At 29.6% G+C, this 72,089-nt stretch overlaps 4 protein-coding genes and 1 pseudogene across 4 annotated transcripts; 1 reads left to right on the forward strand and 4 right to left on the reverse strand.

Annotated features, from left to right (window-relative positions):
* Nucleotides 1-23,065: 23,065 nt before the first annotated feature.
* Nucleotides 23,066-24,293, reverse strand: LOC129295313 (carboxylesterase 1-like). Its single transcript, XM_054933835.1, has one exon. It carries the CDS (start codon nt 24,149-24,151, stop codon nt 23,153-23,155), a length of 999 nt encoding a protein of 332 aa, XP_054789810.1. The 5' UTR covers nt 24,152-24,293; the 3' UTR covers nt 23,066-23,152.
* On the reverse strand, nt 24,148-25,496 carry LOC129295308 (carboxylesterase 1-like). Its single transcript, XM_054933823.1, has one exon. It carries the CDS (start codon nt 25,386-25,388, stop codon nt 24,297-24,299), a length of 1,092 nt encoding a protein of 363 aa, XP_054789798.1. The 5' UTR covers nt 25,389-25,496; the 3' UTR covers nt 24,148-24,296.
* Nucleotides 25,497-33,992: 8,496 nt separating this feature from the next.
* Nucleotides 33,993-35,123, reverse strand: LOC129294316 (carboxylesterase 1-like). Its single transcript, XM_054932573.1, has one exon. The coding sequence runs from the start codon at nt 35,062-35,064 to the stop codon at nt 34,090-34,092; it is 975 nt and encodes a 324-aa protein (XP_054788548.1). The 5' UTR covers nt 35,065-35,123; the 3' UTR covers nt 33,993-34,089.
* A 4,669-nt stretch (nt 35,124-39,792) lies between these two features.
* On the reverse strand, nt 39,793-53,163 carry LOC129288698 (uncharacterized; annotated as a pseudogene).
* Nucleotides 53,164-71,187: 18,024 nt separating this feature from the next.
* Nucleotides 71,188-72,068, forward strand: LOC129288784 (uncharacterized). The gene is made up of 3 exons (XM_054925563.1): nt 71,188-71,322; nt 71,398-71,685; nt 71,754-72,068. Exons 1-3 carry the CDS (start codon nt 71,188-71,190, stop codon nt 72,066-72,068), a joined length of 738 nt encoding a protein of 245 aa, XP_054781538.1.
* Nucleotides 72,069-72,089: the final 21 nt, after the last annotated feature.

Here is a 72,089-nt window from a genome sequence, read left to right on the forward strand (position 1 = left end):
ATGAGTATTGAGGCTTACTTAGGTAGCTCATGGTCGTGACCCAAATGTGTTGATTTTGATAATAAATAAATGAGAATGTGAAAAATAAGTGAGCATTATATTGTACATCGCATGATTAGTGGGCAAGAGTTCACCTAAGAATGGGAGTAATTAAAATCCATATGGTATTATGGTTGCCCTTAGTGCACGAGAATATAGCCTTGTCTCATAGTTTGTTAGGGGACTGTCCTATAGTTTGTTGATGGACTAGAATAGCTATCTCTACTAGTTTATCTAGGAGAGTACCTCAAGGCATACAAAACCCCAAAGATTCAAAAGTGTGATAGTTGTGAATTCAAGATTAGTGGGTTTTAGACACCCTTTTATGTGTGAAAGTTATGAAAAATAGTAAAAATGTGTTTTGGTGTCTAACTTCTTGAAGTGATACACTTTAGAAGTGAAACCCATGCCATTAGCTAGTTTATGAAAAAAAAAACTTTTCATAGATACCAAGATCATATCATCATCAGACAAAGAAATTGAGCACGCCGAAAGTTGCCCCAATTCTACTATCAAATGATAGCAAAATCTACTATCAAGAGAGTATGCAACATGTTGTGGCACATGGCCCTTGTGCTGCGACGTGTGGCACAAAGAGAAACAAGGATTGTTTTGTTTTTAATACATTAAGATTTTTCAACTATTTTTAACTCCTCTCACTACTTTGAGGTATCCCATATTTCTGTAACTTATTTTTACTCTGATTAAAGAGTTAATGAAGGGTTTTATCTCAATTTGGAATTTGAAAACTTAGGATCCCTTAATTTAAAACTTGGGATCCTTATTACCTCAATTTACAGTCTTAATGGGGTCTAGATAAGGTGGATATTTCAACTTGCATATTTCACATTGTCAGACACTAAATGTGGGTACTTCTCCCAGTGAGAATTCAAATATTAATTTATCACATTATAAGATATTAACCTCTTCCACTAGATTTAATCCATATTGGTTATCTTAATAAGGATTCCTAGCAAAATTAAAAGTTAATTAATCTTGAAAAGTAAAACGTATTCTAACAATAAGAGTTTTATTGTAATTTAAACAAAATTTAATTTTTAAAAAATTGTCTTAAAGTTTCAATCTTAAAGTATGGACTAGGATTCTTGAAGCATGAGACACGTTTGTATTGATTTTTTGTTAAATAAAGTTTTTTCTTTAAAAAAGTATTTTGATCCATAAAGTATTAACGTGTTATCAGTATTGAAAATACAATATATTGTTACAAATTGATTAAGCAATTTTAGATAGGATAAATTGGCCTACTAATAAAAAAATCTTGTGCTCAAAAAATATGGACCTAATTTTTGAACATTTAAGAGTGTGGCTAATTCACAATAATATACAAGGGGTTAACTATTGATATGTAAAGAGTTTATTACTAATATACAAGGGGTTTATTATTGATATACAATGATATATCATTGATAAATATAATAAATCTACCATAATACAAGTTACTAAAATATAATAAACATTGAGCTGTTTATTTGATTTGATCTTATAATATAAGCTATATAATTAGTGTTGAATTAGTTTGGATGAGAGGTGGTAACATCACAAGATTTTCAAGATACCCTATTACAAAAAGAGGTTTATATAAAGCCATTTATATAGTCATAAATTTGAAAAACTATTCTTAAACAGTAAAATTCACAACCATTTAATAGTTTAGGCAATTCTCATCTGTGATTAGAAATAACTATTGAGCTATTTTTTAAATTTTTAGAATCCAAAAATTATTAAACGGTTGTCCCTATAAAATCATTTAATAGTTTCTAAACTATTAAACAGTTAAATAGAAATCTGCCGAGTAGAAAACTATTAACCATTGATTTATTTTTTTAGTGAAAATAATGCAAATGCAAGGATTGCTACCATCATTCTTTTAGAGAACTTGATTATTAAATCCAATGGCCAATGTTTCTCAGCTACAAACACAACTTTGTTATTGGCAAATTGAGCAAAATGCTATAAATAAAAAAAGAATTTTCCCTAATGCAACACTTTTGAAATTATTTACTACGATACTATAATATAAAAAACTGTCAAGTACACTGACATGAAAAATGGCCTATGTAAAATCAAGTTTTAATTTATTTTTAATATTTGTCGAAGTTTGTTTTGTGACATACCTATACCTATCCTACAAATCTTCTCCAAATCTTTCATAATTGCTCTTTGCCCCTTTTCAGAACCAATTTCGGTCACCCCCACTTCCAAATTTTTTTTTTATTTTTCATATCATATTTATCAAGATAAAAATTGATAAAAAATTTTAAAAATTAAAGTTAAATTTACACTGTCCAAAGTATATATAGATAATTAATTTATGAAAATTCTAAGAACTTTACATATTTAATTGAACTATGTGGATTAAATTTGTATTGTCTAAATTAATAATAAAATAAATTTGTTAAAATTTTTATAATTTTTATTTTAATAAAAAAATAAGACTATTAATTTGGACGGTCTAGATCTCACCTAGCACTAAAATTAGTTTTTGTTTTCTCTTATTCTAGCTCTAAACATGTATATATATAAATTATTTATATGATTATAATTATAATATATAAATACTTATGTAATTAATAATTAAATTATATATAAAATATAGTTTTGATAGTAAAATAAAAATCATTAATGATAAAGTAAAAAAATTAGTACATAGATTAATTTTTTTAATATAAAAGATTAAGGTGAGTTGGGTTCTGAGGACTCACCAAGATCAGGACATGCCTTTAAATTAAAAAAGTGCTTACAAAAATCATCCATAACTAACAAAGTTTGGCCCAATTGGTAAGGATTTGGTAGATAACTCCCAAGATCGTGGACTTAAATTTCACTACGAACATAAGGACGTTGATGATGGGTGATTTTTGTAAGTGCTTTTTGAATTTGAAGCATGTCCTAATCTTAGTGAGTTCCCAGAACCTAATTCACCTAAATTTTTTACTAAAAAAATTAATTTTGCTAATAATTTTTTACTTATATCATTTAATTATTTTAATTTTATTATTAAAACTATAATTTTTAATTTATGTTTTGAAAATTTATGTAATTGATGAATGTAGGCCTTTGGAATATTTGCATTAAGTCTCAAGAATGATTAACATTGACTAAAGGGATTGGATTTTGTAGGAGTGATTAATCCCTCATAACATAATGAACTAAGATTCAAAATATTTGTTAGAAGAATTACTCACATTTAGTGCTTAACCGAGCCTCAAACAAGATTGCCTCCAATATGAGATACTTGTGAGCAATTAAAAAAAATGACTAACATTAATTTTATTATTGGTGCTAAAATATGAATTTGACCCTAAGCTCAATTATTTGGGTTAAAAGCCTTAATTTTAATCTAAGCCCACCAATGTCTTCTAGTAGAAAGGAAGTTATGAGAAGACTTGATCAAGCACGCATCATTTTGGCAAAAAGACAAAAGTGGAGAAATATAGGAAAAGTTGCAGCTAGGGGCTCTAAAAAAAGTAGAGCATGAAGCCATGAAAAAACTATCACTTTGTACTTATGGAAAAGCCACCACACACATAAGGTTTACACACAAACTCTACATACTAAGATAATCTTCCAATCTTTTCTACAATCCCAATTCCTATCAATTTAAAAGCATTCTAATTGCTTCAATACTTGGTCTAACCAAGACAAATGCATTCTCCGTCAATAAATTTGACATGATTCCCTTAATGTGTTATGCATTTAGCAAGAGCAACGAGTTCTCTGGAAATCAATAGAGGCCTAGCTCCTAGCAAAATAGTAGTAACAATGCCCCAACGCTTTTCGTTTATTTGTCATCCTTTATTTACTATAATTTTCTTTTTATCATTATCACTATTATGGTTGTTCTCACCATGCAAATTAAATCTCACATGTTTCTTCATTTTTATTTCTTTCTTCCTTTTACTTTTAAGCACTTGCTTTGGGAGAAGTTGTGCTAAAGGACCCTAAAAACTTAATTTTTGATTTAGAAGTTACATCCATCACACCTTTTCAAGACAAGCTCTTCTGACATGCCTGTGCACAAAAAAAAAACCACATGAAACAGCTATATATTATGATTCATTGATTAAAAAAATCAAGTTGGTAGCTAGAGACAAACGAGAAACAAAAATTGGACTTCAGTAGACTATTGTGACATTTCATTTCAACAACCCATATTACATAGACAACACTTTGTACTATTAATTATTTAAATCACTAGCTTTGATCAACCACAAACACTAGCTTAAACCTCTGATGAAGAAATAAAAAGTTTGATTAGCCCAATCATTTGTGAAGCTTTGAAGGGATCACTGTTCATTGTCATGCATTGCCTCAGGTGCACGGGTTGTCATAAGTATAGAATATTCTAGAGATATCATTCCTACAAGGATTTAGGCAAAAGAGAAACAAACATTCACTATTAAGTTTTGAGTTAGGTTAAGCAAAATCAAGAGTGTTGTGTAGAAATTTGAAAATTGGATTAACAAGTACTTTTAAAGCAAGTAAATTGGTTGAAACTTTGACTTCAAGATATATGGACCTAGGATTATCTCTCCCCTTTGTATTTCATAAGACTTAAATTAATTCTTCTCAAAATGATTTTTAATAAAAATAAGTACTAGTCTAAGATTCTAATTTACTTAAAAAAAACTTTCTGAAGTCAAAATCAAGTATTTTTGCAAACACTAAAAATTCCCAATCTCTTAAAAATAATTAATGAAAAAAAGTGTGAAGCTCCAATCTTAATTTAACTATGAAGGGTTAGTAAAACATCTCTATTTTATTAACAAAAATATCCATTTATTTTTGTAAATTTCAAGTTTTACACCATTTTATCCAAGTTCTATATCCAAGTTAGCTTTCTCAAACACAACTTACATAAACAAAATAGTCCAAATGGTGGCTAAACACTTAGAAACATTAAGCATAGGATAAAATAAAAAAAAACACACACACACACACACATATCATTAACTATCAAAAGAGAAGAGTAATTAAGTCATAATACATACAAAGGTTTAAAATTATCCTTGGACAAGTAAACTAGCTACTCATGTTCAAAAAAGAGTAACAAACATTAAATTGTCTATTACCTATGTCAAAAACATAAGGAGATAAGGGTAGATGAGAAAAAAACCAAAGGAAATCTATTTGAATCTCTTTAAATCTTCATTCCTTGACTAAATGTCCTTTAAAAACCCAAAATCCTAGCAGAGCTAGCCTTCAAGAAACTCTGGGAACCTCTAGAAATCGTGTGTGTTTGGTTAGAGGTGTGGAAATGAGTTTATGTAGCCTTAATTTTTGTTATGCAACTCAAAATGCTTAGTAGCATTTAAGTCGTGTGCCAAAACACATTGTCATTGTGCTGTGCTGCCTATGCAAAAGTTGTGAAGTGTGCTGTGGAATTTTGTACATATGCCGCAACACATGTGCAATTCCTATAAACTATTTCTTTGTGTCACATGCCATAGCATACTATTCATGCACTGTTGCACATGGCACAAAAAGCTTAATCTTCACTTGTGGCCTACTTTTGGCTGCCTTTATGCTTCTAAATACATCTTCAAGCATCATTTAGTCTCCATTATTATGATTACACAATAGAAGTCACCCGACAAAATAGACATAGCTATGACATCTTTCAAAGTTTAAATCAAGGAAATTTTTTTAATAAAAAAATTGCTAGTAAATTCTATCATCAATGCTAAATTCAACTAAATCCCATTTTCCTATACTTGAACTCAAAAAATTCACAATTAAACGAAATAGTATATAAAAGTGTAGGAAAATGTGTTGAATTGGCATTAATTTCAATAGGTTATCAATCAGCCATCAACTCAACCTATGACCATCACCTTCTAAATTAACATAGGGCAATATTAGATTTTGAGTATATATATTATTTCGTATAGTTAGGGTGGTTATAACTAATTTGGTGTTAAAGATGCATTGAGAGAAGGAGTGGAAGGTATAAGGTATAAGTCTTCCTTACGAATCCATGTTTAAGTTCAAAATTCCAAGTAATCAAAGGCTAAGCCATATAGATTATCAAGTTTGTAAACTTTACAATAATGGGATTTTAAGTTTTCAAATTTTCAAATTACTTCAATATACTTTTATAAATGAAAAATCAGAGTAGAAAATACTTGTGAAAGCATAGGATACTAATTTATGTCAAAGCATTTGCATTTTAGTTAGAAAACAACAAAATACTATAGAAAAGGTGCATTATGGCATGTATGACATGTGCCATGGCACATTCTTATCTGTACCATGTGCTACGGTGCATTGCACAATTTTGATAGCAACAAGGGCGAACTTTCAACGCACCATATTTCTCTATCTAAAGTTTGATCGAGGTGATCAAAGTATCCATAGAGAACTTTCTTCTAACTCCAACTAATGGCACTAGTTTTACAATCAAATTATTTCTTAGTCAAAATTGAGTACCCATTTCTAATGTCACTCCTTTCACAAAACAAAATTAACTTGGGTGCCTTAATTTTATTCCAAGTATCAAATGCCTAAATTTAACCCTAGATCACACTCAATAGACTCATGGACACCTATACAATACACCATATCATACATATAACACATCTATCACATTTTCAATGCTCGAACCCATAATTATAAAAACAAAAAGTGTACTCATAAATTCATAAGTTACTGTACCATTCAACATCAATCACATATATGTTGACTTCTCACTTGCACTAGCATTTTGATCATTTTTATATTTTTCACAATTAATACATACACAAACTAAGGCCCAAAATACACAACTTAGTTTAACAATCACATAATGTAATTAAGTAAACATAAATTGTCCCAGTTGGCGTTATCAAGATGAATTATACACATAATACGCAAAATAAAAGAGGCATACAATTTTAGGATAGAAATCTTAAGCCTCAGACTATTTTTCTCACTTTTGTCCTAATGAGCTAGCTCCTATAATATTGAAGAAAGAGGGGTGCATACAACCACTTAGTAATTAAGGTACATCTGTCCTATTCTAATACATGTCAATTAATCAAAAAGCAAGTGACAAGATAATTTCATTCTTATGTGAAAATGACAATTCAATTCAACAATCACATATATTGATGTTTCAAGTCTTTAATCATGCAATTTATATAATAATGTCTCAAAAGCACTCTTTTCACACTTATATAGGGCTAATCACATGCTTGCACATAATTATATCATAAGGGACACAATACAAACAACCAAATGCCCTTGTTAATAATATGCATGATCACACCTCCTTGATATTCTCCTTATGCCTTGACATAAAACTGTAGGCTATTTTATCATGGGTTCATCCATGTGCTGAAACTACCCTAGCTAATCACGTATGGGAAGTTACCTGACTAAGGTCATTTAACTCACTTGTAGGTCACAGTTTCCCCTAAATCTCACATTATGGGGTGCGTTCTTGTAAAACTAGCTTCCTCATGAACAAGTGAAAAACTAGAGTAGGTTTAAGTCCCTTATTATACAATAAGACAGTCTCTTATAGAACAAGTAAGATAATAAAGATAATGATATCTAGGAAAACCATCGAGCTTTAATGGCAGGCTTATCACATAGATTTTAAACTCACTAATCCTCTTCTTAGGGGAACTCTTGCCTCTCATGATTATGCGATACATAAATGCAATATCACATAACATGCAAAATACTCACTATATAGGCATACTTAATATCATCATTATACTCACATCATACATGATCATCATATAAACACGTAACAATAAGTCTTTGAACTCCACACCACAATTATTCATTGAACTCCATGAAGCATCATATCATTAAACCCTTTAATCTCAACATTTCACTCATTACACAAAAATACTCAATTACATAATTTCAAGATTTCCCAACATCATCAAACGAAGATTTACATTTCATATGCCATGCTTGCATTATAACAATGTCATAATTGATATTAATAATTCATAATTCAAATAACTAATTAACACATAAGAGTATAAGAAGATTTCTCCTAATTACTTTAAACCTTTAAGAGGTTAAAAGTTTACCTCTTAAATACATACTACTAAAGCTACTTAAAGCTTGAATGGTGCCAAGTAGTAATTACTCTACATTTATACATATCAATAATTGGTCAATATACTCTTTAGGATAACTTTCCACATCTACTCAATGCTTCCAAATTTCAAAATCACAACCCCCCTTATTTTTAATCATACCTATTAGGTTTACTAACTCCCATTAAGTTGCATTAACTTCTTCATACTCTTAACAACCAATAAAGGAACACATTACTCCATCTACCTAATTTATGAAGGATTTTTGTGTATTTATAGTTCCCAACCACCCAAAATGAATAAGGCCATAAATGCTAGGTTTAAATAACTTAAATAATTCCCATTAACGCTATGTAAGTTAATAGGTTTGAACCCATAACCATTATGGACTGAAAATCATAGGGCTAAAATGCCAACCCAAAATATTCATTAGCTCTCTATAATCACACACTACATTAATCTATTAATTAACCTCACTTAGTTAAGCTAATTAAGGTTTAATTTTCTAGGATGTTACAAAAAGAAAGGTGGTCATAAGGTTAACTTGTGCTGAAGGAGTTGATGAAGTAGCAAGTGCAGGGGTGTACACAAGAGCGAGAAGCCTATTGTATTAATCTCTAGTGAATGATAGAGAGATAAAAGAAGATGAGGACTAAGTAGTTCCATCAACAAGTACAAAAGTATCTAGAGTAATAGTAATGGTGAAAGGTAGAATGATGGCTTCGAGTGCCATGAGGTTCTAGAAGCAATGAATAAAGTAGGGAGGCAAAACAATGAACATGCTATGATATCATAATACAATTTGTAGAAAAAGTGAAGTATCTTATTAACAACAATATGAGATATATTTATATAAAAGAAAAAGATCTATCAGAGGAGAAAATAAATATATATATCAAAGAATAAAAGTAATAATAGAAAATAAACTTGTTATGACCAAATCAGTTATAACCACCCTAATTATACAAAATAATATATATAATCAAAAGTATTCTAATATTTCCATATGTTGTAATACAATTTGTGAAAATAGTAACTTATCTTATTAATTTTAATATGAGATATATTTATATGAAGGAAAAAGATCTATCAGGGAATAAAAAAAGAACTATCAAAGAATAAAAATAAGGGACTTTAGCAAATTTAGCCCATATCATAGGACCAAATAAAAATAATCACTCAACCTTTCTTAAATTTGAATAATGGCTAGTTTAATATTTAGCTAAGATTTATATGACAAAACTATCCTCTTAAAAGTATAATGCCTTAGCTTTTGCAAGTACTTGAAGACTCAAAGATGGAAGATAGTAGAGTAGTATGAGCGATGATGAGAGACAAATGTGAGGTGAGAGAGATTAGTGGTACTTAATGGAATAAAGCATGCCAATGATTGAACAGAGTTGCAGATTCAACCAAGAACAAAGATGAACATTGATACGGCTTATGCATCAGTGATATACAATAGTGTGTCACTGATATATTATCGCAAATGAACATAACTAGATAATTAGATATAAACTTGTTTATCATTAATATACAGCTGTATATCAATAATGATATATCACAGATCAATAAAAAAATATAATCATTTGTCCAAAACAGATCAAACACAATTTGTAAAAAAATTCTAAACTCTTATCTTGTCACAAAGAATTAAATACCTAAACCAATAAAATAAAAATCATGAACAATGAGATAATAACCTATGTTTTATGGTAATAATTCAAACAAAGTTTTATAATCAATGATAACAAATCACATGTTATAAATAAATGAAAAACTATTCAGTGAAGCTATTATTAAGAAATATAAAGATGGTGAATAATCGATAATAAATCCCTACCTATTATTCAACTTCTAAAAACTAGAATTCAATGATCAATCCTATGAGTATTAGATAACATTGTTGAGAAATATTTGATAGTAATCCTTGTGGGGCAAGAAAGGAAAGGAATGATTGTGAAAGAGGGAGAAATAATATGGTAGTGTGTACAGGGAATTAATTCAGCTAGCTTAAGGTTAAAATCATCCAATTACATGAGATATTTTCTTGGCCTAGTTCATATGGAAGTTATTGTTATGTGTTTTGTATATTTGTTCTATGAATAAAAAGGGAAAATCACCTCTAACTAATTTTGTGAATAGGCTATATTCCAAAATATTTGAAAATCTCATTCATAATTTTTGGAAACTCTAGTTTTCATGGCTACTGGGCCAATATTGTCCAAAAATAATAACAAAAAATAAAATAGTTATAATCAAATTTGCTATAACCACCCTAAATTTACAGAATAATATATATAATAAAAAATATTCTAATATTTCCCTTTATTATAATACAACTTGTGAAAATAGTAACTTATCTTTTTAATTCCAATATAAGATACATTTATACAAAGGAAAAGGTCTATCAAAGAATAAAATAAATATCTATCAAAGAATAAAAATAACAACAAAAAATATAATAGCTATAACTAAATTAGTTATAGCCACACAAACTATACAAAAATATAATGTGTATATATATATATATATATATAATTAAACATCTAATATTGCCTTATATTACCCCCACAAGTTAGAGAATGTATGTCACAGATGCCCAGCTTGAATAAGAGATCATTGAAGAGACTAGCTCTAAAAGGCTTAGTGTAGATATTAGCAATTTAATCCTTTGAGTGAATAGGAAGCAAATGAATATGCTAGCTTAAAGCTTATCATGACAATCCAGCTCAATATGCTTAGTGCACTCATGAAAAGTAGGATTAGAGGTAATATGAAGAGCAAACTAATTATCATAAAAGTCTAATACAAGAGAAAGATGAGAGATATTAAGGTCTTGTGTAACAAAAATGGAAACCATTGTAACTCACAAGTCACAGAACTAAGAGCTCAATAGATAGCCTTAGAAGAGGAACAATATATTGTTTCTTTAAGCACTAGGAAACCAAAGCTTTATTAAGAAAAACACAAAATCCACTAATAGAAAGGTGAGAATTAACAACATTGGCCCAATTAAAGTCAAGGAAAGCCTTCAATTTGAGGTTAGAATCAACATGGAAAAATAATCCCTTGCTCGAAGACGCCTTAAGATAATGTACGATTCTTTAAAGAACCGATATAAAAATTCTAATAGACAAGTAGATAATTATAAAATTGCCACCACCTTGGCTTTCTACATTGTTTACCTATCAATCGATGTAAAAAGTCTCCTATCAAAAGCCAAATCTGTACCAGTGTCATCTAAATCAACATGAAGGAAGGTATTATTGACATCTAACTGCTCTAAGAGCCAAGAGTTGGCAACTGGCAATGCCAAAATTAAATGTACTATGGTTAGTTTAGCTATAGATGAAAAAGTATCAAAGTAGTCAATCTCTTTAATTTGTGTATAATCTTTAGTAACCAAATAGGTTTTATGCCTATCAAGAGAACCGTCGATCCATCAATGAGATTTTCAAACTATAAATCTGTGTAAGAATAAGAAGTAAATGTTATGTGATATATTGATAGTATGATGCAATAGCATGGGAATGTTACATATGTGGCTAATGAGAATTAGAAATGTGTTATGAAATTGAGAATTGAAGTAAAGAGGGTTTGTGAAAATAATAATGATGCTCACTTGGGTAACATAATACTGTAAAACCCAATGGGTTGATATTGAGTAAATGAAATTATGAAATAAGTGAGAATCGTACATTATATTATCTTTGGTAAGAGTTCATCTAAGGATAGAAGTAGATAAAATACATATGGTTCTTTATTGATGTCTTCCAGTGCATGAAGGCATAATCTTGTCCCACTATTTATTGAGAAATTATCCCAAAGTTTGTTAAGGAATTAGAACCTAACTATCTCTACCTATTGGAGATTAGCTTAGGGTATATGATCGGGAGAAGCCGTGGTTTAAGAGTAAGTATTGTAATTTTAAGTTGAGTCACACCTTATAATTAGTGAGCTTAGGTAATCAGCTCATACGGATGGAGCTCTGATTAATATTATAGCCCACAATTTCAGTCAAAGGAAATAAGGAAGTTATAAGGGAGAATCAATCATGCATATGTGTATATTCGATATATCACATGATTGTTAAGTTTGGGACAAGTTATTATAGTGAATATGTCATTGTTGTAATATCCTAGACTTCTATCTTAGGAATTATCAGTATTTATAAGGGTATTTTGATCAAATTAGATAAATCATTATTTGATAGTGTTTTTGGAAAGCTAATGTAGCTAATAGATCATTGGGAAGCCTTAGAAGAGGGCTAGATCAAAGATTAAGTAGGTCATGGTATAGAGAGAGACCCAAAACAAACTTGGAATTCTCTATGCTATGCCTCACAGCATATGCACGAAAATTTGCACTTATTAGTCACGAAGCAGATTGAAAATTAGAAGAGAGGAAGGAAACAAAATGAGAGCAGAGACGATAGAAGGCTTGGGGCTACTAAGGCTTGCTCCTAACGTCACATTGGAGGCACTTTGAGCTTGCTACACTTTAGGTAAGCTTCCCTTACATCTCCCTCTCCTTTTTATGTGAATTTTGATGCTTTTGGGTATAGTTGATGCTTAAATTCAATTTTTCTTGAGTAATGGACGAACTCATTGACTTAGATAATGTCTTGAAGAGTTAAATCAAACTTCTAACCCTAGATTTATAGGTTTTATGGTGATTTAGAATGTTTGACTAGGGTTTAAATAAACCTTATGTGAGAAATTGAAGGTTTTGGCACAATGTGGATAGTTAGTTGATGATGTTGGTATGTTTAGATGTTAAATAGGATTGTCAGAGTGTTTTGAAAGGGTTAATATTATTACATAAGGATTTGAGAGTTATGGGTACCTGAAATCTAGTAAATTCGGTGTTTCTTTAGAGTGATAATTGATAATTATTGCTAAATTATGTAGATTAAGTGTTACTTGAGTCTTATCGTGCTTATAGAATGTGTGAAGCTAACATTGAACCATGGTAACTCTTGCAACAAAGGGTTGAGGTAATAGAATAATTTACACTATTCGATTATATTGCTCAATTATTTGTGAGTAGATATATAAATTTTCTACTTGTTTATTTGAAAGCATTGAATATTATGAACTATGATTTTGTGCATGTGAAATGATTTCCAATCGATGATGATTGTGGAAGTTTTATATGAATTTAATGAGAATTGAATATAAATATGTTATGTATGAAAATGTATGAGCATGATCATAATAGAGGGTGGGAGTTCACTTACAGGAAGGAGTAGTGGAAGTCCATATGGCATGAATCTTTCTAGTGCCTAGTGAGGCACAGTGTTGGAGATTATCTCCTTAGTATCCAAATGAGATACAATATTGGAGATTGACACTCCTTAGCATTAATGATGCAATTTTATAGGAATGACACCATGATTCAAGTACGATAGGGGGAGTCTATAGTCCAAAAGTGGAATAGGACAACTTTGGTTGGGTGATCCTACCATTGAATGTGAGCTCGGGTCATTATGAATGTGTATTAGTTTAAAATCCTATGGTTTTAATTAGGGTGATATGGAGACTCAGATAATAGAATAATCATGCTAGTGGTAAATAACTTATGTTCATGGAAAGGATATAGTGAATATGCTAAAACAGTATTTTTGAAGTATATAAGGTTTACTCGCTTTTGGTTGTGTATGTTAATTGATAGTAGTGAATTATTTTATTACTAAGATGCTTATCTCACTCTGTGGTTATATTTTATAAGTAAGGGCTCTAGTAAGGGCAAAGGAAAGGAAGGGGCAACTAAAAAGTAAAGAGCTCATTTGTATAGCTTTTCTCCTTTGTCATTTTGGTTTTTGTAATGAATATTTTAAATATTGTGCCAACTTAGGAACACTTCATTGTTTTGGTGATCACTTATATGAATATGAGAAATGTGTGTGTATCTTAGCCTAAGCTTGTAACGATTGTGATTAAATGTGTGTGAAAGGCTAAGATACTAATATAAGTGATATGATTGAGATGTTTATGTGGTGAAAAGGTTAAAATGATTAGTATGTTGAATTTGATCCACCCTTTTGCATTATTGAGAATTGGGAGTTTGGTGGTTATTTTGTATGTGAAAGGTTATTTGTGTGATATAATTGGCTTGATATGTCATATACGATCCTTTTAAGTTGATCAAAGTGGTTTCGAAGTTAATGGCACTAGTTGTGGGTTTTGGACACCATTGGGTGTCTTTTGAAATAAATGGATCATTTTAAGTTTGAGTGTCCATCTTTTTAATAGTTAAGAGTTTGGGTGTAAGACCAATGCCATTAGTTAAAGGGCTCAAAGAGCTTTATGTGAACACTTGAACCATTCAAATTAGATGTCAAATGGCAAAATGGCATGTTCTAGAATTTTAGAGTGCTGTCATGATAGTAGTCACATGCTGTGGTGCAATGCACATTGAGGAACTCATCTCTTTATGCCATCCGCTATGGCAGGTGTAGCCTGCACCATAGCGGAACAATCAGTTTCTGGAAAAAATTCCAAACTACTTTAATTTGTTTTAAAATGTTGTTTGGTTTCCATGCTTTTGTTACTTTATTTAGCTTATTTTAAACTATGATTTAAGGTCAAACAACTTTTAAAAAGGTTTTTCTTATGGTCTCAATGTTTTAAATTAATCACTTTTAAACTCTTAAGTTATAATAACTTTTACTTAGAATTTTAATTAATCCTGGTTATCACAATAATGTGTTAGAATGTTGTCCTGATAATGTCAAAGAAAACATTACAATTGCCACATGGCTATCTATAATGTGATAATGTGCATCGAGTTGTAAATTGGGTCATTGTCACAGGTTTGTGAGTACTGTGACAATGTACTTGATCATTTGAACTGTAAAATATGAAAAATGAACTTAATAAGTGAAAGTTTAACTTCCAATATGTTTTAACACATAATTTTGGTATTTAATTTCTTGTTTTATATCTTAAATCAATTGACATGCAACTGCATAAGGGTAGATGTACTTTGTTTACTAAGTGACTACATTCACCCATTTCTTTCAACATTTTTTAGATTCTAGCTCTGGTGCAGAAAAGGAAAAGACTCCGAAGGCTTAAGAATACATGGAATTTCTAATGTAAAACCTCCTCGACATATTTGTTTTGTGTAATAGATTAAATATTGCAAGTAGGATACATTTTATTTACACTTGCACTATATTGTTGTTAATGAATTTGATATGTATTTTAGGCTCTAGAATGTTGTATATAAGATGTTAAAGTATTGACAGGGTCAAAATACTGCTGCAAGTGTATGAATGTTGATTTAATATTGATTATGAGAAATGATTGACAAATGCAATACTAAAACTTTCTCCTTCTATTTTTGCTATCGAAGGGATTGAGGAGTGAAAATTTGATATTCTTGAATATATGTGCATATGACATTTTGGACACCCTTGGGTTGTGAAAAGTTGTGAAAATGTATTTATGTATCCATCTTTCTTGTGTGACATAATATGAAAGTAAAACTTATGCCATTAATTAGTTAATTTTTAAAAATATCTTTCTATAGACATTGAGACCACCTCATTTAGATGTCGGATGAAAAAATGAGGCATGCCAAAAATTGCATTGGGAAATTTGATTGATTTGTATATTGTGGTGTCCACAAACTTGACAATGACATTCATACACTTCCACCGTCTTTGATGTGGAAATCTCGATTTTTTTTTTTTTTCAATTCAACATGAGATATGAAGGGAGGAAAGTTGGTTGGATACACAAGAGATTTAGAAGAGCGTCAAATGTTGAAGTGGAAAGAGGTGTTCATTCTTTGAAAGTGCATCTAATCCTAATCCTTAAAAAAAAAAAAAAAAAGCAGCCATCTCCATTGACTTCTCCTATTTATATTCATATCTTTGGGGGGAAAAATGTTTGTATTTAAACTTGTCAATTCGTCTAAATGAAGACTTAGTTTATAGCATCCCAACACAATGTGTGTTTTGAAAATAAACATCTTGTCTGTCACAATAATTTGAAAATATATTTCTATAAATACTTCTAAGATTATTTGTCCTAAAATTAACTTGGGCCTAAAATTTCATTCACCTAATTTTTTTCATGAAAAAAGCCATAAAAATATCACTTCAAGTCCTTATATTTTAAAATTACAATCATGTTTTGTTTTTTTGTCTTTGTAGTTTATTTCCATAGTTCTTCGTTCCTTCTAAAATTTTAGTCCTTATATTTTAATAACACTTAAAAGATTAAGACAACCAAAACAATGTTAATTTTGTTGACATGGACTTAGTATGGTTAAACACACCAGATGATTGGAAAAATGCTGACATAAAAAAATTATGAATTTGTCTAATTACAAATTTGGTTGTAATAACCTAAAAAATTCACGTTAAATTTAAATTTTGTAATGATATAATTTAAGTATATTTTTATTATTTTTATGATTAAATATAATAAAAAGGAATATTAGTTTAGTGAAAATTGAGCTAACCATTTATCTACTAAGTTTTAGTTCGAACCTCGCTGATAGAAGGGGGAGAATTTTGTTTTATTTTAATCTTTGTAAAATTACACAACTGCTTTCTATTTTAAAATTATATTAGCATCAAATTTTTTTTTTCATTCCACTTGATCTTATCATAGAACCAGCCAGAAGCTTCAACCGAAAATCCCTATACCATTCTCATCTTCTTCCTTCTCCATGTTCCGCCCAGCCGGCTTTTCTAGGGGCGCCAAATTCTCCCACTTTCGTCTGTGTTGATAGGTGCATTGATTTCTTCTCCTTTTTTTTCCTACTTTACATCACTAATCCCTCACCATCACAGGTTGTCACTCAGCTCGTCAATCTGTTGCTTATACGCATCATGAGTTTTACTTTCTTTGTCTCTGTTAGAGTTATGAAGCGGCTCCTTCTACCTTGGTGTTGAGGAAGTTGATTCAATTCTTGGTTGCAGAAAACACTTAGACCCACTGCTATCTTCTCAGTCTCTGTTTTGTTTTCTTATTTTGCGGTGATGCCATTGGCTGGATGAGGAGGTAGGTCGTCGAAGGAAATTGTGGTGCTGCTGTTAGAGGTTGCTGCCAGTGCCTTCTTCTTCTTCTTCTTCCTTTCTTCCCTGTCGCAGCCTGCCATACTGGAGTTTCTTCCTCCCCTGTTCAGCTGTAGTTTCGTTTACTTTCCCCTGCTTGTGCGTTATTGGTCCATCTAAAGTGAGCATCCTTAATCTCTTCTCCTTTTCCTTGATAAATATGTGCATGTGGGTATGTGATGTAATATGATTGAAGTTGCAAATTTTCACTTGAGTTTTTGCTGTGTTGTCCGTCGCTGGAAAAAAAAAAGAAAGAAAGAAGAAAAATTGAATTAAGCTGAAATTTATGTATTGAAAGCATGATGATGATAAATATGGATCAGAATTTAACTTAAATTAATTTTGTTTGGGTTAATTAATGTTGAAGAATTGGTTAAGATGAGCTTTGGTGAGAAAGAACCTAAAATTTTACTTTAAAAATTTATGCATATAAGGTGTTCAGTAAAATATTTGTTAGGAAAAATCTTGATTTTGGTGGTAATAATCATGTGATATTTGTATTGTGGTTAATTAAATAGTTATGGAAGGCATTATTTGATATAAAGGAACCAGAGTTGATATTTTTCCTTTCCCACGTGCTTACTTTGGATTGAATATTTTTAGTGATAAATTATATATATATATAAGAAAATGACAATGGTTTTGCATGGGTACTAAGGATTTATGAACCCAATATGGTTGCAAGAGTCAATTAGGAGTAAGTTATATTTATTTGGGAGCATATCAGGTAAGTGGATAATGTCCCAATCAATTTATATATTAAAAAAAAATTTTTATAACAATATTGTTTTAATAATTTATAGATATTATATATTTCTCTTGCATTAACTCCTTTTGTTAATTAAATTGTTTTACTTCTTAGAGTCATGACTTATACTTTTTGAATTAACGGAAATACTTTTACAAATTTTAGTAGTCTATTATTTGATATAGCCAACTATGAAATTAGTGAACAATTTATAAAATATTAATTATGAATTTTCATATTCAAAAAGATTGATATTTTACATGGTTCATGCGAGTTTGATACTGAGAAGAGAAATTATATTTTGCAAGTGATAATTTTCTCACATGTTTGAAAATGAATTTGAAAGAGACTTTATATAGAACACTAATTGCTAATTGCAGTTTTGTTAGCCCTTGGCATGTCATAGTACACCTAGCTAGCAGGGTGCTTATAAAAGGTGCTAGCCTCGTGCAATGGCCAATGTATGTGAAATAAAGGGATGGTTATTCGTGAGCATCATACTTACATTTGTTTCATGGCTTCGGTTGCGTTTAGTTACTTACCTTTGTGGACTATGTGCCCACATTTGTCTTCATGGCAAGAGCCGCCTTTAGTTATTTACTCTCATAAACTATGTGTCCACATTTGTTAATAGTTTTGATAAGTCCCTATAATCATAAATTACATTATTTGATGATTTTACATCTCATTGGTTTTTTTATTTAATAATTTATCTATAATTATTTATTTTTTTATTTGTTTTTTTGAAATCACGTGACAACAATATTTAATCTGATACTTTAATGGTTCAAAATTCTATTTAATGTTATATAGAGCCATTTTATTTTGAAGTTTATTAAATTTTTATGAAAATTGTTATCTTTAATTTATATAATTGTTTCAAACTTTCCTTTTATTCATATTCAATTGTTTATTGTTGGGACGTTATTCACTGAAAAATATTTTTGGTCTCAAATGGAAAGGCTCAATTTGTATTTCAACATGTTCACTGTGAAGTTTTATCATTCAAATGGAGTGAAAGAATTACTTTGACAAGACCCATTTAATGTAATTTGAGCCTTATATTAAATCAATGATCTGACTCTAAAAGCTTCACATTGATTATAGGCAAGATCTTTATTTTTATTAAAAAAATTAAATAATTGTTGGTAAGGAGTGCAATGTCTTTGCTTGTATTATTGTTGTTCTTTGCTGGTGACAAATTTTGAGAAGTCTCAATTTTAGGATACATTTTGCTAAATTTTTTTATAGGAAATTTTGAATTTTGGTTGCATGAAAAATATAAAAATTAATTAATTTATAATAATAATAATAATAATAAAATATTTAAAATTCTATTTATATATTATATGTGTTTATGGTTTACAAATTTAAAATTTCTTTAGTTAAGATTTATAGAATATGAGTTTTGCATACATATTCCATGTCAGTCACATCTTATATTTTGGGGCTTGACATTGGTTTTGTTAAAAAAAAAAAAAAGGAGGAGCATCATATAAGCATAAGAGCATTGAACCGTAGCAAAATTAATTTTGTTTGAACTAACTCATGGTCCTTCTGAATATTTTTCAAGATAAAGAAACTAATTTTCTAAACAGATCAAACGAACATGATAAAAATCATGAAAATAAATTATAAAGATATTAAAAAAACATTATTAAAATATGAGGAAGTGGAGTGATATTTTTCTTAAAAAAACACGCACACGCTCATCAATGGTATTCATTTACGCGCTTTGGAATCTCTGTTTACGTAGCTTCACTTTGGTCGCCTCCTAACCTTCATTTCGAAAACCACACCGCTCTTTCTTTTCTTTATGTTTTAAACGCCAAAAACTACTATATATGTGCGTGTAATTGGTCTCTTAATTCTTTAATTTTTAACTAATTTTTAACTAAATTACTCAATTATAACTCATTATGATTCAATCATTCAACTATTAACTCATTTATTATTTAGTTCCTTCACTTTTAACTTATCTATAAATTGGTCCTTCAACTTTTGTTTATTCTTTTTTTTTATGGTAATCTAGATCTCATGTCAAAGGAAAAAAAAAGGAGGATATTTTAGAATAAAATGCATTCCTTTTATCTCTTTTATTTAATAAGGATAATTTTTTAAAAAAAATTAAAAAATATGAACTGAATTATAAATGAGTTAAAAATTAAAAAATTTAATTTTAACAAGTCATGATTGAAAGATTAAGGGACAAGTGAGCTAAAAGGTAAATGAGAAAAAGATTAATTTTTTTAAAAAATTATGATTATTATTTGACTCTACTCATCCTTACCTGTTACGGTGTCGCACTAGTGTATAGGGTAAAGTGCATCACGTATTCAAATATAAAAGAGGTTGTTCAAACTTCAGTCAACAAACCATGCTCTGATGTTGGCCCAAAAAAGAAAACAAAAAAGTAAACCATGCTCTGATTTCAGGTCAAAAAAAAAAAACAAAAGAAAAACCATGCTCTGATATTAAGTAAATTAATCGGTCCATCCCCTCCCCCCCCCCCCCCCCAAAGGCTGAGTGGCAAGTGGTGACTATTGTATAGGTTAAACACCATGGTTTTTGTATATGGCAAGTAAAACACGTTTTCAGAAAATAATAAAAAACAAAAAAAAGTGCAAGTAAAACACGTTTTCATAAAATAATAAAAAACAAAAAAAAGTACGTTGGGTTAGGTTTGGAAATCTATCCATCAGCAGCACATGGCCAGGACATTTTATAGCACTAAACTTATACACATTATCATTGTATAAGTATCGATCTTGGTGTATGTATTTCAATTACTAGAAGTTAAGATATAATGTCTTTTTATCAATTTATCTTTAATTTTTGACCTGTAAATTGATCTTTAATTTCGGGAATTAGAAACTTGAACACAACAAACTCATACGGAAGAGTATAATATTTAAATTATTGAAAAACAAAAAATAGGCCTAAAAAGAGTCTTAAAAAAGATTAAGTTATAACAAATTAAATGGCAAGCTTTCAAAAAAAAAAAACCAACATTATAGGTTGAAGAGTATTTCCTGGATGCCTAAATAGTGTTGTTATTCCCAAAGTGCTTTTAACATATTTTGTCAAAAAATTTAATGCAAAAAGACATTATTTTTTTTATTTGTTGTGTGAGAGAAAGCTTCATGGTAAAGCACTATTATATTGCCTTGTTTTGAAAATTTGCTTAGACAACTCAAAAGAAAAAAAGATGAAGATCCAACGGCAATATTCATAAATGTAATTGATCATTTATGGAGCCAAACTATAAATAAGAATATTTATGAAGACGGTGAAAAAATGAACGTACAAAAACAAACTTAAACTATTCATATTTATTATGCACCAACTTTCTATATTGATTATGTAAGAGCTTCATTGATCATATATTAACTCTTAAAGAGAGAGAGAGAGAGAGTTTCGTAATAGTAGTTCATTTTTGAACTTATTTTGTTTATCTCTATTTTTCTTACTTGAAACAAAGGATCTTAAAATTGAGGAGTTTAAGAGGGATATATCATTACTTTTGTAAGGAAAAGTGATTCAAATTCTAATATGAGTTTGGGAATGTACTGAGGCTGCCAAAAGCTTGGATTAATTAAGGTGAAATTAGTGGATAAAATCCTAAACGATGCTTGAGAACTGAATGTAGGCTCAAATAATTGGAGCTGAATCAAAATACATATCTATGTAAGCTTCTCTTCCTTTCTTTCCATCATGTTTGATGATATTGTTCTAAACTCATCTCCTTAATTTTATTATTATTAGCTAAATTTTTATAAATCTCAATTCACCCCTATTGGCAGACTTTCAATTAATAATTGAAAAGTAAATTTTAACGTACATCAATCATTGCTCAATTAATATAAAAAAATTATATTTAGGTCTTACAAAAAAGAATTTATTATCAAAAAGTTTCATAAAATTAATAAAATACTTTTAAGTCAGTCTCAAATTTTATATATTTATTAGTTGACAAAGGATATTTACTATTAAACAATTGGTATTTACAACTTTACACAAAATATAAATATTTTTTGTTAAGTTATAAATGTATACGATTTAGGATTTTAAAATATTTTATAAATTTTATGAAATTTATTAGTAATAAATTTTTTTTATAAGATATTGATGTGATTTTTTTCATATATCGTAAGCGCACTCAACATAGTTGTCATGTGATTTGTCCGTTGGTCCGCAAACTTTTCTTTCGGCCAGACGACGTCCACAAACTTGACAATGACATTCATCCACTTCCCCCGTCTTTGATATGGAAATCTCGATTTTTTTTCTTTTTTTCAATCCAACGGCTTGCATACAAGCCTTGTTTTTATTATATTTTAATTAAATACATTTAACCAAAAAACAAAAGTCATTTCTATGATTAAAGGTAGTCAAAAATAGTCTATTATTTCATTTATAAAACAATTCAAGGATGAAAATATCCTAACAAGAAACCTGACATGAATCGCAGAAATTGTAGATAAAGAAATAAAAGGAATACAGCTTTTCCAATGGTGAGCTGTCTGGATTCCTTAAACATGTAACTAGGATAAATTCCTGATTCCTGTGTGTGTACATGGAAAAATATTTTTATAAAAGTCAACCCTGTAAATGAAATCTCAATACTCCAAGATTAGTCTCTGGTGTATTGGAAGATCCACCGGTTAAATAAATAAAAACAATTAAAGCTTTGATTAGATTTTGGGATCCACGTAATGAGGATAAAAAAATGTTTATATCCCTCGATGTTGTCAATTTCAAGATGCCGGAATACTTGAGCGATCGAATCTTGACAATTTTATTAGATCATCTTATTTTTATTTTTATTTTTATTTATTTTAATTTATTCTATTCCATTTTTCTAATCAAATGGGACAAATTTTAGCTCAATTAATTAAAAAAAGTAGGTCGTTTTTATATATTGTCAAATAAATCTTCAGTATTTATTATATACTATAAATAATATATAAAAATATTTAAAAAAATTAACATAATGAAAACATAATTTATATGTTCTCTTGAAGCAAAATTAAAAAAAAATGTAACTAATCCAACTTAATGTTCTTATGTTAGTAAGTATAAAATATACAAGTATATATAGTGGTAAAATAGAAACCCAAATATTTAAAAAAAAAAAAACAGAAGTGACAATAAGTATAAAGGCAATTGATTGATGTAATAGAAAAGAATACACAAGATCATTGAATTGGAAACGATTCATATTATCTAAATTCAATTTGTCTTAGCAGAAGATAGTAAAGAACAAACAAAAGTCTTGATCTTTGAAAAGAGCTCTTTTTGTTTAAGAGGACTGCGCAGTTCAACCCCGTGATTAAACCCTGGTTCAAAACTACCGTCCACTCTCACTCCATTTTCCTCCATCCACGTCACCATCTCTCTCTGACGATCCACCAGTGGGTCCCCCTCACACCCAATCACCATCACTCTCCACCCAAGCAACCTCATCTTCCCCACCTTCATCTTCTGATCATCATCTTCTCTCCCAACCGTTGGACTGCAATACTCATGATCACGGTCCGATCCAACGGGCAACGACAACTCCCACATCAAGTCACTCACGCACAGCGGCAACACCGGATCATTCACCAGCCTCAATTCCGAACCACACCTCTGCATCCCACCCACAAATGGCTGCACCAATATCATCCCTCTGATCTTCAACGGTTGCAAACGGTCCGGTTCCGCCGCTGCACGTAGACCCGCGTGGTACGCTATATTTGCCCCCGCGCTATTGCCCATGAGGAAACAACATGAGTAGTCGGCGTATTGCGAGAGCCAGTCATCTTGGTTGGTTTGGATCCAGTGCAACGCTTGCATGGCATCCTCGTACGCCGCCGGCAACCGGTGCTCCGGAGCAAGACGATACTCCAAGGATGCAACAATGACGTGGACATCGTCGGCCATGTTTATGCAGAAGTCATGAAACATCGATGAGGCTGCACTGAATAAGATGAATCCACCACCATGGAAGTATAAGATCAGAGGTAGCTTCGGAGAGGGATTATCCAGTGCTTTCCGAGGCAAGAAGATTCTAACATAGACGTTAAGTTCTTGGCTGATCGTGATATCTTTGGTCAGGACAGAAATCGGAAGGTTAGGATCTGACGCCGGTGATATGGGTGGGTCCACGCGCAGGCGCGTGAAGGTGCCATCGTGATTGAGAACTACCTTGAGGTGCTTGTAGGGATCAAGACTTTGGCCTTCTTCCATTAAACAACCTCTGTGCTTCGACTCAAACAAGCATCATTGGCATCTTAAGATACGAAGGAGACCTAAAGGTATTATTCGAATATAAAAATAAAAGCAAACTACTTAATCCAAAATGAATTAAAATAAAAATTAAAAAAAAAAAGACCTAAGCCACTAATGGGGTGTTGAATAATTTCTTTAAAGTGTCATACAGCTCCAAGGCTTTGCCTTGTGTAGGCTGGCCGACGAAAGCTCCATGTTTGTCCTCACCCTGAAAGTGACCCTCCACTTGCGCACCATTTTCTTGTAGTGTATTCACCAGCTTGATCTGTCGGTCGACAAGTGGGTCCCCATAACATCCAAACACTATAACTTTCCATCCAAGCCGAGTGATATTATCAAAACCCTTAGAACCTCTCTCAGCCGTCGGATTGGAGTACTCGTGATCACGATCAGCCCCTACGGGAAGCGAAAGCTCCCACATGAGATCAGTCACGGGCAGTGGCAAAACCGTGTCATTTGCGAGCCTCCGTTCTGAAGAAGTTCGCTTCACTCCGCCGAAGAATGGTTGAATCAATATCAGCCCTTGGATCTTCACTGGTTCAAGTTGATCGACTTCCGCGGCTGCACGTAGACCCGCATTGTAGGCGATATTACCCCCTGCACTCTCCCCCATGAGATAGCATCTGGAATAATCAGCAAAACGTGTCAACCACTGATCCTCAGAGGTTTGGATCCAGTGCAATGCTTCCAACGCATCATCGTACGCCGCCGGTAGCCTGTGCTCGGGAGCGAGGCGGTAGTTGACTGAAACGACGACGGATTGGGTTCTTTGTACCAAGCTTACGCAGAAGTCATGGAAATAAGTTGAGTTTGCGGCGTAGAAGATGAAGCCGCCGCCGTGATAGAAGACAATGAGCGGCAGCTTGGTGAGGGAAGATCGGGGATGGTTGAGTGCTTGAAGAGGAAGGAAGATGCGAGCCCAGGTGTTGCGTGAAGGATTGATGGTGAGATCTTTGGAAAGAACAGGAAGATGAGAGTTCGGATCTGGTGCGGCAGGAGACTCGGGGTGTTTCTCCAAGCGAGTAAGGGTACCGTTTGGATTCAGGATTATGTGGAGGAGTTGGTAGGGATCCATGGTGGTTGATGGAGTGCCGGCAACAATGGTGGTTGAAAATGCGACGGAGAGATAGTAGAGAGAGAAGGCGATGGTGGCTCCGCAGAAGAACCTGGCTGGTGAAAAAGACAAGAGAGACATGAGTGAAAACACAGTGGTGGGACTGGGACTGAACCGATAAATTGTTTTCTACGTTGTCGAAGGACACATATATGCTATTATAGAGAGAGAGCAAATATATATTGATTTTGTACATGATTAGATGTAATGAACATGGAAGGAGTTCGTTTAATAATAAACTTTTCCTTGTTAGTCAAAATAATAAAAAACTCTTCCTAGTTCGTTTAAATGATCTGGATCATCTAAATTAATTTAAAATTTTATTTTTATATTTTTATTATAAAAAATTATACAGTTTTAATAAATCTATTTTTTCATTAATCTAAAATTTAATTTAGATGACCTAACTTAATATTAAAATTTTTTTATAATTTTTATATATTAATTATCTCGATATACTCTAGATAATTTAAATTTAAAATTTTTAAGTTGCAATTCTTTCTTAATTTTTTAAAGTGAAAATCTAAGATTATCTTTATTTTCATTTTTTTATATTATCTTTACTAAAATAAAAATTTATAAAAAATTTTATTATTAAATTCAGACAATTTAAAATACATTTGGATAGTTAACTTATAAAAATTAATATTAAATTAAATTATTATTGTCTAAATTTATAAAAGGATAGATTTATTAAAATTTTATAATTATAAGTTTTTATAATAAATATAAAATATAAATATAAAAATGAAATTTTAAATTCTGAACTATGTAGATTGCTCATCAAGTGAAGACGACACTGAAACCCAACGCTCCTCGTACATACTACTCTGGCACATGGCTTGACGCAAGGTATTTTTAATGAAGGGCTACAATTGGCAACCTGACTTCTGATTGCATTGCATGCGTGCATGACAAAAGGAGAATAGGAATTTTTAAGGGGAGAATGGCAGTTAGGTTGCAGAAGTAAATTTGGTCCCAAAAAAAAAAAAAAAGGTTGCAGAACTAAATTAATTACAGTTTAATTTTTGACAATTTTTTTTTAAAACTAGTTAAAAATTGATTAAAATAATTATAAATTCAGAAGTTTTAAATGCAAACAAGTATTTCACTATAAAATGTAATTCTTTGATTATAACATAAATTTTTATTTGTAATTATTTAAATTAATATTTATAATTTATTTTATAAAAATTTTTATCGATAATCTAACAGTTAGTAATTTTATATTCTGAACTTACCTGTCATTCTCTCATTTTTAAGTCACCCTTTTTCAACCAATTAATCACAACACCTTGTGCAGATCCTGGGCCTCGTTGTCTTTAACCCCGGTACGGCTACAATACAACTAAGCACAAGTAGCTTGTCCCCTTGCGTAAAGTAAATAAATAATTAACTTATCCCCGTGGGCCGTGGTTGAAAAGCTAAAAGATTGCTGATTTTGGGAGAACGACGACTAATCAATAAATAAAAAAAAATCAGTGCTAAAATATAGGAGTACGGACATTAAAAAAAAAAACCTAGGTGTACGTATTATCAATATGCTTCTTTGTTCTTTATACGAACACAACCAAAATAAGGCATTATCTTAGTTTTAATGGAAAAACTAATTATGGTGATCTCGAGTTTAAATCTACGCATGTGAATTGAAAAAAAAAAAATTGTTTCATAGCTATGAAAAGCATACAAATTAAATTAAATGACAAAAAATAATTGTTTCATATAGCCAATGTATTTTACTTTCTCAAGTTTGTCATTGCAACTCTAACCGTTGCACTGTAATCATCCAAGCCTTGTCCTCTCCTTTAGTCAGTGTTCCTCATACAGGTTAGATAATTTGGATATGGAAAATTAAATAAAGCATAGGAAGAAGATTCATTGTCTAGTTTTCTTATAATTAGTTGCACACATCTTTTAAATGGTACTTTCATCATGAAGCACGCACAAGATATTTCAATTTTTTTTTTATCTCATCTGCTATTCACCTTCATGGGGAATTTTCAATTTTCACAAAACTATAATCTCCTTCGACCCCTTTGAGATTCAATTGCATTCACAAGATGTTTATAATTATGAAGGATTAATTTTTGTGTGAACTCGAGTATCCCAAATCTTTGATCTAAATTAATCCCGTTGACAATTGAGGGCACCACTTTGAAACATATCTTCCACCAAAAATTTAATCATTACTATATACCTAAAACTCGAGTTCAAGACCACTAGTTAAGTTAGACCAACACCCTAGCAATTGATCCAAGTACTTGGTGGTTAAGAAGGATTAACTTCATAAGAACAAAAATCATGCTGTGACATTGGACATTTTTCCCTTCTTTTTTCACTTTTACGTCAGGGTTCTAGTTGAGGATTATTTCTTTTTTTTTTTTCGCATTTCAATTTTTCACTGTAGTTGTTTCACAATATTACTGTACTTTAATCACTTTAAAAATATATTTATTTTTTCTCAAAATTAAAAAATTAAATCGTAAAAGTATTTTAAAAAATAAAATAGATAAATCACAAAAGACTTGTTGACATAAAATGTAAAGGACGTACTAAATTAGGACTTAATCATCATACTAATCATGGTTAATCAAGGACTAACCCAAGTGGATTATCCAATATGAGATTAACCTAAATGAATTCTTAATATATATTTTTTTAAACTATTTAATATAAAGGGATCCCAAGTCTTTAAAATATTTTAAAAACTCATATCATTTAATTAAACATATACGGAAGCATAATAATAACTATTTTTACTTGCACAAATATTTTGGCCCGTAATTATAGCACAAGCATCAAACCACATTCCCCAGGGCCCAAAATACATTTTCCCCAACACAAAACCCATAATGCAAGTGAATCAAGAATATATTATCCTAGTTGGCAATATCATAAACTAAATACACATATCAAATAAAAGGAGAGAGGCCTATAGAAATGATTATTATCACTTGGTCTAATGCTCCTTTCCTCTGTTCTTCTGAGATGAGCTAACTCCTGTAATATGTTAAAAGAGAGGGGTGAGTACAATCAATCAGTAACCAAGGTATATCTAAGTTATACAAATGCATAATAATTAATCATGAATGCAAGTAGCCAATAAATTTATCAAGGCGACCATTCAAACAATCACATTAATAACATGTTAATCACATTAACATTTAACTCATGTGAATAATTTCAAGAATAAAGTCAAGTATAAAATTTGCACAAATAGCCACATATACATTATTCGCATAATTACTACATGTTCTCATTTCTAAAATTATAATCATATTCTCAACATAGCCATCAATCACTCAAATGACATGATAATAATAATATGCATGATCAATCTCTTCCTTATATGCCCTGTTATTTCCTCTGACATGAAATCCGTGGGCCAACAACTGGAAGGGATCGTCCATGTGATAAGACTACCCAAGGCCTTAATCATATCATGAGGGGCTACCGGGCCAGGGTTACCTTACTCACTTATGAATACGGTTTCCCCCAAATCACATACTATGAGGTGTCATACCTAAAACTCCAAGTAGGCCAGTAGGGTCAAGTCCCTTAATAGGAACAATGCTACAGTACCTTACAAGGCAAGTAGTGGCTATAACCGCTAGGATTATTGGTTAATAGCCAAGTACCATATGAATTTTGCATAACCGCTAACTCCTTCACTAAAGCGAACTCCCGCCATATGATCATGCTTATGAGAAAATGCATTTCAAAAAAAAACTCACATATATAATTCAAAATTATCCCACATGCTCATCAACTTTTTTACTCAACAAACATCAAGAATCATCATATTTCAATCATGCCTCTTGCATCAATTTTTAAATTATCATACAAAACCACATTAGCATCATATAAAACTCAACATACTCATACAATTCATCACTGTGCATAATCCACAACTTATAACCAAAAGTGTACACATAATCATCAACCATCAATCTCATTACTCACACTAAGTCATAATTAACTTGGTCACAAGTCATAGAGTCTCAACAAAGTCACATGAATTACAAACAACTATTTCAAATTTAGATATATATATTCTTTTATTTCACCAACATAATTAATTAAGTAACATACAAATGTATAAAATAGATTTCCCCCGGTTACCTCAACCTTTGAGAGGTCAAAAATTATCCCTCAAGTTATAACACTTTCAAAGCTTTCCAACGCTTGAATGGTGTCAAAAGGAAATTAATCTACAATTGATCATATTCCAATGTGTCAATAATATTATAACACAATTTTCACTCATACTCTAATACCTAAGTATTTATGTTATTTTATTTTATATTTATTTTATTTTTATATATATATTTTTAAGAATTTAGTCTTAGTCTCTTGAATTCTAAAATTTAATTTTATATATTTGAACCTATCTACTTGGTTCAATAGTCTCCTTCACAATAATTTCATCCAAATAATTTTCTAATATCAAAATTTCTCTTTTTATTTGAAAAATTCACACATAAAAATACCCAAAAATTGCAAACTTGATTTCAAGCCTAGAATCATTATTCTATAGCCATAATAATTTATTTCTCATCTCAAATAATCATCTAAATATCAACAAATCAATTTACATTTTCAGATTTAACCAAAAATCTACCCATAGGGATCTAGAGATAAACTCAAATGCAAGGTACGTAAAACCGGACCGGTCATTGAACCGATCATGACACTAGGTCATGGGTTAGTGGTTTAATTAGGGTTGAACCGGGGGTTGAACCGGTGGCAAATCGGTCATGATTTAAATAATACAATTTAAATAAAAAGACATTAATTTTAAAAACATTCAACTAAATTCAACCACTCAAAAGTCTAATAGTAATAAAACACAACACTTTAAATATCTATTATTATAATTACAACTCTTCAATCTCAAAAGTCTAGAGAAGAGATGGAGATAGAGTTGGAGAAGAGATGGAGATTGAGCTGGAAAAGAGACAGAGAGTCAGAGACTAAGCTGAAGAAGAGATAAAGATAGCAAAGATAGAAATAGAGCTGAAAAAGAGACAGAGATAGAGTTGGAGCCTAGAAAAGAGATGAAGACTAAGCTAGAGAAGAGATGCTGATTAAGTTAGGGCGAGAGAGAAGAGACACAGATGAAAGGCCGAACTAAATGCTGTCTAAAAATTTGGATTGGACTTAGCGTGCTCTACGTTTAATTTTTCATTTTTTGACTTTAGTTTCACTTTTTTTTGTTATCTTTTTTCTAAACTCAGCACTATGAAAAATAAAAAATAAAAAAATCCTAAAAAAAATAACCCAGTCAACCCACCGGGTTAACCGGGTTATACCAGGTTGAACCTGGGCTGACCGGTTTACACCGGTTCATCCCCTCACTGGTTTAGGAGTAAACCTAGACCGGACAAGGGACCGGGTCACCGGTTTTTGGGTTGACCCAGCCAGTCCGGTCCGGGTTTCAATACCATGCTCAAATGCATCAAATTCCAATTCTATCAACAAAATAATACTCTAGAATATTTATTACACTACCAACAACCTTAACAACCAGATTTTCTCACCAAAAATTCATCCCTCTTTCAAATCCTAGATTTTTCAAAATCTTAAAATCTGCAGCTTAAAGGGAAAAATGATTAAGAAAAAATGTTTAGAACACTTACCTAGTCTGAGAATACTTAAAATCTCATCTGAAGTATCTTACTATGGAGTTTCACCTTCCAAATCAACTCCCCTAGCCGCAGCGTCGCTCGCTTTCTTGCTCACTCTCTGCCTCAGCTCGCGCACAGGGAAGAATTGAAGGAAAGAGAAAAGAAATGAAAAACACAAGAGAAGTCTGGTGGTTTTAAAACAAAGAGTAGGTCCTACTTCCCACTACCTTTTTCTTCTTTCTTATTATTATTATTATTATTATTATATATAATCATTGCAGCACGCGGGACGCCAAAAGCTCTCTTCTTCTTCTCTCTCTCTCTTTTTTTTCATTATTTACACCTCAACACCTAAAGCAAAAATTACTTCTCTCCCCCCTCTAATTTTCAATTTATTTTATGTTTCTTTTCCTTCTTCTTCTTCTTTTTTTAATAATATTATCATTACTATTTCTATTTACTATAAGATCATAACTTAGAATTTTAATCTAAATTAAATCCAATAATAATTTTCTAACTAAAATTATTTATATCTAAATATTCCTTCAAAATTACTCATTTGTTCTAAATTAACTTAATTAATCTTAGGTTAATTTTTTGGGCTGTTACATAAAACGTAGGGGCCATTACCATTTCGAGCTATAAAGATAAATTTAATTAGCCTAGATATATTGAGTAATATTATACATTACTAAAATGATTTTCTATCTTTAAATGATTGATTAAAATTTGGGCAAACTATATTGGGTGACATTTTATTAAAAATGATTTTTCTATTTGCTTAAACTTTTTGAAAATTTATGATCGTGGCTTTTGTTTTGTTAATAATGGTACAGTAGTGGAGGACAAGCTAACAAGTTCTTTGCAAATTTTATTGCACCATTTTAAGAGATATGGTAATATTGTTAGTAAAAAGGTTAAGAGTTTAAAATGCACCTCAACTAAGAAAAGAAGGTCAAGGTCGCTCCTAAAATCAAAAAAGGATCATTTATTTTCCTTAAATGCTAATATTTTTTATTCTATTACCTTGCCATCTGTTCCATCAAATTTCTTCATTAGTAGGGTCAACATTTGAAATTTTTTAATATTTTTATTATATCCCACCATTTTTTATAGGATTAAGGGTTTAAAATACCTTTCAACTAAGTGAAAGGATCTGAGTTACTCCTAAAATCAAGAAAAGGTAATTGATATCTTTCAACTGTTAAGATTTTTGATCCTATCACCCTGCTATCTATTACATCAAATTTCACTGTTAGTGGAGCTCACATTTAAATTTGTTAATATTTTTAGTGAGTCAAATCAATTTTTAAATATTTTTAGTAGGTCTTCTTAGGTTAGACCTTTGAGCGAGTCTTTAAGTTTGTAAAAATTTAAACTTCACACTACAACTCTCCTATGGTTTCAAGCCCAATTTTTCTACTATAATTTCCAATTGTACCCTCAAATTTGCCATTGCTAAATGGTGCTAGAACTCCATCAACCACTGTAGGAACATGCTTTTGGTGTACTCTTCAGCCTGACCATTCACAATGATAACAAGACTGCAATTGGCTTAGGTGCTCTGCCACTATTGCTTTACTTGCTTCAATCTAAAAATGAGCAAACAAGAGAGGGAATAAGAGAGAAAGGGAGAGAGAGGAGAGAGGGGGTAATTTTTAAAAAATTATAAAAAAAATTAAAAAACAATGTGACGCACTAAAACTATCAAAAATTTTAAATGTAGGCCCCACTAATGGTAAAAATTGACAGAATATATGGCAAGGTGATGAAATTGAAATTCTTAATAGTTAAGGGATATAAGTGACCCTTTCTTGACTTTAAGGGTAATCCTAACCCTTTTCCCTTAGTTAAGAGGCATTTTAAAACCTTAACTCTATAAACAAAATGGTGCGACCCATAAAAATATTTAAAAAAATTAAATATGAGCCCTAATAATGGTGAAATTTGATAGAATCACTGGCAAGGATAATGGAATCAAAAATCTTAGCGATTAAAGAATATAAATGACCCTTTCTTGACTTTAGGATTGACCCTAATCTTTTTCATTTAGTTAAAGACATTTTAAACCTTTAACCCTTAATAAAAACATGTTTTCACCTGCATTTGAAAACTTTTCTACTTTAAAAACATTGTGAAGAGTTTAACTGGATGTTTAAAAAAAAATCTTATTATTTTTATTGTTTTGAACACTTTCTAAGCATGTTTGTGGAATTGGTGATTTCCCAGTATTGAAATTAAGGTCCTGTTTGCTTGTTGAAAAGGAATGAGTTAAAAAAATAATGATAAAAATACAATGATCAAAATGTTGGAGGAGATAAATCAACCATATTTACGTGGAGAATAAATAATTGAGCTTAGGAGATTGAGAGTCATGATTCCTAAAGTTCATAATGAGTGTGGGTTTTCACATTTAAGATATATAGTATTGAATTTTTTCATGTTTACCATAAGAAATTGGATAATTTAATTTATTTTTATTCTTATTTTTTAATTTAATTCTTTACAGCTAAACGGGCCTCAAGAGTTACATAAATCTCTAATAGGTGCGTCAAAATATAATATATTCTTTGCTTAGAATTATTTTGTTATACTTAACCTAGCTATACTCTCATCTACAATATATGACATTTTTTAAAAGTTTTGATTGGTTCAATATAGAGTATTGATTAATTCTTATAGTTATTTTTTCAACTATACTCTTCAATTATTATTCCTAAAAGATGGTCATTTAAAATTTTAATTGTCATTATTAAGTCAAGTCATTTGGACAAAGTATTTAACAAAAGGAGTATATTTTTGAGAAGATTAAAGTTTTAACTAATTTTTTTAGAGTCATGAAATAATTACCCTATATTATGGATCAAAGTGAATAATTTCTTCTGGGGAACTACTTAATTTCTTTGATTGATCTATGTTCATTTAGCTCAACGTGGGTATTTTATTCCTCATCTAAAGGATTCCGTTGTGCTCAATTTTCGCCTACTTATATCCTATCAAGACAAGAGTGATGACACACACACACACACACACACACACACACACACACACACACATCAAACAGAGATGATGGATCCATCTAAACATAAAAAGAAAGGCAAACTACCTACTCCACGTGGACTTTAATTTAAACAAGGAACAACATGATACGAATCCTAAGCCACTCTAGGAGTAATGAATTTCTTAACAGTCTGATATAGTTGTTTGGCTATGGCTTTTGTAGGCTCCTTAGAGAAATCGGCATGCTTATATTCACCTTCAAAATGACCCTTCGCTTGCACACCCCTTTCTTCCAACAATCTCACAAGCTCCACCTCACGGTCCACCAGTGGGTCCCCATAACTTCCAAAGACAATTACCTTCCATCCTAGCCGTTGGATATCATCAAAACCTTTATACCCACTCTCAGCCGTCGGATTGCAATACTCATGATCCCGGTCAGCGCCCACGGGCAACGACAGCTCCCAGAAGAGATCAGTAACGGGCAGTGGCAACATGGTATCATCGGCTAGCCTCAGTTCTGAAGGAGTTCTCTTCATTCCACCGAAGAATGGTTGAACTAATATCAGCCCTCGGATCTTCAACGGTTCAAGTTGATCCACCTCAGCAGCTGCACGAAGACCCGCATTGTAGGCGATGTTACCCCCTGCGCTCTCTCCCATCAGATAGCAGTTTGAACAATCAGCGAAATGCGTCAGCCAGGGATCGTCGGAGGTTCGGATCCAGTGCAACGCTTCAATCGCATCATCGTAAGCCGCCGGCAACCTGTTCTCCGGAGCAAGGCGGTAGTTGACGGAAACGACGACAGATTGGGTGTGTTCTGCAATGTTAACACAGAAGTCGTGGAAGTAAGTGGAGGCGGCGGTGTAGAAGATGAAGCCGCCGCCGTGAAAGAAAACGATGAGAGGTAGGTTGGTAGGGGAAGATGGAGGAAGGTTCAGGGGTTGACGGCGACGAGGAAGGTAGATTCGAAGCCAGGTATTGAGAGAAGGATTAATGGGGAGATCTTTGGAGAGAACAGGAAGGAGAAGGTTGGGATCAGGTGAGGGAGGAGATTCAGGGTATTGGATCAAGCGAGTTATGGTGCCGTTTGGATTCAGACTGATCCGAAGGAATTGGTAAGGATCCATGGTGGTGGTGGATGAATGCGCAACGGAGAGAAAGCAGAGTGAGAAGGAATTCTAGAATTGGTAGATATAAAATGTAACCGGGATCGATCAGTGGGCTGGACACTACAGTTGGCATATGTATATAATAATAATAAAAAGAACTTTAAATTAAATCATTGAAACGTGCGATCTGATCAAAAGATGTTAATTAAAAAAAAAACAAAGATATATAGGTTTTTTTTTTTAGTAATCAAAATATATAGATATATAGATATTTATTATGCCCATGTTATATGAAAAAACATCTAAATCGATCTCTTCTTCTTCCTCTCTCCCTCGAGTATAGTGTTATTGGTTGTGAACATAAATCTCAGGCTTATTATTATGGCAATATAGGGTTTGCCCCGTCGGACCATAATAATATAATGCATTTTTTAAAAATTTTTGCTTGATCTATAATATAAAGTATTTGGTAATTTTTATAATTGTTTTTTCAAATATACCCATATTTCATTTATTACTCTTTTTTTAAAAAAAATGATGCATTACAATTTTAATTACATTATCAAGGCTATTGTATAAGATATTTAATGAAGGTAAAATTGAAAAGATGCATATTTTTTGAAAAAAAATTGAGATTTTAACTAATATTTTTTGAGAACTAGTAATGTCCTATCTGGATGGAGTATATTATATGTTTTGTTAGACTTTTTGTGTATGCTCTTTCCAATCTTATTTGTAAGATATCTTAAAATATAAGATATTTTGTAATAATTAAATTACTTTTTTCAATATTATTCTTTCTTGATTAGTGTGAAGGTAAAAATGAAAACACATATCATTTTTTATCAAAAAAATTAATTATTTTAAGATGTATAAAATGATTAAAAGTGTCTTATAATAAAGATCGAAAGGAATATGTCATAAGAAGTCTTAGAAGTTTAGCATATACTCCATTTGTTAAAAATATAAAATATTTTTTGAAGGGTTGGATATTCAAAGTAGAAGGTATGTTTATTGTTTTAAGGTATAATTAATGTATTTTTTTTCCAAAAGTATCCCTATAATAGATCACTTTATATTTATTTTAAAGTAAAATATTCTATTAAATAGGGATAAATATGAAAAGATGGTATTAATTTGAAGAGAACTAACTATATTATTGGGAGGTGATATTCAATTAAAAATATTTTATATTTTTTAACAAATCAAATATATATTAAGATAAGAATCTGAGTTGCTAAATAAATTTTAAGATTTTTCTTAATTCTCACAAAAATGTATCAAAAGTAATTTATAAAAATAAATTCTAAGAATTATTCCTTGATTTCCCTGTGTTGACTTTTGCATGTGTTGATGGGGATATAATATAATATATATATATATATATATATATAGTGCTTGTGTTAGTAAGGGCTAGTGGCCGGCCAACAAAAAAATAAAAGAAAAGAAAGTAAGGGTTAGTGGTTTTAAATGTGTCCTTTTTTAATGTTCATTATAATGTCCTAATTTTTTTAATTTTATTTTTTTCAGATCATTAACTTCTACATAAAATAAGAGACATTTTGATAAATTAAAAAATAAAAAAAAATCTTCACCGTTTTGAAATTTCAAGATATTAAATGTCTCTTATTTTATGTAAAAGTCAATAATCTAAAAAAGAAAAAAATAAAATTAAGAAGTTAGGACATTATAATGAGCATTAGATAATCGCATATTGAAGGCCACTAGCTAAGCTTAAATATTCTTATTTGGGTTTCTTTAAACATTTTCCTGAAAAAAAAAAAGAGCAAAGAAATTTGATCATTTCTCTCAAAAACTACCTGATAGAAAACGCTCTCACAAAACAATAACTGAAAAAATAAGTGTGGTTTTCCCCACAAATTACATCTTATTGTTTTAGTATGCTTATCATTAAAACGAACTAATCACTTTAAAGTGTGCACCAATGTGAACATTTTTTCTAGGACCGATATTACACAAGCAAGCCATGCTTAGTTCATGTGTTTAAATAGTTGGCAAGAATCTAATGAAGTACTTACATAAACTTAATCATATTTATATGCATATAAGAAAAGGTTATTATAAAATATATTATAAAATAAATAATCGTATGATACTAAGGGCATGTTATTTCTAATTTTAACAACATTTTTTTAAAAAATAAATTTTAATTTTATTCCTTCCCTTATTCTTTTAATCCTTCCCCCAAATCAGGGAATTATTAAAATCCCTCCCCGTTTCTCACTCCCCTCAGCTTCTTTTAACTCTTTTCATTAAAAACACTCTCTTTTTAGAATTGGCTTCCATCCTCTCTTCCATCTTTCCTATTTTTGGATTTCAATTTTAATAGTTGATATTTAATATATTTATTATAAAATTATTATTGTTATATTATATAATAAAAAATTAAATTGTTAAAATTTAACCTAAACATTGAGAACTTTGGTAAAAAACAAGAAAGGTTATTATAAAATATTTTTTAGTACGGTTCTAGTTTTCAACTATTCAAGTTAAATTTTAATACATTACTGTAGAAAGGATATTTAATAATGGTTGTTTTGGATTTTTTGTATTGAAAGTAGAAAGTTGCTTTTTCTCATTAGTTATTAAATCAACATGAAAAAAGACTTTCAACATTAGTTATTTATATAACCAATATGGAAAATTACTCAAAAAAAAAACATTTTTTTAAAATAAACTTTTAACAATGGTTATTTAAAAAACTGTTATGAAAAACCTTTTACAATGATTATCTAATTCCACAATGATTATTTATAAATAACCGTTGTAAAAAAAACAACTGTTCTTTAAATAATCATTGTTAAAAGTGTATTTTTAAAAGAAATTATATATCTAATAGAACTTAAAACCTATAAATTATATAACAAATACAAGAATTGAGCTTAATTTTGAATAATATAACAATCTGTTTTCAACAAGGCCAACGTTTCAAAGACAAAGTGAAAGATAAATTGATCCCAAATATAAAAGGAATGTAAGAAAGAAGAAAGAAACAAAAAACTAACTTGGTAAATGTCAAGGCTTGAAATTGCAAAACAATAATATTATTCTCAGCCTTAGAAATCACTTCAACATTCTCTTCATGGTCCAACTTCTTCGTAAGATAATAATATTGAAGCTAATCATTTTAAGCACAAACAGTAATTTATAATTATATCTAAAAATATGTATTAATTTTACTTAGAAGGAATATGTTTGAAAGCAAGTAGTAATTATGAAATCTTGTTTTGTTATTTAAATTTTGTTTGAAACTTTAAACCTTATTCTAAAGGAAATTGTGTTAATTAGTTTAGATTTTGAAGTACACACATACGAACACAGACATATACACGTAAGAATAATTAAAGCAACCATCTTTTTTAGGTACATAAACTAAGCCACTTTTTTTACACTCCTCAACAAATACACAATAGGCTAAAACATTTTCAAAGTGTGGTTTTGCAGTTGATTGAACATGTAGTTGGGCCAGCTACAAGGCCTTACGTTGTTTCCAAGTGATCTTCTTTGATTTTAGCCCATTATTTGTTAATATCATAATCCAAAATGAACACCCAATTTTGAGAGAACAAGATCATTTGTAAAAAGGAAAAGAGAGAAAGAAAGAAAGGTGCTAATTGGAAGACATAAGGATAAATTTTCTACAATTATAAAAATCACACAATTAAAATGGAGTCATGTAATATAAGATACAATAAGAGTTGGTTGCATAAAGATATAATCTATTTATTTCAATCATGATTTTATTCAACATATCTCAACCCTGACCTTGTTGCCATTCATGTTCTACTTGACAATTGAGAGAGGAAGAGATGTAATAGTACCATATAAAATTGAAACAATCAACATAGCTAAGGGAAACTCATCAAACACCTTACTATAAAACCAAAACTACTCTTCCAGTGCAGCTACTTTCCTGGATGTGAAGAAGGCAAACTGCACAATTTAAAAAAGAAAAAAATAAAAGCATCACCAGGCAAAATGAATCATGATTAAAATATCTATAGCAGAAACTTGATTCCAATTCAAAAGCAATTTTCTGAAGCAAATATGAAAATATCATAGGTATAGTACCTGAATCCAATTCAAAAGCAATTGCAATGAACTTGAATTTGCATTGTTAATGGCATTCTTTAATGTGCAAAGAGGTTAAGGCTTGAGTATCATAGAAGTTTTTCTTAAGAAATAATAAGAATTTTGCATTTATTGACTTATAAATTAAAACAGGAAACTAATCTTAAATTGACATATGACACCAAGCAATGAAAGAGCAAGTTCTTTGTCTCCATTGGCAACATCCTCTGCTACAATCATCGCTAAAAGCAACGGATCAAAGTTTGTCTCTTTCGTTCTCTCTCTCTCTTTTCTAGTTTCTATCACTCATTGTCTCCACTGCACATAGGATAGGTGAAGGGCTTGGTGAGAAGTAAGGCTGCACATGGGAAGAAGGAAGCCATCGGTTTCTTTGGTTGCGGCTATGTTTGGGCTAAAATGATATTTGCAACAAGGAGCTTAATAAGCGATCTAAATTGGAGTAAAATCCATAGGTTTCATATATGTTTTCTAAGTGATTATATGACTACATTAGAAACTGTTGCAGGGACTCGATGTATCATATCATTCATAATCATTCTAAAAAAATGACGTGAAATGGTTGCATCATTAATTATGATAGATAGGAAAAAAAAAAGAAAAAAAAATTAATGAGGCGCTCTATATTAAAAAAAAAGTTAAAATCAATATAAATAATGATTTTAACTTTTGATCATATATTAATTCGATTCATATTTTAGGGCGTGCCATTATTGACTATCTTCTGTTGATCTATTTTGGCAGCCACAGCCCAGAATTGAAGGAAGAAAAAACAAATTAACATTCTTCAGGAGGGGTACACGATACTTTTTTAAATGAGGTTGAAGAGTGGACCAGCTTTGCTTATTTTTATGAGATCCATTCCATGATTTCCTTCCCCAACGTGGTCCACCACCTTCACTCCTCTGCTTCGCAACATCTTCACCAATTCCACCTGTCGATCAATCATTGGGTCTTCGTCACACGCTGCTAATATTACCTCCCATCCCAGCCGTGCAATCTCATCACACAGGGCACTCAAACCACGCACTGACGTGGGATTGCAATATTCGTGATCTCTGTCCGCACCCACAGGCAGTGCGAGCTCCCACATCAGATCACTCCCGCTGAGCGGCAGAGTTGGGTTGTTGGCAAGCCTCACCTCTGACTCAGTCCTCTGGGACCCACCAAAATATGGGTGGTGAAATATTAGCCCTTTAATCTTCAACGGCCCTTTAATCTTCAACGGTACAAACTCATTAGCGGCTGATGCTACACGTAGTCCCACATGGCAAGCCATGTTGCCACCTGCACTCGTTCCCATGAGGTAGCAGCTTGAGACGTCGGAAAATTCACGTATCCATTTCTCGTCGGTGGCTTTCAACCACTGCAAAGCTTCCATGGCGTCGTCATAGGCCGCCGAAGCCGAGATTCGGGAGCAAGACCGTACTCGACAGAGATGACGATGGCAGAGAGTCGGTTAGCCATTTCGAAGCAGAAGTCATGGTTTATAGAGGAAGAAGCACTAAGCAATATAAAGCCACCTCCATGGAAATACACAATTAGAGGTAATTTGGAAGAAGAAGAAGAGATTACTTTTCGAGGGAGGTACAGTCGGAGGAAGGTGGCGTTGTTAGGGTTGAGAGGAAGGTCTTCGGAGAGAACCGGTGACGGAGAGTGGGGACCGGCGAGGCTGGGGTGGTCGGAATGGAGACGAGACGGGTGATGGAGCCATCTGGGTTTCTGGTAATCTGGAGATACTGGTAGGGATCATCGTGCACAAGGCTTGCTCTTGAGGTTGCTGTGACATGTTTGGTGTTTGGTGGTGGGTTTGAGTTTGGTGATGAAGACGAAAAGGGAAGTGAGAATTGAAGGGTTTTGAAACTTTATCTACAACTAGTGAAGAACATCGCACGGATTTTATAATACAATTTTTATGAATAGGTTTAAAAGAATAATTTATAGTATATATTTTATTCATATATATCATCTAATATATAATGGGATTGTGTAATTATAATAATTAATATTAAATAAACAAATATATGTATATGTGTGTACACAATGGAAAACTTCTTCCTTTCCATAGTAAATAAAAAGTTGACAACATTAAATCAGATGGATACATAACAATATATGGTATACATATTTTATATCCTTGTAATTGATCCATATATTTCTCAAGCTTCAATAACATATTTTCTAACTCATATAACTATAAAACATGTACCACTACAAAACTCAATAAACTTATCAATGTTTCAATTTGCATTAAAATAATTAGACCATCCACTTTAAGCTTTATTTCATAATTCAGGATGCCTGACATTGTAATTTAATTAAAAAATATGTATAGTGCAAGTCATTAATTATCCCCATCATCTTTAATAACATTATTAAAACTTAAGTATACAACTCTCTTTTTGAGGAGTAAAACCAACATGTAGTTTTACTTTTTCAACAATAGCTAACATAGGAGCTAATATAACTCTATCTTTAAAATATGAAGAATTATAGATATTGGTAAGAAATCCAAAAAAGTCAAATCAACAATAAACTTTATTGGATTATCTGAACCATTTAATAACAAATCAGTTAGGATCTTAATATCCATAAATCTTTCATTAGCTCCAACAACAGTTCCATTATCAAATGAGATAACCCAATCAGTAAAATCCATACAAGCACTAATAGATGCTCCATTATTTGTTGCTAGTAATCTCATCTTTATTATTAGTGTAAGAAGTTGACAAGTTGTCCCAAAACAAATAGTTAATGGTTGCAAAAATAATGTCTTCTCTTAATCCACTTAGGATAACAAGAAGGCTAGATTTGATTGAAGTCTTCATTAATCATAGCAATTTTTCCTTCAAAAGGAGGATCACCAGCTAATGGTTACTTAACTTTAGAATATCCTTTAATCATTTGTCAAGAATTTGAAGACAAAACTTGTGTGTCATTAGAGCCTCATCTCATCTAATCAATAACTTATGAACTAATAATTTAGTCAAGTTACTCCCCTGTTTCATGTTACACATAGTGTCTTCAATCACATAAAGATAAATAAAACATTTGAGTGAGTTGTTTATCTTCCTAGGTGTATTAGAGAAGCTATCTTGCTTGATGTTTATATTGAAAACTATTTTATTTCTAGATCTAATGAAGCATAAAGTGTTTACTAACAACATTTTCCTAGTACCGAACCACCATATCCATATAAGGAACAAAAACATTTCTTTTTTCAAATTCAGTGGCATTAATAATTTTATCATAAATCTTCTTCTTTTTAAGAAGTTAGGCTTTGATACAACCTTATCACTTCATCATATATAATGCAACCCTATCATACTTTAGTTCACTTCTTATTAAAATTAAAAAATTAAAGTATTTTAAAATCTTGAATATTCCTATCAGGATTAAAATTGGATTAAAGTGTGAATTTTAAAAATAAAAGGGAGGTCTATGTAATTTTAGCAAAATGGAAGGGAGATGATCGGATGATTGTATTTTACTCTAATTAAAATAAATATTATTAGCTACTATATATATTTTACTCTAGCTATATATTATACTAATAAACAAGGAAGATTACTCTAATTAGATATGTTGGAATAAAGTGAAGAAGATTAGAAGAGAAAGGAATGAATAATTAAACAATTAAAACTTTAAAATGAAAATTAAAGTAAGTTAGCTTATGGGTTTGACGGGTCGAGTTAAATAGTGTTAGCCAAAACTGACCAACATCTAATTGAGCTTTAAATTGTACAACCCAACGCATCACTCTTTTGTAGCGTTAGACCCACTAGCTCGACTTATTTACTAGCTCTAATTAAAATTGAGAAAACACTATAATCAAATAGGAAAATCTTAAAAGATTATGAGCTTTTATATTTTTACCTAAAATTTTTAGTCCTATATTAAACCTAACTATTAATTTTCCCTTATAATGTATTTGTCTATGCTCTCCCTCCTTCAATTTAAGGAACTTTAAATAATTAAATATGAAAATTATAAAATAATTAATTTAGAATTTTGTAATCAGATTAATAAATTTTAAATAAAAATAAGCATAAATTATACTAACTAATTTATTCTCATTATTTAAATAAAAATAATCATTAAGCTTCTTGTATATAAGTGTTTAAAATATATATTTTAGATAACTTGTGCATTTACATTTAAAAAAATTATTAAATGAATAAGTTTGGAAAACTAAAAATTTTAAAATATGAATAAAAATTTTAAGAAATATATGTGCATTAAAATTTTTTAAATATATTGAATGATTATTAGATAACATATATATATATATATATATAAAGGGTATTTTTATTTAATATATGACTTAACAATCAACTAATAGTTAGATGAATGAAAATAAAATTTTAAATAGAAATAAGGTTTGTGTTTTAAAAATTTAATTTTAGTCAAGGTTTGTGTATGTTTAAAAAATAGAAAAGCTGTATATTTAATTAAAATAAATTATAACGGAAGTAAATTTATTTTACTATTTGAATTATTATAATATATATGTGGATGAAACTTTAAATTAAAATTGACAATCCTTTTGAAATTTTAATTTATCTAGTTTAATTTCAAAATTGAACTTAAGTCTTTCTATATTAAGACCTTAGAGTCTTTTTATTATTAACTACATTATATTAGTTGTACAAAATAGCCTTAATATATTGACCAATATTATTAATTTATCCTACTCCAATTATGGCATTACCAATATTTTAAGTACTTCTCCCAGTTAGATTAATTGGTAGAATCATTTTACCCAAGGTATGTTTTAGAGATAATTTTTTTTTGTAATTTTTGTTGGTCAATATTTTTTACACTTTTAACTTATTTAGATTACAGTTAAATTTTAATTTTCAATATTTATTAATTAATAAAATGATTGGTTAAGTAAAAATCTCATTAAATTAATTAATACTATTTTTAATAAAACATATAAAATAACATTATTTAATTGGAAAATATGAGTATTTTTAAATTTGAAAACTTCACACAATAAATAATCAATATCTTACCAAATTTTGGAATATCTGATTTTATGAAAATTCATCAAATTTTAATATTTCATGGTAATTTGAGTTTTAAAAAGATTAAATATAGATGAAGCTGTGGATAAAAAATATTTATACTTTTAGCGTATATACTGTAACTATTCCTTTTATTTTGTATACATAAATATTTAAAAAATTGAGTTCGAACATATCCACAAACCAAGAATCAAATTTAACTTCTAAAGCCTATAACTACTGGAAGACTACTAAAATAAAATTTTTACTTTTATATAAATGAGTCATGCAAAATTAGACTTCAAGATGTTACAAAATTAATTAAAGTGTTAAATAATAAATTTTCTCATAAAACTATGTTTTTTTGTAATATTTTCCTCTCTTTTTGAAGAAGTGTGTAATATCACTCCTACATTAACAAACGATAACTTAAATCATTAGTTGGTCCAAAAATTATTAAAAGGACCATAAAATTACACAAAAAGAGATCAAAAATTCTCATGATCCTTATGTGTATTTTTTTGCTCTTTGTCTATATTTTGGACCTGTTTTTCATAATTTTTCCTTCAATTAACATTCAAAATCACTTTATTAACATTTGGAGCGCACATTATCCTTTAACCTTTAATCAAATATGTAACTGTGAAAAAAAATAGTAACCAACATCATTTATTTATGATTGGTATAATATCTAAATATGAGAAAAATTTGATTTGAAATTTACATCTTAATTTAAACTATAGATATTTAGAACACTGTATTGGTTAATTTTGAAAATTTAAATAACTATTTTAGATCCACAAAATGTATTAAATATTTTCAACATATAATTTTTTAACTTGAATAAATATTAAAAGAATATTCATTTTTAACTCAAAACTCTTTTTTCTAACTGACCCATTTATAATTTATCTATATTATATTTTTTTTAGATAGAGTATTTATTATTTGATTTGAAAAAAAGGGATAGACACATTTAAGAAACATGCACCAAATGACATGTGACATTTACTTGTATACATATTAAAAATATTCATCGTCGGTCAATTTAATAACTTCTCATAACTTCTCCCTAAAATATTTTATACATGATATTAGTTTAAATAAATAAATAACTTTAAAAATTTGAATTATATTTAGTATAAATAATTATTATGAGTAATTTTAAATTTTAAAATTTGAAATAGAATTCATCTTTAAATTCAAGTCAATAATCTTTGATTACTTAAAATAAAGATGCTAGTTCATTAATATAAATATTTAAAATTAAATTGTAAATAAAATTTAACTATATAAATATATATTTACCCACACCCACACACACACACACACACAACCACCACATGACCACTATTTTAGTTTATTAATAAATATTTAAAAATTTTGTCCAAACTTATTTACAAACTAACAATAAAATCTAACTCTCCAAGTATCAAATCCCATATAAGATATACATAAAGTTATTAATAAGAGTTGGCCTGATTCTTATAAGCCTGGCCTTTAAGGGCTCAAGTCCATAAATTTATTTTTTTATAAGAAGCATTTTTCTTAAATCTAACCTTTATTGATAAGATTTAGGGTTAAGCTTAAAAGTCCAGATAGTTTTTTTAAAAAAATTAAAATTTTAATTATACTAATACATATATAGATTATAAAGTACCTTAATTAAATATCTAAAAGACAATAATAACCTTTAATATATAATCAAAATAATACAAACCCTAGAATATAATATAAACTATCCAAGTCCAAATTTTCTATCATTGAAAATGTAAATATGATATTAAAATATTTTGATATAAATTTATTTTTGACTAAAAGTTTTAATATGATTTAAAATTGATTATTTGTAATTTAATTTCAAAATTTTACTGAAATTCTTTTTTATTTTGATATGAATGATAAAATTGCATCCAAAAACTGTTCTTGGTCTCTTTTCTTGGTTAAAAAATAATACATACAATATTGCATCCTTAAAATAAAAATATTAAATAAAAAAATGATCGATATATATAATAAACATAAATAAATTTCATTATTAAAATATATCATAATAAAATAATTTTAAAAATAAAATTTAATTTTAAAATAAAAATAAATTTAAAATAAATAAAAAAATAAATTGAAAATACATTGAAAAAGCACAATTAAAAAAAATTAAATTATATTCATAAAATTTATCATGAAAAATAAAATTTAAAAGACTATTTTATAATATCTAAAAGAACATAATTAAAAGTTGCTAAAAAAATCTTAATTGATTAGAATTAAAACTTATATTGAAAAAATAATTTTAATATTTATATTTATACTTATTACAATTATATAACATCATTTTTTATTTATTAAAAATGCTAATTTATTGATTGTATATGGTAAATAACTAATTAAATGAGAGAAAATGTTATAAACCTTAAGATATTATATAATTGTCTCATAATGAAATAATAATTTGAATTTCAAATAGATAAATCAATATATTTTATTTGTTTATTTTTCAAGTTGGACCAGTCAAAATATAATCAAAATTTAATTTTATGATTGTATGAAAATATAAAATAATCTGCTTACTCGATTTTAAATTGTTCAATTTGAATTTTAAATAGATAAATCTAGTTAAAATAAAATAAAAATATAAAAATGGTAAATTATCCCGAACTTAATTTCATATTCTAAATCTATCAAATAAATAAGTCCAAAAAAATAAATAATTCTTTCAAACCTATTTATTTATTTGATAGATGAGTTGTACATATCAAATAAACACTTTATTATTTTCAAAAAATAAATTTAGAAAATTTAAATACATACCAATTAAGTAATTATCATTTGTTACCTCCCTATTTGCAGATTTTAGAATATTAATAAAATTAAACCCAAAATAATAGGCGTAACTCATTTGAGGATGCAACTTAACGTTGTAGAGAATATAAAAGCTAATATTGTGAGGATGATATGTTGTCCTATATGATTAGAAACACTAAGAGGCCTTAAATTTTGAAATTTTATATATTTTAAAGGGATGTAACATATCTTCAAAATGTCTCACAAAAGGTTTTCAAATGATTGCAGAGATCTGATCACCCTATAGCAATATTGTCTCATAGATAGAATAAGTATTATATATTGAATGTAATAAAGGTGATTTAAATTATAAAAAAGAAATACAAAAGACATAAATACTTACTCCAGCATCCTTAAAAACTAATTCATCAATAAGGCTCATTTAGGAGGGGGAATTAAGATGTGATTTAATTAAAAAATCAAAATGATATATATTAAATATTTATTTTTTTGAGTGTAGATATTAAAGGAATTTTAATTTTACCAAACTTAATATATGAATTTAACATAAGGAGACTCTAATTATTGATATATGAAATTAACAGTTCAAACAATTAGTTGCAAAATTCAAATTATATAAATATGAAAAAAATTAATATATGAATTTAACATAATGAGACTCAAATAATTAAATATATTAATATCTATACTTTATCATATTTATATTTTTTGAAATTCATGAGGATAGATTTAAATAGTAAAAAACATATTCTTTTTCTAAATATTTAAATAGATGTATATTAATTTAAATTTGGATCCTAATATATAGCCATATATATATACTCAAAATTACAAATCCATATTTTTACCATATATTTAGGTTAGATAGAGTTATTAAATAGATAAATACTAATTAGCAGTTTAAAGGAAATTTAAAGAATACTAAGCAAAACAAAGAAAATTGTATTGATTTTTAATTCTAATGTCAAATTCGAAGGATTCCCTTCTAAATCATGCATCAAAAAAAATATTGATATTTAATATTAATAGATAGATATTAATTTACTAAGTTATATATCAAAAAAAAAATTGAACCTAAATTTTTGCCATATATCTAGATTGGATAGAGTTATTAAATAAATAAATATTAATTTGAACTTAAACATGACCATATTTGAATTTTAAATAGATAAAAATAGATTTATATATATATATATTTAAAAATTAATAATTTATCTCACACCTAACTCCAAACCTAAATAACATATTTTATTTTTTTAAAAAAACAATAAAACATCACGAATATAACTCTAAACCTTATTCCTGAGCACATAATCGCACGAAAGATATCTTGAAGTACAGAGTTATAACAAATCTAAAAATAAATATGTGTCGTTCTCTCATAACTTTAAACCCTATTTTTATATATATATAATGATTTTAATTTATAGCCACAGGAACACATTTATGTTATGGTACGAAGGAAAGGTACTTGGAATTTGGAAAGGACGCCACAATGATTTTTCTCGGGTCAGAGATACATGGGTGTGTGTATATAGAATATATTAAACTCAATATATTACGTATAATAATTGATGACAGTATATGCGGCAACAAAAGTTTCATGTCATGTCATCAAATTATCCCGAATCAAGTCGTTCAAGTAAAGAAAAAATCCAAGTAAAGATATTTAATTATTTATATTTAAGAGGTTATAGTATATGGTGATAGTCCAAATCAACACATTAAAGACCTAATATAAAAGGAGGTAAATTAGAGCATAATCTTGTAGATCTTTCTTTATTTGATACATGTAATTCAAGAATAAATCTTCTTTTAAAGGGAGGGAATGATGAGAATTAAAGGATGAGTCAGAATTCGACATTCAGTACTTTTAATCCATTGCAAGACATTGGAGGATCAATGATTAGATCTAGAACCAAGAAAAAGAAAGAAGTCTTAAATTCATTAACTATGGATGCCCTACATGATCAATAAGTTTTAAAGGCTAATGGAATTCTAGAAGACCAAAAAAAGACTCTTAATACATTCAGCGTAATTAACCTAAGATACTCAAGTCTACGAGTCCAATTAGTTTAGTTAATGTTATTTTTTAAAAAATTTAGGAAACTAGTTTATCTTATTTTATTTTCATATTTAGGTTTAGGAAATTAGGTTATCTTGTTTAAAATTCAAATAAGCATATAATATATTTATTAGGATATGATATATCCATGTCCCAGATTAACTAGAATTACCTCATATAAGTTTTTTATAAGTTTATTTAAACAGTTTTGCCTTTTGTATTCTAAAAGACTTGATTGATTTTATGATTCAAATTTTATTTTAATTGTGAGGTTATTTTGATTAGTGTTATTTTTAGTGAATATCATGTCATAGAATTTCATATTATTGTGAACTATCATTTGGTTACCTTGTATCAAATTCTTATACATTAATAAATTATGCACTTTAGAGAAAATGTATATGTGAGAGGATTTCAATGATATTCATGCCTTGTTTCACGAACTTCTTAACTGTGATTGAAATACTCTCCTTGAAATTCAAATTCTTCATCATGAGTTTCATTTCTTAACTATATATGATTATATGATTATGAACACGTGCAGCAGCTTTTCAAAATTAAAAAACAAAGGTCATTACTGATATCGAGGGCAATATGACATTGCTTAAGTAATACAACATGGGGATTGAGGGTTTGAAGCAAGTTCAAAATAATATTGATCATTACGAGCACAGTTGAGGACCACGAGATAAGGTTTTGGAATTTTTTTTTTTTGGGGGAAGATAGCACTTAGATTCCACATAAGAGATTTAATTATTAAAATATCCCATAAAATGTATAAAATACTTTTAAATCTCAAATTTTATGCATTTATAACTTGACAAATAACATTTATAACTAAATAATGAGTATTTACAACTTGCTATTATAAATTGTTATTTTTCTTTACTCAATTGTAAATGTCATTTGTCAAATTATAAATATGTAAGATTTATGATTTAAAAGTATTTTGCACATTTCATAGAATTTCTGAATAATAAAATTACTTCTATGAGATATAGGTGTAAATTGTAATTGCCCCATTTTTATTTGAAGGTGACTATATGCATGCAGGCTATTCATGGGAGAAGGTTTGTAGGTTTCTTTAGATGGAGATTCATTGATTGAACCCTACATGTACACATATTAGTTACCATAAGGATTGGCAAATTAATTTTTCCTAATAATTATTATACCCCTTCCATTCTAAATTATAAGATAATTTTAGGCAAAATACTTTCTCTGATCCTATTTATAAGTTACTTTTAGATTTTTATTAGAATCAAGAAAAACTTTAAATCTCATTTATTCTGTATAAAAATTCAACAAGTTTATAATTTTACCCTTATTAAATATCCCTACTTTAAAATAAAATATGCTAGCATTTAATAAACTTCCCAACATTTAATAGAGGCAAAATGATAAAGATAAACATAATAATCATTAAAGTGCCTATAAATAAGACAAAAAAATTACTATTTCTCAACCCTATAAACAGGACCAGAAGAGTATTACATATAAACCAATAAACTTTATTAAATACACTTAACAACTTTAAATTTTTCAAAATGAAACTATAAAATTTTAAAAATATCCTTCATTTAATATATAGAAGGAGAGAAGGAGATAAATCAAAGAGAAAAAGAAAGGGTAATGTTATAATAAATATATGTTAAAAATATTAATCTTTTTAAAGTGTTTTATACTTTGAGAAGTGAAATTTCTTCAAAAAAGTCTTATAATTTAAAATAAGGAGTATAATATATTGAATATCAACAATTGAAGTTGAAATTCAAGGATGAGAAAGACAGGAGAGGGGATTGGTTAGAAGTAGGGCTCACATGGGAAGAAGGAAGCGATCGGTTCATTCGGTTGCGGCTATTTTGGGGTAAAATTATATTTACAACGAAAAGCTTAATAAGCGATTTAAATTTTTGTAAAATTCATAGGTTTCATGCATGTTTTCTAGGTAATTAAGTCACTACATTATGTTACTCTTTCAGAGAAATTATTATACGGATCTGATGTATCATATTATTCATTGTCTATCTAATAAAAACATGATATTTTAGATGCATCTAAACAGTAACATACCAAAATTTTTTTATTAAAAAGCAGGCAAAATTTATACTAAATATAAATATTTTTGAAGAAAATATAATTATAAATATCAATTAAAATAATACTTCTTCCAGTCTTATTTTTGTATAACACTTTCTAGAAGTAATTTTGGTCTAAAATATATGATATCTTGTAATATTTAAATTATTTTTTTTCAATTTTACTCTTTCTTAATTAATGTAAATGCATAAAATGATTGAAAGTATCTTACAATAAGAACAGAAAGAAATATATAATAAATTATATGAGAAGTTTAAAAATATATAATAATGTCATTTGTATTGTAAATTTATTTTTATAATAAATATATGAGTAAAGAATATTAAGTATGCTTGGTAACTTTGAAGAGAGTGGGGCAAATAATTTTTTATGGAGGCAATTGTAATTTTAAATAAATTTTTTGCTTTCCCAATGGAGGCAACTGCTCCCATTATATCTAATGTGGGCACATCTCCAATTGTTAATGTATAGGAATTTTGTTATTGATGATAATATATACTTTATGTAAAAAAAAAATAAAGTTATTAGAAATAATGATATAAAAAATTTATTTGATGAAACTAATATAATTTTATTAAACAGAACATGAATAGTATGATGAAGTGGATTCATGCTAGGATTTCTTATTGGATTTGTATATTAGGGGTGTGTTATTATTGACTATCTTGTTCATCGATTTTGGCAGCCATAATTGAAGGAAGGAAAAACAAAATTAACGGGTTTATTTGGCAACTTATTTTAGGAATAATATTTTGTTCTCCAAAATAAGGAAACAAAAAATATATATTTGATAAAGTATTTTTAAAAAGCATTTTAATAACAAAAAATAAGTATTATTTTGAGGAACAAAGAATGAAATATCTTTTAGGTATTATAAGATTATTTTTCTTATTTTAAAAAATAAGAGAGAATATAAAAGATACATATTTTTATTATTTTTTATTCTTAAAATATATTTTATAAAATACTAATTTTCATAATAATAAAAGAAATATAATTTTAAACATGCCCAACATTTCTTAAGGAAGGGTACATAGTATTTTTAATGAGCGTGAAGAGTGGGCCAGCTTTGCTTCTGTCTATGAGATCCATTCCATGATTGCCTTCCCCAACATGGTCCACCACCTTCACTCCTCTGCTTCGCAATATCTTCACCAATTCCACCTGTCGATCAATTATTGGGTATCCGTCACAAGCTGCTAGTATTACCTCCCATCCCAGCTGTGCAATCTCATCACACACAGCACTCAAATCACGCACTAACGTTGGATTGCAATACTCGTTATCTCTGTCCGCACCCACAGGCAATCCGAGCTCCCACATCAGATCACTCCCGCTGAGCGGCAGAGTCGGGTTCTTGCCAAACCTGACCTCTGACTCAGTCCTCTGGGACCCACCGAAAAATGGGTGATGCAATATCATCCCTTCGATCTTCAACGGTCCAAACTCGTCAACGGTTGCTGCTACACGTAATCCCACGTGGTAAGCCATGTTGCCACCTGCACTCGTGCCCATGAGGTAGCAGCTAGAGACGTCGGAAAATTCACGGATCCATTTATCGTCGGTGGCTCTCAACCACTGTAAGGCTTCCACAGCGTCGTCATAGGCCGCCGGAAGCCGGGATTCCGGAGCAAGGCGGTAGTCAACGGAGACGACGATCGCAGAGAGTTGCTTCGCCATTTCGAAGCAGAAGTCATGGTTTAAAGAGGAAGAAGCACTAAGTAATACAAAGCCACCTCCATGGAAGTACACAATCAGAGGTAATTTGGAGGAGGAGGAGGAAGAAGAAGAAGAAGAAGAAGAAGAGATTACTTTGCGAGGGAGGTACAGTCGGAGGAAGGTGGCGTTGTTAGGGTTGAGAGGAAGGTCTTTGGAGAGAACCGGTGACGCAGAGTCAGGATCCGGCGAGGCTGCGGTGTTCGCAATGGAGACGAGACGGGTGATGGAGCCATCAGGGTTTCTGGTAATCTGGAGATACTGGTTGGGATCAAGGGTGCACAAGCATTGTTCTCGAGGTTGCTGAGACATGTTTAGTGTTTGGTGGTGGGTTTGACTTTGCTGATGAAGACGAAAAGGGAAGTGAGAATTGAAGGGTTTTGAAACTTTATCTACAATTCTTATTTATAAGTGATAAGTGTCTAAAAATATTATATAATTCACATTCATCAATAACATCAGTGCTTGCATCTCGCTAAGTTACAGATCATTTATAAAATTTAAAGATTAATGTTAGTCTATCTCATTTTATAAAAATATAGATAAATTAATATTTTAGTTTTATACTTGGAAAAGAAATGGAATGGTTGTTTGGTTTGATAATCTGCGCAGAAAAATCAATCCTTGTGAAAAGAACTGCTGCCAAACCACAAAAAGGTCTCAATTTAGAGTACAGTAAATTTCAGTTAGTTTGGAACAATCCTAATATCCTATCTATTACTATTTCATGATTTATTAAATTAGTTATTATTTGTACCAAAATTGCAATTTCAATTATTAAATTGCTATTTCAAAAAAATTATTTATTTTTTATATATAATAATGATATTATATATATTACTGTACTTTAAAACTAATTAAAATGATAATAATTAATTATAAGCTTTTAAAATTTTAGATATTAAAATTTCTCCTATTGAACGGGGAGAAATTGATGCAGTTTGGGAGAAGGGTTTTGATGAAAGATTATGAAGCATCTCAATAACATAACTCTCACTATCTCCATAACTTCCATACATTATTATCTCATAATGAAATTCCATAACTCTCAATAATGTGATGCGTGTAACACTTTTGATTCTATTTAGAGTTAATGACTTGTTGAGTTCCTGGCCTGAAGATGTGGACAAAAACAGCCTTCTAAGGATTAGTATAAATAAGGCTATTTGCTTTGATAATTCATATCCCCCTAAAGTACGTTACTGACTTTATGCAGATAAATCTTTATAATGTTAATTGAATTAGTAGATGTAGCTCTGATAATGTTATTATTGCTCGGTATGTTATATTTTTCATGAGAAATATGAAGAGGTAGTAGAGGATTTAAAAGCCTACAAAGATTGGCCGAATTCGAAAACTTGACATAATTGATTATGAAAATAACTAATTAATATGATTGATTTTGATTATAATTGATTATATTAGAAAGCAATCTGTTTGGTTATTATTTTTTTAAAAATTAATTTTAACAAAATTAAATATGTTTGGATAATTTAATAAGAATCAATTTTAGATGCACAGATTATTATAAAGTGCATTATTTTTTAAAATTAAATTATTGATAAAGTTGTATATAATATTATTAAATTTGTTAAACTTTATTTAAGAAGTAAAATATATTATTTAACTTACATATATTATTAATTATAGAAGTTTAAATTATATTAATATTAACAATTTAATTTATATAAATAAATAACTCAATATATCTATGTTCAAATAACTTTAATAAAAGAGAAAGATATAATTCTTAAATACTACAAGTTAGTTTTACAAGAGAAAGATATAATTGTTAAAAACTATACGTTAATTTTACAATAATTAATAAAAATGATAATATATAAGCTGATATCGAATTATATCATGGATACAAGTCATATTTAATAAAAATATCATGGATAATGGCAAGGTTGAATATTTATTAACGTGATAATTTTTTACATGTTTTATTTGATTTTTTTTTTCATGACGCATAAAATCAAAATTACGCAGGTGAAAGACTCTAACAAATAATTGATATTCCAATGTTATATAATTGAATCTTGAAGAAGCTGCCACCCACAGCTTATTTCAACAGTCGAATAAGGCCTCAATAATCAATTACCCAAATTTTTGCTATTTGGATCATTTTCATTCCAGCCGTGATTTTGTCTCTCAAAATTGATTTAGCTTCCTATCCAAACAGGCAGTATGTTCACTAGTGATACTTTTCCTTTATATCTAACATATCTAGGCCATTTGCTTAGGGGATTAGTTCCCTTTAAACGTTGTCATCGCACATTTTAGGTTTGAAATGAATTGGACAGTTGAGATATACTTCTTTCATTCTTATAAATGAGATATTTTTAACCGAATCACACAAACCAATAAAAGTTGGTTATTAAATTAAAAGCACAATAACATTTCAATTTTACCCCTAATTATTGTAAATAAAAATAAATATCTTTTTTCAAGGTAAATTAATGAGAATGTTTATCTTTTTCTCTTTTCAATTTTGTAAAGATATAATGATTCATTCATTAAACAATATGCCAACAATTTCTTATATTTAAAGATAAAAAAATTATAAAAAATCTCTTATATATAAGGACGAAGGGATTATTAGATAAAAACTTTGAATTACATTGCTTGTGTTTTAAAAAATTAAATAAAACAGTGTGCTTGGAATTAGATATTGATGTAAAAATTTATTAAATTTAAGATAGAATTAAGAAGAATTAAAATTTTATTAGTTCTAATAAAAATATACTAAAATTGATTTATAAATAAAGTAAAAAATAATATCGATTAGTTTACTATTCTGTCTCATGTGCTTGTGAGTTGTGAACTCCACAGCTACTAGACAAAATCATTGAAATGCGCAAACCTTCTATTTCTAACCGAGCAGCCGAAAAGTCAAATAAAATGTTGATCATTATTAGTTTTTAGGAATCCGTTAAAGAAATTCAGAAAAGGTGCACAAATACCGTTTAAAACAGCAAAAAAAAAAGATAAATTTTATCATTATTTTTTCAACAATATCATCATGTAGAGAATATATAAATAATTTAAATTAATATTTCAAATTTCATACACAATATATATATATATATATATAAAATTTATATGGTGCTTGTCATAGATGTGTATAAAATTTGGAGAAAATGATAATAAAATTTCTCTAAAATATATAAATGACAATTTAATTTTTCAAAATGTCACAATTTTCTTAAAGTTTTTAGGAATTTTTTTGTTATTAATGAATTTATATAAATTATCAAATTGCTCTAGTTAAAATTAAATGATTCACAAATTTTGTTTAAATATTCACAACTTTCCTTCTTATATTCCCAATAGTGTAACAACAAATCATAACTTCGCATGTTAAATTTCTTATTTGTTATTGCATTGTTGTGAATATAAGAAAGAAAATTGTGAATATTTAAATAAAACTTATAAATCATTTATTTTTAATAAGGGTAATTTGATAATTTATATAAATTCATTAATGACAGAAAAGTCTCTAAAAATTTTAAAAAAATTATGACATTTTGAGAGATCAAATTATCATTTATATATTTTAAAAATATTTTATTATCATTTTTCTTAAAATCTAGATGTGTGACATTTTCACTTATTAAGTAAAATAGTCAATCAAAATCATGCTCCAGATCCAAATAACGGGAGGAAAAGTACAGTTAGAGTCTCGTACCCGTAAATAAATCACTATGACAAACACAATTTCTTTTCTTTTTTGCCCACTCGGCCAACGCAACTTATTAGCGCGTTCCATTATTAACAATTTTCTATTTTCGTTGTTTTCTTTTATCATTTACCTTAATAAAAGTACAATTTACTGGACCATGGAAAATTCCATCAACATACGCATATGAAATCTTTGATGAGTTTCAAGAGTAGACCAGCTTTGCTTGATGCCATGAGTTCCATTTCATGATAACCGTCACCACTGTGGTTCACAACCTTCACTCCTCCGCTTCGCAACATCTTCACCACTTCCACCTGTCAATCACTCATTGGGTCTCTATCACATGCTCCCAATAACACCATCCATCCAAGCCGTCCGATCACATCACCATCATCATACACTGTCGTTGGATTGCAATATTCATGGTCTTTTGTCCGCACTCTCCGGCAGTGCGAGCTCCCACATCAGATCACACTCAATGGCGACTACTGGAAGAAGGACTTTTAATAACGATTATTTTGAACTTTTAACATCAGTTTATAAGGGAAGTAAAAAAAAAAAGGAAGAGGAAAGTAGACATTCCATGTTGGTTAAATAATCAATGTGGAAAGTCTCAAAAAACAATTTAAATTTTTTTGAAAAAAAATGAACTTTTAACAACAATGGAAGAAAGATTAAATCGAAGAATAAGCTTAACCGACAAAAAGACATGAAGAAAATGTACTCTAAAAGCTTTAAATTCATAGAAATGGTGATGGTATATAGCTTCAATGGCGGCAGAGGCATGTTATTTTAGTTACCACAGTGTGCAGCTTTGATGGCTGTGGAAAAGGCTTCGATGGCAGAGAGTGCAATAGGGCAGAAGAGAAAGCTTTAGGAGATTATCTCCTTGGTTTATTAATGAGTTAATCAAGTTTAATTAAGTAAAATAAAGTAGAGAATGGTTAAAGAGGGCTAAGATATTGTGGTGTGTAGTTACAAAGAGCTAACTGATGATTTGGGCAGTAATTTCAGCCTTAGGATTGGGTCTGAAGTGAAGTTAGGCCATCAGACATTAAAAAGTGAGAAAGACAAAGGGAAATAACTCTGTGCCATATGCTCCAGCGTGTGCACGGCGTGCCGCGATGCATAAGGCACCAGAACACAAGATGCACCTCTTTGTACCATATGATGCAATGCATGGTCTAGGTGCCGCAGTATACAGTATGTTTTTTGTAGAATAACTCATGAAATAGAGGAAAAATCAAATAATTTAGAAAATAGAAACAAAGAGAACGAAGAAAGCTTTGCTAGGGCTTCAATTTTAAGAAGGTTAGAGGCATTTTAAAACTACCAAACCTTAAGAGTAAGTTTCCTAACATTTTCTTCTCCCTTCCCAACTCATTCTCTTAAGTTTTTGGTTAAGGTTTGATAATGAAAGATTAATTTTAGTCCATATAGGTTATGCATCCAAACCTATTAATTCAAATGGAGTTAATGAGAGTTGTTTGAGGCATTTAAACCCAAGGATACTAAATTTACACGTTTAAATAGTTATGGATGCATTAATGACTAAAAATTTCATTTGTTGTGATCGTTAGATTTGGTTGGGAGGCCATCAATGATAATGTGAGAGTTTAATAAAGCTATTGGGAACTAAAGAGAGTTAATATACCCAATAGGTAAGCCTAAATGTGAGAAAAAAGGTTATTGGGTGTTTTAGAAGTGGAAAATGAGGGTTAGAAGTGTGTATTTGGCAATGTTGATTGAGTTTGGACTTGATTATTTATAGATTAATCGTTCGGGCACCATACTTAGCTTGGGAAGCAAGCTTGAAAGCATATATTGAAGAGTAAACCTTTGTATTTTCAAATGTTTGAGGTAATTGGGAGAACTTTATCTTGGGTAGTTTTGTGTTATAATGTGGAAATGGTTTGTTAGTATGTATAATTGAATTTGTGAATGCAAAAACATGCCATAAACCATATGGTATGTATTACCCTTGTTTTAACTTAAAATGTGAAGTTGAATTCAAAATGATTCTTCAAGTTATGAATATGCATTGAAATGAGAATTATATGATTTATGATGTGATTATCATATGATATGAAATATATATGTGGAATGTGATATGATGAAAGTGTGATGTAAAGGAAATTGTGTTGAGTAAAATGATGATGAATGTTGAGGTTCACATGTGTTAATCAATCAAGTAATTTGAAATGCATAAGCTTGTAAAGTGAATTACAAGCAAGTGTAATAGTGTATGAGTATGAGTTAATGCATGATCATTTGGTGGGAATTTACCTAGGAAGAGGAGTAAAAAATTCATATGATATTTATAACTGCCTTGTAGTGCACAAAGGCTAAGCCTGTCCCATTGTTTGTTGAAAGACTATCTCATAATTTGTTGAAGGACAACAACCTAGCTATCTCTACCTGTTTATTGAGGAGGTTAGCTTAAGGTATATGATACCTTAAAGATTCAATAATGAGGGAAGCCATAATTTGAGAGAGTATTGTGATCTTTGACCAAGTCAGACCTCACAATTAATGAGCTTGGGTAGTCCAGTCACACAGATGGAGCCTTGATTAATATTATAGCCCACAATTTTAGTCGGATGATATAAGGAGGAATATATCATGCATATGTGTATATCTAACATGTCACATGGTTATTAAGTTTGTAGCAAGTTGTAATAGTGAATGGGCCATTATCACATGATTGTCTGTATTATGACAATGTGCATTAAATTGTGGATTAGGTCATTATCACATGGTTGTCTGTATTGTGGTAATATATTTTATGATTGAAATGTGCAATAAGAAAATGAGTTAAAATGGTGAAATCACAACTTGTGTCATATGTGTTCTTATATTTTTATGTGTTTAACTCCCTTTTATGTGGTTAAATCAAATGATATACAACTGTATAGAATAAGTGTATCTTGATTATTGAGTGGCTAAACTCATCTCTCTCTTTTAATATTTTATAGGCTCTAGCTTTGGTATGAAAAGGGAAAAGCTTCTAGAGGCTTAGGAATCTAAGATTTCTATGGTAAAGCTTTCTCATCTTATTTATTTTGTGTAACATATTAAATATTGCCAATTAATAGGTTGCATTTTGTATATACATGTGCACTATGTTGTTGTTAATGATTTTTGAAATGTATTTTAGGTTCTAAAATGTTATATGTAAGTTGTTAAAGTATTGATAGAGCCAAAATACTAGTGCAAGTATAAGAATATTGATTTGATTAAAATTGTGATTATTGATTGTAAAATGCAATGCTAAAACTTTTCCTTGTTGTTTTTGATATTACAAGAGTTGGGGATTGAAAATTTGTTGTAATTGGAATTATGTGCGTGTGGTTATTGTACAGGTAGTTATAAGTTCTTTAAGTGTGTTATGAGTATTAGGAATATCTTTTGCCACATGTGTAGGGTTTTGGACACCTATGAGTTGTGAAAAGTATAAAAAATTATGAAAATGTGTTTAGATGTCCATCTTTTGTGTTTGACATAATTTCAAAGTAAAACCCATGTCATTAGCTAGTTTATAAAAAGAGCTTTCAGTAGACACATAAATCACCTTATTTGAACCTTAGATGGAGAAATGAGGCATGTCAAAAGTTGCCCTAAGTTATTGTCAAATGATAGCAAAATTGTTGTTTGATATGTGCAACACACCGTGCCATATGGCACAGAAAGGGACAAGTGCGACATATGTGCACATGCTGCAATGCATTTTCTTGTTCTTCCTCCCTTAATGTTTTTCAATTGTTTTTAAGTCTTTTTACTCTCATGAGGCATCCCATACTTTCAAAACAATATTTATTCTGATTAGAAGTTGGTTAAATGATTTTGAATAATTTTAAAGTATAAAAATTTGGGATCTTATTTTCTACAAGTTACAAACTTAATAATCTTTTTTAGTTTTTTCCCTTGATTATCATGATTTTTGAGTTTGGGATACATTAGTAAGGGTAACCTTTCTTATTTACCTAGAGATTTTACACCTAAGAGGTGGAAATATGAGATATCAGAAAATTCACTTATCCATTTCTCTTCCATATTGCCATAGGCATCCAAAAGCTACTCTTTTCAAGTAAGGCAGTACTCAGCAAAGACAATGATGGTGGAAAGTTGGTTCGCCATTTCAAAACTGAAGTCATGGTTTATAGAGGAAGAAGTATTTAGGAAAACAAAACCTCCTCCATGAAAGTAAACGATGAGAAGCAACTTGGAAGAAGAAGAAGAAGAAGAGAAGATTACTTTACATGGGAGGTATAGTTGGAGGAAGGTGGCAATGCTAGGGTTAAGGAATGTCTTTGGAGAGAATGGGTGATGGAGAGTAAGGATTGGTAGGGTTGCAGTGGTCAAAAAAGACATGAGATGAGTGATAAAGCCATCTAAGTTTTTAATAATTAATCTAAAGATACAGATAAACTCTTGATAATCAAACTAGTTAAGGGTAATTAAATAGGATTTATGTGGTGTGGTTAGAGAGGGATAATGAGTGTTTTTTTATGTGATTTTAGCCCCAAATTAGGCCCAAAATGAAATTGGGTCACTTGTGCATCAAAAAAGGAGAAAAACAAGGAAGAAGGTCTCTGTGCCATATGTCGTAAAGCGTGATGGCTTGTTTTCTATAGAAATATTTCATGATCAGACTCAAAAATTAGAACAAAAAGAAAGAGAAAAACAAAAAGCATTAGGAGTGTTCTACTAGAATTTCAATCTTAAAGAGCTTGGAGGAGTTTCTAAGCCATCAAAACCCAAGAGTAAGTTCCCTAACTCTTTCTTCTTCCTTCCCTACTATTTTTCTTAAGTTTATGGTTAGGGTTTGTTAATGGAAAATGATTGTTAATTCATATAAGTTATCAGTTTGAATCTATTTACTTAAATATAGAGTTAATGGAAGTTGTTTAAGTTGTTGAAACCATTAATGGAGAGTATCATGCATTGAAAGTGATGGGTGGACATTTATATCCAAATTATTTGTTATTAAATGTGAGTTAGGTGTGGCATTAATGACCCTAAGAGAGTTTAATGATTTTTAGTTAGGTTGATAGAAGCTAATAAATTCAATGGTTAAGCTTAAATGATAAGAATGAGAATATTAAGTTATTTATAGAATTGGAAATTTAAAAGCTTAAAGTGGGTGAATGGAGATAACAATGAATTGGATTTTATTAATTTTAGATTAATCGTCTGTGTACAATCTTGGGACCAAGCTTGAAAACATATATTTGATAGGTAAACCTTTGATTTCTTAGAGGTTTGAGGTAATCGGGAGAAATTTCTTTTATGTATTTGTTTGTTAATTGATTTATATCTTCAAAATGGAATAGATGATATAAATAATTGAAATTTGTGATTATAGAGTATGCCAAAAATCATGTGAGGTTTTATCAAACTTAAATTGGCTATAATTGTTAAGTGAACTTGAAATGTTTTCATATTATGAAATTGTGTCAAAATGAGGAGTTGTTAAGTGTGTATGATGATTGTGTGATATAGGGAACATGTATTATAAGTTGATATGATGATTGTGTGTTATGGAGAACATGTGTTTCAGTTTTGAAAGAAAGAATAATTATAAAAGTATGAAAGATGCTCATAAGGGTTAGTTTATTATTATAACTCAATGAGTTATTTAAGTTGTGAATTTGTGAAATGAGTGAGTATCACCTATTGCATGATTGTTTTAGTGGGAGTTCACTTAGGAAGAGGAGTAGAAAAATTTATATGGTATTATATGGTCTCCTTTTAGTGCATGAAGGCTAGCCTTATCCCACCGTTTATTGAGGGCTTGTCCCATAGTTTGTCGAAAGACTTGAATCTAGCCATCTCTGCCTATTTGTCAAGAAAACTAGCTTAGGGTTTATGACACCCCAAGAATTTGAGAATGGAAGAAGCCATGATTTGAGAATGAGCATAGTGATTATTGGCCTAGTCACTCCTCACAACTGGTGCTTGGATGGTTCATTCACATAGATAGAGCCTAGTTGATTTTTAGTCTATAGTGTCAGTCGAAGAAAATAAGGAGGATATAAGAAGAAATTGATCATGCATGCTTTTATTTGATGTGTCACATGATTGATAAGTTTATAGCAAATTGTGATAATGATTGTGCCATTGTCACATAATTGTTAGTATTGTGGCAATGTGCATTATGATTGTGAATTAGGCCATTGTCAAATGGTTGTTTGTATTATGGGAATGCTCATTGTTATTTGAATTGTAGAACATGAGGATAAGATAAATTGTGAAGTTTATGATATGCTTCATGTGTAATCACATATTTTTGAGTATTCAGGTCTCATCTAAATGTTTTTGTCAATTAATATGCAACTGTATATGATAGATGTATCTTGATTACTGAGTGGTTATACTCACCCCTCTCTTTCAATATTTTATAAGCTTTAGTTCAGATGCAGACAGGGTAAAGGCTCCGGAGGCTTAGGAATTTGTGTATTCCTACTATAAAGCCTCCCAACCTCATTTATTTTGTGTAATAGATAGGATATTACTAATTAGAAAATGCATTTTTGTTACACTTGCCCTATGTGTTCATGTATGATTAGATAGTTATATTTTAAGTCCTGAGGTTGTTATAAAAGTGGTTAAATAATTTTGATAGGACTAAAATATTAGTGCAAGTGTAGGGAACATTGTTATAATGTTTTATTGAAAGCTAAATGATTTATGCAATATTAAACCTCCCCTTGCTATTGTTGTTATTAAGGGCTTAAGGAGTGAAAATGGGATTTTATTGTGATTATGTGTATGTGATGTGTTATATAGGTGGTTCTAAGTTTATTGAGTATGGTCTGGGTGTTAGTGGTAGGTTTTGACACAAATGTGAGGTTTTTGACACCCTTGTATGAAATGTTGAGAAAATATGTTTAGGTGTCTAACTTCTTTATATGAAATCTTTTATGAATAAATATGTGCCAATAGTTAGATCTTAAAAAGAGTTTTCTATAAATACTTAAATCACCTCAATTGAATGTTGGATGGAGAAATGAGGTGTGTTGGAAGTCGCTTCTAAATGTTGTCATAAGACAGCAAGTTGTTGTTTGATATTGTGCAACACATCGTAGCTCGCATCACAGAGAAAGACAGCCGTATTGCATATGCATTCCTCTGTCTTTTACTCCTTGATGTTTGATAACCAGTTTTAAGTCATTTTGACTCTCGAAAGGAATTCCATGCTTTCATAATGATACTTTACTCTAAAATGAGTTTACTAAATGATGTTTTAAGTATTTTCTAGTTATGAAAACTTTAGATTTTGAATAATTTTTACAAACTTGATAATCTATTAGGTTAATCCCTGGATTACCTTGATATTTAGAGTTAAATGGAGATTAGTAAGGAGGACCTTACAGTCATGTAGACTAGATCTTGTTTGGAAAAAAATCAATGCGTTCTCAAATATGTCTCTCTTCTCTCCTGAAAGCTTGATTCAATAATCTTTTACTTCTATCATACCAAAATTCAAGTATGCTCAGCATTTACTTCTCTAAGGAGCCTATGCATAAGAAAGAATTCGAACATGATCTATCAGTGTGAGTCCATATCATACTACCATTAGAGATTTGTAGGTTGAAGTGTTAAAGGGTTGTGGATCCTATAATGGCCCAAGTTTGCCTAGAAGAGGCGTTGAGGGGCCTTATCTGCATCAATATATCCTAAGATGCTCAGACACAAGGATCTTTGGGTTTAGGCACACATGAGACCTTGGAGTATATAGTATTGACTTTTTTCATGTTTATCATGAGAAATTAAATAATTTAGTTTATTTTTGTCCTGATTTTTTAATCCAATCACTTCTAGCAAGTAAATGGGCCTCAAGAGTTACATAAATCGCCAATAGATGCATTGGAAAATAATATATAGTTCACTTTGAATTATTTTATTATACTTAACCTAGCTATACTTCAGTCTATAATATATGATATTTTTTAAAAGTTTTGATTGCTTCAATATAAAGCATTGATTAGTTATTATAATTATTTTTTCAACTATGCTCTTACTTCAATTGTTATTTCTAGAAAATGTTCCATTAAAATTTCAACTATTATTATTAAGTCAAGTCATTTGGACAAAGTATTTAAGAAAGGTGCAATCAAAAAGATATACATTTTCTTTGAAGATTAAGCTTTTAACTATTTTGTTTAGAATTATGAAATAATTACCCTATATTATGGATCAAATTGAGTAATTTCTTCGTCAGTTCCCGTATGACCTTTTTTTTTTTTGTTTTTTGTTTTTTGGCCCCTTGGATACTACTTTATTTCTCTGATGGCTCGATGTGGGTATGTTCCACATCCAAAGGATTCCGATGTATCCAATTTGCATCTACTTATAGCCAATCAGGAGTGTTCACACACACACACACACACACACACACATCAAATAGAGATGATCGATCGATCGATCTAATCAAGGCAAACTACCAACTGCACATTGACTTTAATTTAAACAAAAGGCAAGCTACCGACTCCACATTGACTTTAATTTAAACAAAGATCAGCATGATATGAATCCCAAGCCAAATTTGGATTTGATTGAGTGTTTATTTAATTTGAGTCATTAAAATCTAAATCAATCATTTATTATAATAAATTATTAACATATAGACAAAAATTAAAAATAACTTAATTATTGTCTCTAATAAAAACGTAAATAGAAACTAATTATAATTTTAGAGATAAATTTAATTTTAAAAAGTATTTTAAAATATAGAGATAAATTTAGAGATGACTTACATATGTCTTTGAAAAAAAGCATAACAAAATTCATCTTGAGTTCTGTCATTATTCATTAAAAATTTAATTTTTTAAAAAAAATTAAAATGTTAGAGACAAGTTTAGATATAAATAAATTTCATCCCTAAACTAGCCATCTCCAATATAAATTTTATATTTTTCTAAATTTAGAGACTGAATTTGAGAAATATTTTTTTTATGAATTTAGAGACAAAAATTTAATTATCTCTAATTCCCTCTTTATATTTTTTTAAAATTTCAAAATTTTATTTTTATTAATTTAGAGAAAGAATTGGAGATGACTGAAATAAATATATGAGAGATGGAATTATTTTTGTTCCTCGATGGATCTATAATTTAAAGTAGAGACAGAATTAGAGATGGAGTCATATTTTAAATTTTTAAAATTTTTGAATTATCAATTTTTAATACATCTTTGAAAGTCATTAAGATGCAATTAATTTTAAAAGATGTATAAATTTTTTTATCCTTGTTCAGTGAGCTTTCGATTCAATGCAAATAAAAAAAATTCAATGTTTGTGTTCAAAAAAATTTATCTTCAAAATTTATAGTGTTTGAAAATATTTTGCTCATCATTTAAATCTTTCAATTTTTAACCATTCTCATTTTTAAATTTCTATTTAGCATTTATCAATTTATTCTATAACAATAATTGATTAAATTTTTTCTCTTTTGTGTTATTCATATTTTTCTTCAGTATTTTTATAATTTTTAATAAATTCTTACTAGATATCAAAATTCTTAAAAGAAGTAACTAACAATATTTTATAACAACAAATTAAAAATAAGAAAATAAAATCAAAACTTCAAAACATTTATGAAATTGAATATTAAGAAGAATTAACAAAAATAAATTTAAAATGACTATAAATAATATTTATATGACTAGAATTAATTATTTTTTATAAAATATCATCTTGATGCTAATTATAGAAATATATATATATATATATATATGAATAATGTTCATGTTCTGCATAGGAAGGAGAAAAGAAAAATAAATTTTGAAGTATGTAAGAAAATAATTATATAAATAAAAACATTAATTTATGATAAATAGAATAAATTATTAATATATATATGTATGTATGTATGTATATAACACATTTATAAGATTTTAAATTTTAAATTTGTTCCATATTAAATAAATTTGATAAAAATAATTTCTAAATACAAAATTTATATAAATATTTTAATTTAAATATTTAATATAAAAATTTTGTACTTTAAAATTTATCAGTATTTATTAAAAAATTTAAAATTCTTCAAAATGACAATTAACAAAATTTATATGGTCAAAATTATTTTTTATTAAAATAATTTTTAAAAAATTAAAATTGTAGATAAAAATTTTTTGTAAGAAAAGCATGAAAAACATTTAACCATTTTGGGAGAAGATAAAAATTTAGTCACTTATTTATTAATTTTTGAGAATTATATGGAGAAGATAAAAGTAAAGGATATTTAATATAAACTAAAATAATAAGTATTTTTAAATAAATTATATACTTAATTGTTTTCATTTAAAAAAATAATATTTTTATACTAAAAATTTGTTTCACTTTAACTTCATTTTCCTAAAAAAATAATATTTTATTAAAAATATAATATAAATAGTCATATAAATAATTGGAAATAAAATATTATTTTTGTATGTCTTTTTAATAATATATTATTTTTTATGTGTATGTAGTTGAGTAATGTATATATTATTTGACATACAATAATTGCAGGTGTATTTCAGTTTAACTAGTAAAGAAAAACTTAAGGCTTGAAAGGTAGGAGGTCAAGAGATTAAATCTTGGCTATAGCATATTTTGTAACAAATATGTGATGTAGCATGTGGTGGCGACATAATATGGTATGGCAATGGTTGAACCACACATAGGTAGGTGAGTTAGCATGTGTAGATGCACACATGGCTGGTGAGGTGTCAAGTGACGTGGCATTGGCTGATTCACACATGATGGGTGATGTGGCATTGACATGGCAATGGAGACTTGAGAAATTTAGTTTTGATTTTTTAGATACGGATTTAGAGATTATTTTATTCTATCTTTATCATTTTATATAATTGTTAGATCATTTTATAGTAACTAATTTTTCATAAAAATTAGAGATGGCATTTTTTATTTAGAGATAGAATAAATCCGTGTTTAATTAACGATAGCTTAAAAATTCATCTCTAATTATTTAGTGAGGTCCCTTTTTGAGACATCATAATATTCATCTCTAAGTTCATTTTTACTTGTTCAAAAATAGATTTTTCACTAGTTAAAGATTGCTTATTGGGCGTTTCTAAATAACATTTTTTGTAGTGATTCTAAATTCAGTTGAGATTAATAAATGAGTGAATTTATTTGAACTATTAATTTGAATTTCAATAACTTAGATGGGATATGTACTTAGTGCTGTACTAGCAATTGGCACAGAATTGAAGTCCATCCTAAGCCACTATCGGAGTAATGAATTTCTTAACAGTCTCATATAGCTGCTTAGCTATGGCCTTTGTAGGCTCTTTAGAGAAATTGACATGCTTATATTCACCTTCAAAATGACCCATTCGCTTGTACACCCTTTTCTTCCAACAATCTCACGAGCTCTACCTCATGATCTACTAGTGGATCCTCATAACATCCAAGCACAATAACTTTTCATCCTAGCCATTCGATATCATCAAAACCCTTGTATCCACTCTCAGCCATCAGATTGTAATACTCTTGATCTCGTTCAACGTCCATAGCTAACAACAGCTCCCAGAAGAGATCAGTAATGGCCAAAGGCAATATTGTGTCATCGGCTAGCCTTAGTTCTGAAGGCATTCTCTTCATTCCACTAAAGAATGGTTGAACCCATATCAACCCTTAAATCTTCAAAATTTTAAGTTGATCCACCTTAGCAGTTGCACGTAGATCTACATTGTAGGCAATATTACCCCCACTACAACTGAATAAGCTAAATATGAAACCTTATATTTGATGGTTATAAGTGTAAAAAAATAAATAAAAAAGGCACTAAATACTTGACGATTGTTTCAAAACAACCGTCAAGTATTTAGTATAAATTTGATGGTTATATTGGTGTAACCGTCAAATATATCTGCATCCAAGATTTAATTTTTTTTATAAATATATTTGACGCTTGTTTGCTAATAACCGTCAAGTATATTTTGGAGTACTTGATGGTTATTTGTAAAAAAGCGTCAAATATATTATATAAAAGAAAAAATAAAAAAATTAATTACTTGACTCTTGTTTATTAATAACCATCAAGTATGTCTGCATTTTATTTGACGGTTACTTGATGACAAGTGTCAAGTAAGGAATACTTGACAGTTATTTCATAATAAATGTCAAGTATTGCCTTGTTGACGGTTATTTGTAAAAAAGCACCAAATATATGGTTTAAAAAGAAAAATAAAAAAAATTAATTACTTGACGCTTGTTTATTAATAACCGTCAACTATGTCTGCATTTTATTTGATAGTTATTTAATAACAAGCGTCAAATAAGAAATACTTGACAGTCATTTCGTAATAACTATCAAGTATTGTCTTTTAAATTTACGCTCTAGAACCTTTCATTTTCACATTTCTGCAACTCGAACGTTTTCAAAAACACACCCAAAGTGCTCGAAAATCATTTTCTATCACTGAAACTACCCAAAAACACATATTTAGACTCGATTCTTCTTTAGTTTTGCTCGTGGGTTCCATTTTTTATGGTTCGTTAGTTGTTCGTTCATCCAAGTCTTTATTTTGGGTATTTTGGGTTCGTTCTCCATCTTTCATATGTAAGTTTAATTTCTCCTTCATTTGTTTAATTCATTTTTGGGTTTAGTATTTAGGGTAAATCTAACTTCAAATTCCCTACTTGCTTTTCAATAGTGCAAAACGCAAGTTATTTTCTTTCCTCCTTCCCTTGCTCTTCTTCTTCATCCTCGTGCTCTGCCTCTCTTAAGTAAGTTGGCCTATCCTTCTTCCTTATGATATTGTTGTCAATTGATTGTAATTAGGGAGTTGATTGAAATTAGCAATTGGAATATGAATTTTTTGTTTATTAGAACTACAATTTGTGATTGAATGTATATAGGCTTTGGTTTTTGATTCTTTGTTAGTTATGAAATTAAATTTAAGATTATATGAAAATTAGTTTTCTGTTGGGTATTATATGAATTTGTTGAAACTTTGCTTCCCCTGTTGTGGTGATGGTGATTAATTTTGTTGTTGGATAACTTGATTAGATATGATTGAGTTATATTGAATTTATAGGACAAAATTTTTGTATTAATTGTTGCTATGGATAATTTGATTGGGTATAAGTATTATATAAAAATTTATGAATGATAAAATTTTTGAATAAAGAGAGGGTTCAAAACATGAAAAACTCTTTTTTTTAAGCTATTATGCTGTTGAATTTTTTAGGATGAAATTTGTATATCAATTGTTGTTGGGTAACATGATTGAGTATAATTAAGTTATATGAGAACTTGAATGATAAAACTTTTTGTTTAAGTTGATTAATTGTGTTCTTTTTATTTAAGTTGATTAACATTTGAATTAATTGTGTGAATTTTATTTAAGTTGATTAATTGCGTTCTTTTTATTTAAGTTGCTTAATGTTTGAATTAATTATGTGAATTTTGTTTAAGTTATTTAATGTTGGATTTAATTGTCTTCCTTTATAGATAAATGGCTTCTGATAGCGAGTCTGTTGATACCCCTCCATCAATTCTAGCTACAAATTTGATTGAGGTTCCAAGTACACAGAAAAAGCTAGAGCAGGAGTACAATAACATTGAATGGGGCTTAACAATAATGGAAGAGGTGACAAAGACAAGAGCTACAGGAAAAAAATTGATGTGCAATGAAACAAGAAAGGGCAAGCAATTAAATCCTCAAAATTTCTAAGTTATATTAGGGTGGTGGCAAAGACTACTGTGCCTATCACAGTAAAATCATGGCACAAAGTAGATGAGGCCACAAAGGCTCTTGTTTGGGATACTGTAGCAGTAAGTTATATTTTACTAAGTATATTTTGGTATAAACTGTTTTTAAAATTAATGCATCTGATATGTTGTTTATTTTATTTTACAGTCAAGATTTGACATTGATGAGAGTAGGTAAGATTTTATCCTGCAAAAGGCTAGGAGGGCACTACAGTCTTTCAGATATTTCATCACACAGAAATATTTGAAAGATCCTGATGCTGAATTTGTAGCTCGAGTTGCTCCCTTATTACAACCTTTGGTAAAACAAGAGGATTGGGATGCTTTTGGCATGAGAAGGAATTTAAGGTATTAATATTTCTTAAATTGCAAGTTTGGTGTTATTTATTGATTATATGTATATGTACTAACAAAAAATTTTGTTATTAACTTGTCAAGGAATAAAGTGCTCAGAATAAAGAGAGAGTAGCGAAGAATGAATATCCTTATAGAGCAGGGAGGTTAGGGTATGCAGGCATTGAGTAGAAACAATTAGAGGAGGAGGGATCAGAGTTTACCATATCTCACCATAAGCTTTGGGTATTGGCATGCACTAATAAAGAAGGAATTATTGACAACCTCTGCATGAAAGAGGTTACTGAAAAGATTATAAGTATTATATTTATCTACTATTTAATAATTAATTATGAATATCCAAACTAATCGTATTTATTTACACAGGATTTCATCTCTCAAGAAGTTTCACAGGGCAACCTTTTTAAGGATGAGGATATCTTGGCTAGGGCATTGGGAACTGCTAACCACCTTGGTCATGTCAAGGGTGTCGGCTTTAGCTTCATGAACAAGAAATATTTTGGCAAGATAAAGAAGTGAACATTAGCTTCTTCATCTAAGGTCCAAGAGTTGAGAGAAGAGCAAGCTGTTATGAAGCAGCAACTACTAGCCCAGGCAGTATTAATTGACATGTTGTTGAAAGGGCAAGTCCCTGGGAGAACTTTGGGTGAGATTAGCCCTAGTCAAGAAGATGGCTGCACAGTCCCCTCAGAAAAACTACCTGAGGTAATATGTTTTATCTTATGAATTTATCTAATTATTTTTATTTTAAAAACTGATTATCATTGTTTGTTTAAATAGGGTGAGAATGATTGCAATTGTTTGGCAAACACTCTTGAACATAGAGTGGTTGCAACAGGGCGTGTGTACAACATTCTTAAGGACACGATCCATAATCATCCCCTCCTGCCCGACTGTGTTAGAGTTTCTCTACTTGTTGCCATCGACCCCAACTATCTATTGCTTGTTCCTACTGATGAGGCACAGACGATGGGGGAAGTAATAGGGAGCTTCGTTACATGGCCTAGCCGTCTTATAATAGTGGTAACACCAAAGCCGGCAAAGGACCTATTGCCTCTAAAGAAAAAGGTACAGTTTAAATAGTTATTTATAATTTTATAATATAATTATAAATATCTAACTTTTTTATTGTGTAGCTGAGAGGGAAGAGCAAGTTGAAAGGTAACTCAGGCCATACCCAAGAGTCAGCCACAGTTTCACAATATCCAGCAGCACTGGTGCCATTTATAGAATACAAATATCGTGCCTCTCTTGAGACATATGTGATGGCCACGAGGATGGCTCGTCAAGTGGCGATTAGGGATATCATTAGTTTTGATGATGGGCTGTATAGAAGGCCAGCCTTGTTTGAAGTTGTCTGGGATGAAATTTTAAATGAAATTCTAGAGCACGAAATGGCTAGTACTAGTCTGATGAGCTTCTACATAAGGTATTTCTTCGATAATGCTTAGTTAATTACTTAAATTATATAT

The sequence above is a fragment of the Prosopis cineraria genome, unplaced genomic scaffold, assembly GCF_029017545.1.
Source record: "Prosopis cineraria cultivar Desert tree isolate PC_DT_omini unplaced genomic scaffold, ASM2901754v1 PC1, whole genome shotgun sequence".
In the NCBI taxonomy this organism is placed as follows: Eukaryota; Viridiplantae; Streptophyta; class Magnoliopsida; order Fabales; family Fabaceae; genus Prosopis; species Prosopis cineraria.

Bases quoted from the DNA above. Each gene is read 5' to 3' on its own strand.
- LOC129295313 (XM_054933835.1), bottom strand. From the start codon at position 24,151: ATGGAAGAAGGCCAAAGTCTTGATCCCTACAAGCACCTCAAGGTAGTT.
- LOC129294316 (XM_054932573.1), bottom strand. From the start codon at position 35,064: ATGGATCCTTACCAATTCCTTCGGATCAGTCTGAATCCAAACGGCACC.
- LOC129288784 (XM_054925563.1), top strand. From the start codon at position 71,188: ATGAAGCAGCAACTACTAGCCCAGGCAGTATTAATTGACATGTTGTTG. The intron at 71,323-71,397 runs GTAATATGTTTT...TTGTTTAAATAG, and splicing joins CCTCAGAAAAACTACCTGAG to GGTGAGAATGATTGCAATTG. The intron at 71,686-71,753 runs GTACAGTTTAAA...TTTATTGTGTAG, and splicing joins TATTGCCTCTAAAGAAAAAG to CTGAGAGGGAAGAGCAAGTT.
- LOC129295308 (XM_054933823.1), bottom strand. From the start codon at position 25,388: ATGTCTCTCTTGTCTTTTTCACCAGCCAGGTTCTTCTGCGGAGCCACC.